Source organism: Piliocolobus tephrosceles, chromosome 21 (assembly GCF_002776525.5).
Source record: "Piliocolobus tephrosceles isolate RC106 chromosome 21, ASM277652v3, whole genome shotgun sequence".
In the NCBI taxonomy this organism is placed as follows: Eukaryota; Metazoa; Chordata; class Mammalia; order Primates; family Cercopithecidae; genus Piliocolobus; species Piliocolobus tephrosceles.
In genome coordinates, this window is record NC_045454.1 from 43,089,924 (window position 1) to 43,158,656 (window position 68,733).

Consider the following 68,733-nt stretch of genomic DNA (forward strand, 5'->3'; position numbering starts at 1 on the left):
TGGTCACTGGCCAGCCACTGAGTGATAAGACATCACTTGAATTCACTGCCCATGGTTAATGCTGTCACCACGAGATGATCATGGTCACACTAGGGCCATAATTGGCAATGAATGGTCAACAGAATTCCCATGACTAATGACCACTTAGTGACCGTTGATCTCTAATGGCTGTAGCTGGTGCTGGGACCCTTGGGTCATTGGTGGTGGTCCCCCCACAGTGACCAGCGGCTGTTCCCGTAGGTCTGGTACATGGATGGCTATTACAAGGGCCGCCGGGTCCTGGAGTTCCGTACCCTGGGAGACTTCATCAAAGGCCAGAACTTTATCCAGCACCTGCTGCCCCAGCCGTGGGCGGGCACGGGCCACGTGGTGTACAACGGCTCCCTGTTCTATAACAAGTACCAGAGCAACGTGGTGGTCAAATACCACTTCCGCTCGCGCTCCGTGCTGGTGCAGAGGAGCCTCCCGGGCGCCGGTTACAACAACACCTTCCCCTACTCCTGGGGTGGTTTCTCCGACATGGACTTCATGGTGGACGAGAGCGGGCTCTGGGCTGTGTACACCACCAACCAGAACGCAGGCAACATCGTGGTCAGCCGGCTGGACCCGCACACCCTCGAGGTCATGCGGTCCTGGGACACCGGCTACCCCAAGCGCAGCGCCGGCGAGGCCTTCATGATCTGCGGTGTGCTCTACGTGACCAACTCCCACCTGGCTGGGGCCAAGGTCTACTTTGCCTATTTCACCAACACGTCCAGTTACGAGTACACGGACGTGCCCTTCCACAACCAGTATTCCCACATCTCGATGCTGGATTACAACCCCCGGGAGCGCGCCCTCTATACCTGGAACAACGGCCACCAGGTGCTCTACAATGTCACCCTGTTTCACGTCATCAGCACTTCTGGGGACCCCTGAGCCAATGCTGTGGCTCGGGCTGCTGCCTGGGGGGCCTCCGGGGGCTGGGGGCCCTTTTCATTCTGCCTGTGTCCCTCAAGGGTGATCTCTCTGTCTCTGTCATGCCCTTTCTTCCCGCCTTTTTGCTGGGCTTTTGTTCTCTGCCTGTGTATTTCTGTCTATTTTCTCAATTTCCCCTCTTCTCCTTTATTGATCCCTGCTTTTAATACACTTCTTTCTTTCTGCCTTTTTATGGATGTCTTTTTCTTTTTATGCCTCTGGTTCTCCAGTTCTTTCTCTGTCTCTCTCACTCTCTCTGTCCTTCCACCCCTCCCTCCTTGCTTCCCACCCATTCCTCATCCCTCACTCCCACCCCCACCCCCAGGAGTTGAGTGCATGGATCTGTTTCTTTTTTTATTTACACTTTTTCTTTCCGGTTTGCCGGAATAAACGGGACCTTTGACATTTGATGCTTCGATGACTCTGTGTGTCCAATAGGGGCAGAGGTGGAGGTGGCCCCAAAGTCCAAGCCTGGAGACCCCTCTCCAGTGAGGATCCCCTTATTCCATGACTTGAGCTTAAGCAAACTGGGGGGAAGGGGTTCCCCAGGGCCAGCCCTTTGGGGAGATGGGTGAGGAGACCCAATCCCAAGTTGTTTTGATCGAAAGCAATTCATTTAAAAGCAGTTTGATCAAAACAACCGAGAATTCTAGCACAACAATGAAAACTGGCCTCAAATGAGTATTCTCCCGTCACTGGATTGCCACTCTCCGATCACTCTTGATGCATTACTAAGTGGTCTGGAAAAAAAAAATTTTTTTTGAGACAGTCTTGCTGTCACTCAGGCTGGTGTGCAGTGGCATGATCTCAGCTCACTGCAACCTCCGCCTCCTGGGTTCAAGCGATTCGCGTGCCTCAGCCTCCCGAGTAGCTGGGATTACAGGCACGCACCACCACGCCAGTATAATTTTTGTATTTTTAGTAGAGATGGGGGTTTCGACATGTTGTCCAGGGTGATCTTGAACTCCTGGGCTCAAGTGATCTGCCCCCCTCGGCCTCCCAAAGTGCTGGGATTACGGGCGTGAGCCACTGAGCCCGGCCAGTGTGGCAATTTTTTTAATGGGTTTTTAACAATCGAGCTGGCTTCTAACAAGCTGGGTATGAAAGAGTAGGGCCCAGCTGAACTTTTCCTTTTTCTCTTGTTGCTTTGTAATTTCAAAAATTGTTTTTAAACGAGTCACATTTGTGCCGAGTTAGCTAATCACAAAAAAAGCTAGAAACAGCCTAAAGGGGCACTCAGGTGCCTTCAGCTGAACACACTCACACCCCACACATGCAGCCTGTTTGCCTCGAAGAGGGACTGGGCAGGGACAGCCCTTGATGGGGAACCAGAACTCTTGGAGGGGAAGGAGAGGAAAAGACAAGACGTTTTGGAGGCAGGAAAGAAGAGTATGAGGGAGACAGGAAGGGACTTTACAGCAGCCCATGCCTGTAATCCCAGCACTTTGGGAAGCTGAGGTGGAAGGATTGCTTGAGCCCAGGAGTTCAAGACCAGCCTAGGCAACCTAACAAGACCCTATCTCTAAAAAAAAATGGACAAAACTAGCCAGGCGTGGTGGTGTGCGCCTATAGTCCCAGCTACTCGGGAGGCTGAGGTGGGAGGATCTCTTGAATGCAGGAGTTCGAGGCTGCCGTGAACCATGAGCGCCACTGCATTGCAGCGGGGCCACAGAGTGAGACCTTGTCTCAATTTTAAAAATAAAAAAGGAGAAGCTAAGTCCTCGGCAGCCTTAGAGATCTGGCTAAAGGCAGGGGAGGGGAAGTCACAGACGGGGAAGAACCAGATGAGGGCTTTATACGAGCCAGGCCTGTCTGAAGGCCTGCGTGAGGTGGACGTGAGGGGTGCAGCCAGGCTAGTTGGAAGGGGTACAAGAACGGTGAGGAGCGTCACCCTTGGGGCTGGGGCTGAGGGGCCAAGAATGAAGGTAGGGGAAGCTGCCCAGGTGATCCTGCCCCATGTTGACCCCAGTGGTTGGTCCCTATTGAATCCAGAGCAGAAATATCATTTAAAAAGCCCTAATGGCCCGGACCCCCACCCGCTGAGGCCACAGAGTGGGTGCTCCCCAATCCCCCCGGGGGAGGCTCTCCCCATCTCTAATTAATGGTTTCCCTGATTAAATCATCTCCGCTCCGTGCTGGCATCTCCGGGAACTCGGATACTGGGGCCATATTGGGAATGAAACCAATGAATAATAAATGGGACTGCCTAATATACTCATTTAAAACCAATTTTTAGAGAAATCCTCAAGAAAAGCAATTAATTTCCATTTAAGCGAATATGTTTGACATCGGAAAAAGGATTCATTCCCGGATTAGCACGTGGAGAGGCACTTTACTCTGTACCGGCCGAAAAAATGAAATGAAAAGCAGCACAAAGCCGGGACACCTAGAACATCTGTATCCCCCTAACTCCCACCCCAATTTACATTTATTTGGAGGCCGAGTCTCCACAGTGAGAGGACCGGGTAGTTTATCGCCCTTAGATACTGGATTCTCCCAAAGTAAGGTGGAGAATTGAGGATGCTGAGGTCCACAATCTTTGTCCACGATACGCTGAGTGCTGGGGAGCCACATTCTCAAACCGCAACTGGGGCTGGGTGTGGGTGTGTCCATCACATCTGTACCAGGTCCTCAGAGAGATCACACACACACACACACGCGCGCAGGCTCAGAGCTTTTGAGTTTGTGGTTTTTGTTACAAACAAGGATGGGCAGGCAAACTAACATTTCCCAGGCCAGGATCAATCTGTGTGCGTGTGTGTGCGTCTTCGGCTGTCCACTGCTAACTCACTGATTTCCCCTCTCATCGTGGACATAGGCACCGCGAAGCCAACTCCAATCCTGGGGCAGTAATCCCATTTACCCCAAGGTGACCTGCTCCAGCCCTGCCCTGTGGCCACAGAAGCCAGGGGCATGTGGAGATTGACCCCCTGGGGCAGGTCTGGCCTGGGAGGTGCAGGTAAAGTGGCACTAGGGAAGACTACACTGTCACCATCCTAAAGGCCTGGGATTTATGCCCTGGTTCTAGGCGGGAGGGGGTGAGTGGGAGGTAAGGGAATGCACAGCTGCTTAATAATGAATCACAGCCCCGAAGTGGGCTCTGGAGGCATGGTTACCTAACAGCGACATTCTCATTTGGGTTTTGGCCACTGCACAGACAAGGGAAGGGGGTGCCTGGAGGGGCAGGTGGTCACACTCAGACCAGGAACTCCCAAAATGCACAGGACACAGAGACAACCAATCACATGGCCCCACACATTACTGGGCAAACGCAGACACATACACACACACACACACACACACACACACACACGGGTGGGGGGTAGCGTCTCCCACACAGGAGACGCTGCTGACAGGACACAAAGCCCATTCTTTACCTTGGAGTGGAACTCAGCAAACCCTCTGGGCCCCAGCCACTAATTTCCTATCCTTCCAGAACCAAGGCCTCCACTGTCCTAGGAGGGGTGCAGTCACTTCCCCAACCCCACATCCAACTGCTGGTGTGAATGGTGGCGCGGCTGCCTCACTCCCAACCCCCTTCCACCAGGCGACGGGAGAATATTCTGCCTGGTGGTGTAGCCATGCAGCCGGCTCTCCCCAGCCCTCGAGCTGAGAGGAAACCCATTAAACCTTCCTAATGACAAACGCTCCGGCAGGCAGGCAGCAGGCGAGTGAGCGATTGCTCCCGAAGCCAGCCAGATGGGAGCAGGCGCAGGTGATTGTTTATGAGGCTTGGCCTTTATTAGAAACTCAGCACTTGCGGGAGGGGAGGTCCCCTGGGGCCAGGCTTTAGTTGCTCAGGTTCCTAAGCTCTGCCAGCCAGGCACCCCCACAATCTGGGCTGGTCCCCATCAAGTGGAGGGGGAACAGGGGGTGCAGGCATAACCACTTCTCCAGCAGACCCACAGCCCCCGACTGAACAGGGGATGGGGGTCAGGCAGGCCACCTCCATAGCCCCCACAATGGCGGGGGACCCTATCTGATACCTCGCCACCCGCCCCAGGATCCCCTCTGTTCCACCTTCAAGCACTAGAAGCCGTGTCTGCTCCCATCCGCCTCCCTGCAGAAGCCCCCTCCAGTCCAGGAGGGCCCTGTTGTCATGGTAACCGCAGCTGCAGTGGGTGCTGGGCCAGGTGCTGGGTTGGACCCATGAACCTTCCGGTAGCACCTGAGATGGCAGGGAAGCAGGTCTCAGGGTGCTGGGTGGCTGGGCAGCGCCCACATCCCTGAGAGTCAGCTGCTGGGACTCCCCCTGGCCCAGGGCAAGGGGGAGTCTTGGGGGAGAACGTGCAGCCGGGACTCTTAGGATGGGGTCACTGTGATCCCCTCCCGGCGACATCGTCCCCGCTACGCTTCCCCGGAGAGAAATGAGACACAGGAGAGCAGAGCAGTGGTTCCGGGTTTAATTGGGGGTGAAAGGGTGCTGCACAGTTGCTCAGAGGACCCATGGCTGGGCTGCACGAGTGTTTGCTTTTGCGACTGAACAGAGGAGCGTGGCCTAACTAGAAATAACTCGGTCCTCAAGTCTGCCTCCAGGACCTGGGGGAACACGGGGCAGCTCTGCTGACCAGGTCTTCTCTTTGGAACACCCCTTCCACCACACTGCCCTGGGTCTGGGAGCCTCCCACCCCTGCTGAAGTCAATTCCTTAAGGGAGAATCTGGCAGTCGCAGCCCCAACTGGGGATGGACAGGGAGTGGGGACCCCAGGGCCCCCAATCTGGAAGGGCCCCCTCCCAGCCATTTTGGGAACAATAAATACTGTGTGACAGTGGCAGGGAGTGGGGGGTTCAGCTACTGGCTGGAGGGCAAGAGGGGAGCTGGCGGGCCCAGCTGCCCTGCCCCGCCCCGAGGCCAGGCCTGGGCTCCCCACCCTCACTCAGTGCGGAGGATGATGTGGATGCCGGAATCCGTGAACACAGGCCCGCTCATCTCCCCCGTCCGCAGCGCAAACGAGGCGTCTTCAAATGGCTTCTGCATCTGACCTGCGAGCCAGGAGGGGCGGTGGGGGTGTCAAGGCTGGGCTGGCAGAGGACAGGATGAGGCAGGGCAGGCAGCAGCCGTGACAGATGGGGCTCCTGCCTGCGCTGAGCCTCACACTTGTGCACATTCATCCGTCACCACGTTTATTGCTGGTGCTGAGCGGCGGCCCAGCTAGGGGCAGCAGGGCCATTAAGGAGGCCCTGGGAAGCCAGAGGACAGCATGAAGGATGGCAGGCAGGGCTGCAGCCGCCGCTGCGCGTTTAGGGGCCACTTCAGTGGCGAACTTGTCTCCCTGGGCTTGGTTCCCAGCCCTGCCACGTCATCTGTCCCGCCAGCCTCCTCGGAGCAGGTGGGCAGCTGCTGGCCCCATGCTGCCGCCCCGCCCCACTAAAACACCTGCACACCATACCCTGCAACCCATCCTGGCCTTTCCCTGATGTTCTGCAGATCAGGAGGACTGAAGAGGAGGAGGAGGAGGAGGAGGAGGAGGAGGAAGAGGAGGAGGAGGAAGAGGAGGAAGCCTGGTCCCCTCTGTCCCTGATTTCCACTCTCCTGGCCAGACAGGCCTAAACTCAGGGCCACCTCCTCTCACCCCTGGTTTCCCCACCTTTGAGAGGGATTCTGGGGGACATGCCCTGGGACTCTCAGGGCCCCCAGCCTTAAACCACAAAAAGGAAGAGGCAGAGGACAGGATGTACCCGCCTTGGTGGGCCTGGGACGAGGACATCAGTGCACAGACACACAGAGGCTGAGCCCCCACCCCTGGGTAGAGATGATTCCAGGAAGAAAGCGCTGCAGCCCCCTCCCTGTGTGGCCCTGGCCCTGCCCAGCAGAGCAGCCTCTGAAGCCTGAGGAAGGGGCTGTGCTGCCACCTGCTGGACCCCAAAGGCTGATGTGGCACCCGGGAGCCCAGTGCCCAGACCCTCCCGACCTCTATCCCTCAGGGTAGTGAGGGTCCCCTGACCTGGGACCTGGTGGGGCCCATGCCTTGCGCACCTCTGCTGAAGGCACCCAGGTCTCCCCTGGCCTTGGCTGAGCTGCAGTCGCTGAACTGTGAGGCCAGAGACTCAAAGTCCTCCTCTCCCGACTTGATCTTCTGGATGTAGCCTGCGGACATGGAACGGAATGGGAGTGCCAGGTTAGGGCGGGGGGACCTGACCAGACAGGATGGAGGGCTCCAGAGCTGGCCGGCGGGGGAGGCAGCACTTCACTCGGAAAGCCTCCCCTACAGGCACACATGCTCCCCACAACCCCTCTCCTCACACACACCTGCAGGCGCAGTCACCCCTGTCCTCACCCACACCCAAGAAGAGGCGCCTTTCACGTGCATGAGCACTCGGTGCACCCCGCCAGTCACCCATGAGCCCTGCGACCCTGCGGGTCTCACATCCCTGCTCCCGCTGTCACTCTCTCCAGCACACACACACACACACACACACACACACACTTCAGGCAAAATCTACATCCAAGCTGGACAGGTCAGAGGAGAGCAGGAGGCAGGGAGACGCTGACCCAGGCAGGGAGCTGGGCCCCCAGGGCCCCCTGGGCAGAGGTGGGAGAACTGTCCAGAGAGGGCCCAGCATTGCCACGGCAGCCCATGGCCTCAGCTGTCCCATCTGGGAAGAACAGCCTGGCACTGGGAAGGGCCTCCAAGGCACCCTGGTGGGCTTTGCAAGGGACATTCGTGGACTGTAGCCCCAGGGTCCCAGAGGCAGGCAACACAGCTCATCTCCTGGCTCCCCACCTACGGTCTGCATGCTGGCAGAACTTAGGGCGGCCCCACCCTGTGTGGCCTAAACCAGCCCATCGACTCTGACTCTCCAGGAGGCGGGGGAGGCCAGGGCTGCTGGAGGAAGGAGGAACAGGGCTGCTGGCAGAGGGGGCAGGGTAGCAGCAGAGTAGCATCTGAGTGACTCATGTTTCGGGAGCCAAGGGGGGAGGGTTGCGTGTGTGTGCACGTGGTTTGTGTTGTGTGAATGTGTGTGAGCAAGTCTGTGTATGCACTCTTGTGCACATGCCAGGTGGGGAGGAATGGCTTACTGCCTTCCTGAGTCCAGGCCACCCCCAGGAAGGTGCCCATGGACCGAAGTCTGCTCTACCCCAATCCTCCTCTTGCTCTGACACGAACGGGTGTCCCTTCCAGTGTTCTCCCTAGGCCAGTAATGTGACAGCCCCAGCAAGCCAGGGCAGCCCTCTGGGTGAACTGCACCCGCCCCATGTACCCTACGGCCTGGCAGCCACGCTCCAGGGACATCAGTTCTTTTCTCCAACGTGAGAGTCACCCTGACACACTCAGTAGGGGGTTTCCTAACGTCACCCTGACACTTCTACCCATTGCTCCTTCTGACCTAAATGAGGCCATGACACGACTGCTGACCAATCTGCCCAGGACACACATAGCTGACACACCCGCCTACAGCCTGTCAGAGAGCCATGGGGACACTGCGGGGTGACCCAGCCAGTGCTAGGAGGCCTGGACACCCAACCATGGCACCTGCTGAACACACTGAACTGATCTAAGTGTCCCCAGGGCTCCTCGGCCTCACACTCTGACCTGCTTGGGACCACGGTGGAAATGGTACCACCAGGACAGCACAGCCATAGCTCCCTGTTGGGCTGCACGTCATGGCAGCCACCAGTGTCCTGGTATCTGAGCTGGAGGTCAACAGGACCTGCTGCCCTGACATCCCTTTGCCCCTCCACCTGACGGTCTTGTGCCAGTGGCTATGACATGCAGCACAGTGCCCAGCACCGAGCAAGAGCCTGACCAATGTCCCTTGCTTTCATCATTCTTCCCCTCTGTGTGGACTGCATCCCAGGGATGACGCAGCCTCTGCTGCTCTACTGCCCCTATCCTTGGCCCTCCCGGCCCACGTGTCCTGGTCAGATCTGGCCATCACTCTGGGGCATTGTGTAGTGCCTGTCCAACAGGGACATCAATGCCATACAGGGCCCCAGCTTCTGTTGGGATGGCATATTACAGAGGCTTCTGCCCGTGATTCCCTGGTTTGATCAGAACACCCCGCTTCCAGGGCTGCCAGACACATCCACCAGTGACTCCGACTTCAATCAGATGTTGCTAGGACCCCCTCCCACCCTTCCTCTCCCTGAACTTCTAGGTATCTCCTTGGCCTTAGGCACAGAGCACTGGAGTCCCCTGCCCCCGCTTCTGTCTGGACCACTAAGCCAGCCAGGGTACCCACCTCCTTCGGGGAAGCAGGACTGCCTGCAGGCGCTGAGCATCTGAGGAGCCAGGTCCAGACCCAGGCCCTGAACAAGCATCACCTTGCCGCAGCCCCCAGGGGCCAGGGCTGGGGGCACGGCCACAGGGATCCCTGAAATTGGACAGCCCGTCCAAGTTGTCCTCTCTCACACACACAGTGGCAAGCCATACCACTTAAAAACAAATAAAAGCCACACTTTGGCGCCCACATAGCTCATATCACCCAGATCTGCCTCTGACCTGCCAGCTCTCTTGGAAAACCTTCTGTTTTGATGAAAGCCGGCAATGACTGTTTTGTTTTCCTTTTGTAGAGATGGGGGTCTCATCAGATTTCTCGGGCTGGCCTTGAACCCCTGGGCTGCAGCAATCCTCTTGCCTCAGCCTCCCAACTAGCTGGAATGATTTTTTTTTAAAAAGCGCTTTCTCTTGAACCTGGGAGGTGGAAGGTGCAGTGAACTAAGATCGGGCCACTCCACTCCAGCATGGGCAACAAGAGCGAAACTCCATCTCAAAAAGAAAAACCCAAACACTTTCTTCCTGAGTTCCTGCTCTGTGAGGCTGACCTTGAGGGGTTTGGTTCTCTGTGTCTGGTTAGCTCAGCCTGTACCCGACCCCCTGACAATGAAATCCTCCTACTCCTGCCCTGCTCCCCTGCCTCGCAGACCTTGGTTTAAGCCTCTTGTCCTGCCTGAAACTCACCAGCTATCTTCTGGTCTCCCCCAGAAGCCTCCCCTAATCCCCCAACGTGTGAGGTGCCTCCGCCTGGGTGCTGCATTTACTACCGTCCTATTGGCAGGTTGCTTCCCTGCCTCACAGTGTGGGAACGAAGGCTGCTGGGTTGGCCTTGTTCATTGCTACACCCTCAGAACCCAGCACTGTGCACAAAACAGGTGTTCATGAATGTTCAAGAAGTTCATGAATAAATGAGACAGAAATAGGCCATGGGGAAGGAGGCAGACAGGGATCCACCACAGGGCTTGAAGCAGAAATGCTGGAATCTCATGCCCTGTCTACCTGAAACTCAGGCTGTGACCCTAAGGCCAGACTTCCTGGGCCTCCTCCAAGACAACATGTCAGCCTTGATGGCACCAAACCCACGAAATTTGATGGAGGCTGTCAGGTGCTGAAGCCCCATCCTGATGCGATGTGGCTCTAGCTTAGAACCACACAGACGCAGGGTGGCCTCTTCAGGAGCTCCCAGTCTGGAGTAGGGGCCTCTTCAGGAGCTCCCAGTCTGGAGCAGGACCCCCTGAAATTGTATGCAAAACAGAATGGCACCTGTCTGTGCTGGCATATCCCAGCCAGCCTGCTCACAGCATATCCCCAAAGTCCAAGAGCACACGTTATGGGTGTTGACTGGACTCCGTCAGGTTCAGATCCTACCTCTGCTGCTCCTGAACAATGCGAGTCTGGCAGGTGACTTTACCTCTTGGAGCCTCACTCAACTGGCCTGTAAAATGGGGTAACAGCTGCTCCCACGTTGGAGGCTGCTCCAAGGAGTGAATCAGTGACCGCTTAAGCAGCGGCTACTGCAGAGCAGGCCCCTGACAGATCCAAGCTGCCCATCCATCTGTTATGGACTCAATGTTTGTGTCACCCCAAATTCATGTGTTAAAGCCCTAACCCCCGGTGTGGCTGCATTTGGAAATGGGGACTTTAGGGAAGTAACTAGGGTTAAATGTGGTCATAAGGGTGGGGCCCTGATCCAACAGGATTAGTGTCCCATTTTTGTTTTTTGTTTTTTATTGAGGCAGAGTCTGGCTGTGTCACCCAGGCTGGAGTTCATTGGTGTGATCCCAGCTCACTGTGACCTCTGCCTACTAGGTTCAAGCGATCCTCCTGCCTCAGCCTCCTGAGTAGCTGGGATCACACGCATGCGCCACTACATCCGACTACTTTTTTTTTTTTTAGTATTTTTAGTAGAGATGGAGATTCACCATGTTGGCCAGGCTGGTCTTGAATTCCTGACCTCAAGTGATTTGCCCGCCTCAGTCTCCCAAAGCTCTGGGATTACACGCATGAGCCACTGCGTCTGGCCAGGATTAGTGTCCTTATAAGAAGAGATACCAGGCCGGGCGCGGTGGCTCAAGCCTGTAATCCCAGCACTTTGGGAGGCTGAGATGACGGATCACAAGGTCAGGAGATCGAGACCATCATGGCTAACACGGTGAAACTCCGTCTCTACTAAAAAATACAAAAAACTAGCCGGGCGAGGTGGCGGGCGCCTGTAGTCCCAGCTACTCGGGAGGCTGAGGCAGGAGAACGGCGTGAACCCGGGAGGCGGAGCTTGCAGTGAGCCGAGATCCGGCCACTGCACTCCAGCCTGGGCGACAGAGCAAGACTCCGTCTAAAAAAAAAAAAAAAAAGAAGAGACACCAGAGAGCTTGTGCTCCTTCACTCCGTGCACATGCGTCTGGGGAATACCATGTGAGTACACAGTGAGAGGGCAGCCATCTACAAGCCAGGAAATGGGTTCTCGCCAGGAACAAAATCTGAGGGAACCTGGATCATGGACTTCTGGCCTCCAGAACTGTGGAAAGTGATGACTGTTGTTTAAGCCACACAGTCTGTGGTATTTTGTTACAACAGTCCAAGCTAATGCACCTCAGTGACCTAGGTGGGAGTGAGGGAACAAATGGGGTAGTCCTTGACCCCAAAAAGGTTTCGAGATGTGCTCTCTCCTCTGCCTTGCCAGATCATTACGGTGCTTCCAGCGTACTTCCCGGAGGCTGCCCAGGCACCAGAGGGGAAGGGGCCCGGTTGGGGAAAGAGGTGACAGGGTCAGGTCTGAGAAGACCAAGATCCAGAAGGAGAGGCTGGAGGCTGGCCCAAGGCCAGCAAGCTGGAAGGGTGCCAGTGACCTTGGGGACCCTGGGACAAAGGGGCTGACCTGGATGCTGGGATGGGTATGTGGATAGGATGGCTGCTCATAGTCTCAGCCTCCCTGGGACCCTCCAGGCCCTGGGCATGTGAGGGGCCAGGGGTGAAGAGTAGGCAGGGAGGGCTTCTCCACGGCCCATCCTCCTTAGACAAGGACACTGGCAATGACTCCCTCAGATCCCTGACAGCCTCTGGCTGCAGCCCAGCAGCTGCAGAGGAGCCAATGCTGGGAAAAGGAGCCTCAGCAGAAAACGTGGAGGCCCCGACTCTCTCTGCAGGCAGCCTGTCCCTTCAGGGCAAGGGCGGAGCACCAGATCTAAATGGGCACTGATGAGATTCAACCCGCTGCCAGCTGGGGAGTGAGCTGCCCAAATCCTGATCTCCTGATCACCCGGCATGAACCCTCGAGGGGAGAACATCCACTTCGTGGAAGAGAAAATGAGGCCCAGGTGCCCAATGCCCACACCGACACTGCACATGAGGATGTTACCGAGTGTACCTTGGCCAGGGCCACCTCACTGCAGCCTCCTACTGACCTCTGAGGGGATCTGCCCCAGCACCGTCTCAGGCAGTATACCAGGAAAGGGTGGTTGTGGGCCAAGGTCATCATCTGTGTGCTGAGCCCACCAGGCCTCCTGTGGTCCTATCCAGAACTCTTTCTATGGGCTGTGGGGTGGCAGCAGGGGCCGCCCGTGAGCAGAGACCTTGACTTGACCTCAGCTTCCCCACTGTCCACACCTGAATGACTGGGGCTGAGGCTCCACCATGCAGAACGCACCAGCCACAGAGCCTATCGCTCCTGGATCCTCATAGCCACCCTCTCCCCATTCTACAGATGAGGCAACTGAGGCTCAGGGAATGAAGACCACACAGCCGGCACTGAAACCCAGCCCTGTACGATCCCAGGGTGGGCCACGCCATTCTGCCCTGACCCTCCCCCCGACATCCCACCACTGCCCACCTAATCCATCACCCAGTCCTCTCTATCCTGCCTCCCGAATCTCCCTCAGGTCTGCTCCCTTTCACTTCTTCCTCCACTTCCAGCCCCCAAGTTCAAGTCACACTGTCTCTCGCTGCAGTTCCTCCCACAGCTTCCATCAGGCGGCCAGGCGGGGCTCCTGCTGACATTCCCAATCTGCAGGTACCTACGGCGAGGCCTCAGGGCCTGGCTACTTACCAGGTGCACCTGTCCAACCCAGAGATGGGAGAAACACCTTTGCCCACCACACCCAGGCCCATGCCCTCACTGTCCCCATCGGCCTCAGCCTTCTGCCAGCTCTCATCAGGACCGCCTGAAGCAGCTCTGTCCTGCGCCTGGCTGCTCTGCTGACCCCCAGGAGCCCACCTCATGCCGCTCCATCCCCAAATGCCTGAGCCCTCCTACTCACTCTTATGGGGTCCGGAAGCCTCAGAACAGTGACCACTAGAGCGGGGAGGACCCGAGGGGTCATCTTGTGATTCTCTCCTGGCTTCTCCTTCCACTTCTTCCTCTTGCTCTGGGACAACCAGAACCTCTGAAGGTTCTGGGCCTTCCAGTTTCCCTGGTCCTTGACATTCTAGCTTCACAGATCTTTGCTGAAAGCAGAGCACTGCTGGGTTCCTCTCCTCATCCCACATGGCCACATTATATCCTGCTGCCTCCAGGAAAGAACCCAACCTCCTCATCTGACAAGGACCATCTTCAACCTGGCTGGGACTTGCCCGTGAGAGGTCTCACCACCCCCCAGCTCCCTGCAAAGCCTTCCCCAGAGTCCTGGCTACATCCTAGCCCTAGGCCTTTACTTCTGCCTGTTCCTGTGCCAGGAATCCTTCTTGCTTCCTACTGGCTCATGAAACAAGGCCGTGAGGGCTGACTCTGGGCCAGGCTTTGTGTGGCAGGATGGGAATACAGGGGAAAGAGAGAGATCCAGTCTCTGCCCTCAGAGGTCAGGAGGCTGGCTCTTTAATCAGCCTTCAAGATTCCGTGCAAGAGCTTGGCTTCTCTCTACCATGCTTACATATAAGGCTAACGGGGGCACATACTGTGCTAGATGCCATGTTGGGGGTGTGCGTGTGTAATAACATCCTACAGGCCATTACTGGACCAAGTGATGGGAGAGTAAAACAACAGCCAATACTGACCGAGTGTGCACTCTGTGCTGGGTCCTGTGTTACCACAACCAACAACTGCAATGACAGTGGCCACTAACAATGACAGAACGTTTACCGATGCCAGAAGCTGTTACTCCTGCTTTACTGTACTAGCCAGGAGTCCTCACAACTACCCTGGGAGGTGGGTCCTATTATTCTGTAGTTGTGAGGTGGGTCCTATTATTCTAACACTAATTTTATAAATGAAAAAGACTTGACGACCGGGATCGGTGGTTCATGCTTGTCATCCCAGCACTTTGGGAGGCTGAGGTGGAAGGATCACTTAAGCCCAGGAGTTTGAGACCATCCTGGGCAACATGGTGAAGTCCTGTCTCTACTAAAAATACAAAAATCAGCCAGGTGTGGTGTTATGAGCCTGCAGTCCCAGCTACTTGGGAGGCTGAGGTGGAAGGATCACCTGATCCCAAGGAGGTTGAGGCCACAGTGAGCTATGACACAGCAAGATCCTGTCTCAAAAGAAGAAGGAGAAAAAGATTGAGGCCCAGAGATGTTAAGTAACTTGCTCGAGATCACACAGCCAGGACCCGGCAGAGCTGCATAGCAACCCAGGCTGTCTGGGCATGGTTAAGGGATGGGTTGTTTGGAGTAGGGACAGCCCAGGAGGTTCTGGGGACTCTGAGAAAGGCTGTCAGACACAACTTCCTGCAAGAATGGAAATTTTCTTTTTTTTTTGAAATGGAGTCTTGCTCTGTTGCCTAGGCTGGAGTACAGTGGTGCGATCTCAGCTCACTGCAAGCTCCATCTCCCAGGTTCATGCCATTCTCCTGCCTCAGCCTCCCAAGTAGCTGGGACTACAGGTGTCTGCCACCACGTCCAGCTAATTTTTTTGTATTTTCAGTAGAAACGGGGTTTCACCATGTTAGCCAAGATGGTCTCAATCTCCTGACCTCGTGATCCACCCACCTCGGCCTCCCAAAGTACTGGGATTACAGGCGTGAGCCACTGCACCCGGCCAAGAATGGAAATGTGTTTTATATTCCCGCTGTCGAAGATGGCAGCCACCAGCTAAAGTATGACCAGTGCAACTGAGAAACCAATTTTTGATATTATCTTATTTACTTATTTTTGAGACAGGGTCTCGCTCTGTCACCCAGGCTGGAGTGCAGGAGCATGATCTCGGCTCATTACAACCTCTGCCTCCTGGGCTCAAGGGATCCTCCCACCTCAGTCTTCTGAGTAGCTGGCACTCTAGGCATATACCATCACATCCAGCTAATTTTTGTATATTTTGTAGAGACAGGGTTTTGTTATGTTGCACAAGCTGGTCTCAAACTCCTGGGCTTAAGTGATCCTCCCACCTTGGCCTCCCAAAGTGCTGGGATCAGAGGTGTGAGCCACTGTATCTGAATGGTAATTTTAATTAATTTACATGGAAATAGTATATGTGGGGAGTGGCAGCCAAACTGGACAGCTTTACACAGGGCTCTGCAAATGATGGCCTGCAGGCCAAATCCTCCCTGATTTTGTAAATAATAAAGTTTTCTTGGCACACAGCCATGACCATGTGCTTGCTTACATATTGGTTATGACTGCCATCCAGTTACAAAGCAGAGCTGATGGAGACTGCATGGCCCACGAAACCTAAAATATTTACCATCTGGCCTTTAAAGTTTGCCACCCCAGTGCCAGACTGTAGAGGAAACACAGAACAGAGCACGGAATAGCTTCCTCCCTTAGGTCAGAATTAACTCACTAGCTCTGCTGGCACTCACTACCTTTCTTTCTTTTTCTTTCTTTCTTTTTTTTTTTTGAGATGGAGCCTCGCTTTGCTGCCCAGGCTGGAATAGAGTGGTGCGATCTCAGCTCACTACAACCTCCACCTCCCGGGTTCAAGCGATTCTCCTGCCTCAGCCTCCCGAGTAGCTGGGATTACAGGCATGCACCGCCACAACTGCCTAATCTTTGTATTTTCAGTAGAGACAAAGTTTCACCATACTGCCCAGGCTAATCTCGAACTCCTGACCTCAGGTGATCTGCCCTCCAAGGCCTCCCAAAGTGCCAGGATTACAGGTGTGAGCCACCGCACCCTGCACGCACTCACTACCTTTCTAACCGCTCTCTCTGGACCCACCTATGTTTGTAACTCGGGCCCCTACTGGATGATATTACTATTGACAACAGTTCCCACAGACTGAGGGCCCACTGTGCAAAATGCATTGCCTCATTCCCTTGAACTTTCACAATGGTCCTCAGAGGATGCCCATTTTACAGAGAAAGCTGAGTCTAGAGGAGGTGACATGAGTCCCCTCCCAAAGGTCACAGAGTTCACAGAGGCACAGTACTACCTGAACCCAGGTCTGCCAGTCCCCAGGCTGGGTCCTCTGCCCCTACCTGGCTCACCCTGAAATGCCAGATGGAAAGGAAAGAGAATGGCTGCTGTGAAGGTCAGGGTCATGTCATGCACTGGCGTTTTTGTGTTGGCCAACACCACGCCTGGCAGCTGAGCAAGCTGGGGTGAAGGGTCTGCTGTGACTTCTACAAAGGCCCACCTGGGAGAAGGCCCCCTCCCAAGGCTTTGCCCTTGCCCTGCTCACCGTTGATCAGCTCCAGGGCCTCCTCCTTGGTCCGGGTGATCTTCTCCTGCCGCCAGGACGAGGGCCGCCTTGACTGGCTGTGCTTCACCAGCAGGTGCGAGCAGCGGACCCTAGTGGGCTCCCCCTGCCCGTTTTTGCCACCACTGCTGCTGTTGCCGCTGGGCCGCTCCCACTGGCTGGCGTTAGTGATGTGGTTGAAGTAGTATACTCGGCCTGGAGGGGAGGGCAGGTGGGAATTCAGCTAGGGTTGTGTTCCCATGACACCACCTGAGCCCACAGCCAGAAGCCAGGGTAAGGGCCTGGCTTGCAGGGGGTGCCTTCATTCAACAAATCCATGGTGTGTCCACCATGTGCCACAGGCTCTCCAGACGTGAGCCAATGTGGCAGGATCCAGTCCCTGCCCTTAGAGAGCTAACATTCTAGGTGAGAACAGACAGGTGCTGAACAAGCAAACAAAACACAGGATAATATAAATCCCCGACAACTTCAAAGACAAAAATAACCCAGGGTGATGGAAGACAGGAAGCTGGGGGACAGGAAGTTGACTCGAAGCATGCACTCAGCAGGCAGACCACCTGAATTCAAATCTGAATCTGGGTTCAAATGTGATCTACCTTCCCTGGGCCTCAGTGTTCTCACCTGTAAAATGGAGATAACAGTTCCTACCTTAGGGTCATTGAAAAGGACTAAATAATAATTTTTTAAAAATTTAAAAAGGGCTAAGCGTGGTAGCTCTTGCCTGTAATCCCAGCACTTTGGGAGGCCAAGGTGGGGTGGATCACCTGAGGTCAGGAGGTCGAGACCAGCCTGGCCAACATGGTGTAACCCCATCTCTACTAAAAATACAAACATTGGGCCAGGTGCCGTGGCTCACACTTGTAATCCCGGCACTTTAGGAGGCTGAGGCAGGTGGATCATGAGGTTAGGAGATCGAGACCATCCTGGCTAACACGGTGAAACCCCATCTCTACTAAAAATACAAAAAATAGCCGGGCATAGAGGCATACACCTGTAATCCCAGCTACTCGGGAGGCTGAGGCAGGAGAATCGCTTGAACCCAGGAGGCAGAGGTTGCAGGGAGCTGACATCGCGCCACTGCACTCCAGCCTAGGTGACAGAGCAAGACGCCATCTCAAATAAACAAACTAACAAACAAAAACAAACATTGGCCAGGCACAGTGGCTCATGCCTGCACCAGCACTTTGGGAGGCTGAGGCGGGAGGATCACCTGAAGTCAGAAGTTCAAGACCAGCCTGGCCAACACAGTGAAACCCCCTCTCTACTAAAAATATAAAAAATTAGCCGGGCATGGTGGCGGGCACCTGTAATCCCAGCTACTGGGGAGGCTGAAGCAGGAGAATCACTTGAATCTGGGAGGTGGAGGTTACAGTGAGCTGAGATTGTGCCACTGCACTCCAGCCTGGGCAACAAAAGCGAAACTCCACCTCAAACAAACAAACAAACATTAGCCGGGCATGGTGGTGTATACCTGTAATCCCAGCTACTCGGGAGGCTAAGGCAGGAGAATTGTTTGAATCTGGAAGGCGGAGGCTACAGTGAGCAAAGATTATGCCACTGCACTCCAGCCTGGGCGACAGAGTGAGGCTCTTGTCTCAAAAAAAACAAAAACAAACAAACCAAAAAACAGGCTGGCTGGGCTCAGTGGCTCAGGCCTATAATCCCAGTACTTTGGGAGGCTGAGGCAGGTGGATTACCTGAGGTCAGGAGTTCGAGACCAGTCTGGCCAACATGGTGAAACCTCGTCTCTACTAAAAATACAAAAATTAGCCGGATGTGGTGGCAGGCACCTGTAATCCCAGCTACTCAGCAGGCTGAGGCAGGAGAATCACTTGAACCTGGGAGGTGGAGGCTGCAGTGAGCCAAGATCATGCCACTGCACTCCAGCCTGGGCGACAGAGTGAGACTCTGTCTCAAAATAAATAAATAAATAGAAGTAAATAAATAAAAAATAAAAAATTAGCCATGGGTGGTGGTACATGCCTGTGGTCTCAGCTACTTGAAAGGCTGAGGTGGGAGGATTGCTTAAGCCTGGGAGGCAGAGGCTGCACTGCAGCCTGAGCCACACAGTGAGACCGTCTCCAGAAAAAAGAAGAAGAAAGCACCAAATAAGCTTACACATCTGCAAAATGCCTAGGACAGAAACTGGCACACATTAAGAGTAGGATAGCCTTTATTATCTCCATTGTATAGACGACAAAACGGAGGCCTCACCTTTTGCATCTCTGGGAATGGCAGCAATGAGTAACATTACTCTGTTCCAGGCACACACAGGGGGAGGCAGGAACTGTACTCAGGTACTTCACACCCGAAAGCTCTGCTCTTAGCTACTACACCGTGCACAGTGTTGCAGAGCTAGGAACCAGCATTACTGGTGGCCAGATGTTACCCAGGGAGTGAGGGGTATGAAGGAGTGAATACTGTGAACAAGAAGCTGGAAGTAAAGACCTTACTGGGTGCCACTCCAAAAGCTGACAGTTCGCCTGGGTGACATGGAGTGTCACCCATAAAGGAAGCCATCAGAGTTGAACTGAGCAGAAACAGCAGAAATGGGGCCGGGGCTGGGCAGAGCATCCGGTTTATGCTGGAGATCCCAGCCACAGGCCAGGGCTAGAGCAGGATGGGCGAGAGCATGCGTTCCGGGGGCAAATGCAGCTGAGCTACGGACTCACTCTAAAACCTTGGCAATGGGCTCTATCTCCCTGCACCTCAGTTTTCTCATCTGAAAAATGGGACTAGAGAATAAGGAGATCAAACCTCATGGGGTTAATGAGGAGAGTCCATGTATCCAAAGCGTTCACCAGAACCTGGCACTCAACCAAGGAGAATTATTACTGCAAATGCGATTGCTATGGGCTCTGGAGGCAGCAGAGTGACTCGCGACCTGCCCACAGATGCTGGGCCTGCTACTCAGGAGTTTGCTGTGACACGGGCGGGGAGATCTGGAGGCAAACTGCCTAGGTCCTAATCCAACCCCCAGCCCCTGGAATGATCCTGGACGAGTTCCTTCAGTTTTCTGGCCTCAGTTTCCTTGCTGGTAAGATAGGAAGTAATAACTATCTGGCTCCCAGAGTTGTGGCAATTCAGAGAGAACTTAAAGCGCTTTACACAGAGACAAACGTGCCCTGTTACTGGCAATATTTTCATTGTGGCTAACCGTTAAATCGGGCCTAAGCACAGGGGCCATCGTCTGGCAGAATGTCACCGGCGATGTCGCAGACTCAGCATTAGGTGTACACGGTAGGGGTGTTAGCAGGGGTAGGTTGTGGACCCGAGGTCGGGCAACACCCTACGCCCTTTGCAGGGTACTGGAGTGTCCCCTTCCCAGGGGTGCCCCCGGGCCCAGCAAGGTGCAGAGACGTCCCCCGGGGGCGTCAGGTGCATTAGGCCGAGAGGTATCAGCCGGGCCGGCAAGGCCAGGGCCATCGACTTCCCGGACCCTCACCCGCCCAGCCCCCTGCCTCAGCTTCCTTTGGCTTCCCGGCGGCTCCTGAGGCTCGCAGTCCCCACAACAGGGCGGGCCGGGGCCGTTACCCCGGGGACGACGCGGAGGAGCCAGGACCCCACAGGAGAGAGGCATCGCTGCCGCCGCGCCCAAGAGGCGAGCTCGAGCCCTGCTTACGCGGGCCCGCGCGGTCCCGCCCCAGCCCCGACCCCCGCGGCACCTGAGCTGCGGCTCATGCGCTTCTCCCAGCCGGGCGGCAGCTTCTCCTCGTCCGCCATCTTCCCTCCTGCCGCAGCGCCCGCTCCGCCTCAGCCGCGCCGCCTGTCGCCCGCGCCCGCCCGCCGCCGCCGCCTATTGGCTAGACGCGCTCCGCAACGGGGCCTCGCGGGAACGCCCATTGGACGTCCCAACCGTCCGGATTGGCTTTCTGGCCTTCTATTGGGTAGGAGAGACGCTGGGCGGACCCTCCCACGTTATCCCTGCGCCCCGCCCCCGGCCAACCTCAGCTTGGCCCCGCCCACTCGCTCTCCTCGGCTCCTGAGTGGTCCAAAGAGACGCGACCCCGCCCTTCTCAACGCCCTTTAGCGAGCGCCAAAAAACTCCCGACCCCTTCTTGGCGCGCCTCGCCGCAGAGCCCACCCAGGCGGGACAGAGCTTATGGATTGGCTAATGCAGCAGCAACTCCCGCCTTCCTGAGCCGTTCCCGAAGGTCTGCAAACCCCCAGCCCTTCCATGCGGAAGCGTCTGGCTGGTGCGGAGGTAACGGCGGTCGAGGAGGTACTTGGGCGGGGCGGTGCTGCCTCTGCTGTTGCCATAGCAATGCAGTTGCCTTGGAGATGAGCACCTAAGTGCCCGATGCTTAAATTTGGCTCCTCCATCCTCCCTCATCCCACCTGTTTCCCCAGATGTCCAAAGCTAACCCAGCCTCTTTTATTTTTTGCAGGGCCAAACTTTTCCCTAGGCTCTGGACCCAAACGCCTTCCACGTCTTTTGGAACCTGCTTACTTCCCTTATTCCTTCGCAGTCTGGCTCCTTCCTCCATCCTGGGTGACCAGTGGGTGCCGACACTGACATTCATGTAAGAACATGGAGGAGGTGCAGGTGGGAGGAGATGAGCTCAGTTTTAGCCAACTTAAAATAGAGTCTGCAGAGCCCGTGGGACACAGAGGAGGTATTTGGGACCCAGGGTTGGGGAACTGTGGATAGATATGGGAGTTGAAGACACTGACAGCAAACAGTTCAACTGCAGTTCACCTAGCATTGAACCCTATGTGACCGCTAAAAAGAATGAGGCTGAGTGAAGTGAACTCATAGGGAAAACTGCCCACAACAAATTAGATGCAGAATGCAGTAGAAGGCTAAGAGAAGTCTAGAGCCAGACTTGGGCTTAAAGCCTGGCACTGCCACTTGCTATGTGACCTTGAACTGATTACTTAATGTTACTCTGTACTTTGGTTTCCCAATCTGCAAAGTGGGGATAAGCAATAATACATCCTTCTGTTTGATGTGAAGATTAAATAAATAAATCCACATAAAGCACTCAAGCCAGGCTCGGTGGCTCACACCCATAATCCCAGCACTTTGGGAGGCCGAGGTGGGCAGATAACCTGAGGTCAGGAATTCAAGACCAACCTGGTAACATGGTGAAACCCTGTCTCTACTAAAAATACAAAAATTAGCCAGGCGTGCTAGCGGGCACCTTTAATCCCAGCTACTCGGGAGGCTGAGACAGAAGAATTACTTGAACCTGGGAGGCGGAGGTTGCAGTGAGCCGTGATTGTGCCACTCCACTCTGCACTGAGCGAGATTTCATCTCAAAAAAAAAAAAAAAGGCCGGGCGCGGTGGCTCAAGCCTGTAATCCCAGCACTTTGGGAGGCCAAGGCAGGCAGATCACGAAGTCAGGAGATCGAGACCATCCTGGCTAACACGGTGAACCCTGTCTCTACTAAAAATACAAAAAAAAAAGAAATTAGCCGGGCGTGGTGGCAGTCGCCTGTAGTCCCAGCTACTCCGGAGGCTGAGGCGGGAGAATGGCGTGAACCTGGGAAGCGGAGCTTGCAGTGAGCCAAGATCGCGCCACTGGGGGCGACAGAGTGAGACTCCGTCTCAAAAAAAAAAAAGCGAGTGTGGTGGTGCACCTGTAATCTCAGCTACTCAGGAGGCTCAAGTGGGAGGACAGCTTGAGCCCCAGAGGTCGAGGGTGCAGTGAGGCTGTGATTATGCCACTGCACTCCAGTCTGGTTGACAGAGCAAGACCCCATGTAGAAAAAAAAAAACCCCACCTCCAAAAACAAAAAACAGTGCCTGGCCCATACCTAGGAGATGTAGTGTTAACTGGTATTGTCTGCCGGGTGAAAAAGCAAGTCATAATATGATACAGCAATTATAGTATGTATGAAAGAACAACAAAACCAAAACAAAGGAAATTTATGAAGAGATCACTTATGGAAAGATATCAAAGATATAAAGCATAAAAAGCAAGCTGCTGAACAGTATGAGTATTAAATTATATATAATTATCAATTACCTGTTAAAAAATAAATAATATGCCAGGCACAGTGGCTCACGCCTGTAATCCCAGCACTTTGGGAGGCCGAGGCAGGCAGATCACAAGGTCAGGAAACCGAGACCATCCTGGCTAACATGGTGAAACCCCGTCTCTACTAAAAATACAAAAAATTAGCCCGGTGCAGTGGCACGTGCCTGTAGTCCCATCAGCTGCTTGGGAGGCTGAGGCAGAATCGCTTTAACCTGGGAGGCGGAGGTTGCAGTGAGCCCAGATCATGCCATTGCACTCCAGCCTGGGTGACAGAGCGAGACTCTACCTCAAAAATAAAATAAAATAAAATAAAATAAAATAAATAAATAAATAAATAAATAAATAAATAAATAAATAAAAATAAGTAATACGTAATTATCATAATTGTGTAAAAACTATAGATTTATATCACTAAAAACTTCTGGATTCTTTCCAGTATGTTAATGACTATCACTGGAGATGCAGGTGAAGGAAGAAATTAAGAATTTAAGTTTTAGGCTGGGCGTGGTGACTCACACCTGTAATCCCAGCACTTTGGGAGGCCGAGGCAGGAGGATCACCTGAGGTCAGGAGTTCAAGACCAGCCTGGCCAACATGGTAAAACCCTGTCTCTACAAAAAATACAAAAATTAGCTGAGCATGGTGGAGGGAGCCTGTAATCCCAGCTACTCGGGAGGCTGAGGCAGGAGAAAGGCATGAACCCAGGAGGCGGAGCTTGCAGTGAGCCGAGATCGTGCCACTGCACTCCAGCCTGGGTGACAGAGACTCCATCTCAAAAAAAAGTGTAAGTTTTAATAGAACATTTTGAGTTTTTTACAAGCATGTATTAGCATAATAAAAATATACTTTTTTTTGAGACAGAGTTTTGCTCGTTGCCCAGGCTGGAGTGCAATGGCGCGATCTCGACTCACCGCAACCTCCACCTCCCTCATTCATGCAATTCTCCTGCCTCGGCCTCCCGAGTAGCTAGGATTACTGGCATGCACCACCATGCCCGGCTAATTTTGTATTTTTAGTAGAGATGGGGTTTCTCCATGTTGGTCAGGCTGGTCTCGAACTCCTGACCTCAGGTGATCCACCCACCTCGGCCTCCCAAAGTGCTAGGATTTTGGCCACTGTGCCTGGGCAAAAAGATACTTTTTAAAAAAAATAATTTTAGACATGGGCAGTTAGAAAAACAGTGGGGTTTTCATGTACCCTTCACCCAGCCTTCCCTATAATTAGAGTCTTAAATAAATAATAGAACAAAATTCTCAACCAGTAGGGACTTTGTTTCCCAAGGGACGTTTGGCAACATCTTGATACATTTTTGGTTATTACAACATCTTCAGACATTTTGGAACAGGAGATGCTACTGGCTACTGGCATTTAGTATTATATGCCAAGGATGCTGCTAACATCCTGCAAGGCACAGCCCCAACCAAAGGAATTATCCAACCCAAGGGCTGGGCGTGGTGGCTCACACCTATAATCCAGGGCTTTGGAAGGCCAAGGCAGGAGGATTGCTTGAACCCAGAGTCTGGGACAAGCCTGGGCAACATGGCAAGACCCCATCTCTACAAAAATAATTCACTGGGTGTGGTGGCATGTGCCTGTAATCCCAGCTACTTGGAAGGCTGAGGTGGGAGGATCTTGAGTCTAGGAGTTAAAAGGCTGCAATTAGCCATAAGCTTCCCACTGCCACTCCAGCCTGGGTGACAGAGTGAGACTGTCTCAAAAAAAAAAAAAAAAAAAAAGGCCGGGCGCGGTGGCTCACGCCTGTAATCCCAGCACTTTGGGAGGCCAAGGTGGGTGGATCACGAGTTCAGGAGTTCAAGTCCAGCCTGGCCAAGATGGTGAAAACCCATCTCTACTAAAAATACAAAAATTAGCTAGGCGTGGTGGCAGGCACCTGTAATCCCAGCTACTTGGGAGGCTGAGGTGGAGAATTGCTTGAACAGGGAGTGGAGGTTTCAGTGAGCCAAGATCGTGTCATTGCACTCCAGCCTAGGTGACATAGCGAGACTCTGTCTCCAAAAAAAAAAAAAAAAAAATCCAACCCAAAAAGGTCAACAATGCCAAAGCTCAGAAACCCTGCCATAATATAATTATCAACACTAAGAGACTAATATCAATATAATACTATTAACTAAACCACAAATTCCACCCCCGGCCCTGTTATCCCACTAGTGTTCTCTTTATGTTCCCGGATGGGTGCTCACTCCTACTGGAGTGTCAGTTTCTGGTCCCTCGAAGTGGACAGAGCAAGGAAATATATATATGTATACACACATCTATAGGTATCGATATATCTATTAAACAAAAACCTTGAATTCAGACTGATGCCTCCAAATCCAATCCTACAAGGTTCATTTTAAGCACTCCCATCTCCTGTTTTATTTGGAACTTCCTTCTCCACAGTGAGACACCCAGCTCTCTTATTTGTTCAACCCTGTTTGTGTATTACATGGGCCCATGTGCCCATACCCACAAAAGTAGTTTCAAAATTGCTAAATCATGGCTGGCCTAAGGGCTCACACCTGTAATCCCAGCACCTTGGGAGGCTGAGGCGGGTGGATCACTTGAGTTCAGGCGTTTGAGACCAGCCTGGTCAACATGGTGAAACCCCGTCTCTGCTGGAAATATAAAAAATTAGCCAGGTGTGGTGGCTCCTGCCTGTAGTCCTACGTACTTGGGAGGCTGAGGCAGGAGAATCACTTGAACCTGGTGGGCAGAGGTTGTAGTGAGCCAAGATCGCACCATCGCACCCTAGCCTGGGCAAAAAGAGCAAAATTCCATCTCACAAAATAATAATAATCAAAAATAATAATTAAAAAAATAAAGCATAGAAAAGCAAACTGTGGAATGGCATATAAATATTACAGAATATATAATTATCCCCGTATGATGAAAACTCTAGGTAATTTCAGAAAGTTTCTAGAGTCACTTAAATGTATTAATGCTCACCACTGGTGGGAGGAGTGGTATAAGAAATAAGAAATTCAGGGCGGGGCGCAGTGGCTCATGCCTGTAATCCCAGCACTGTGGGAGGCTGAGGCGAACAGATCACGAGGTCAGGAGATCAAGACCATCATGGCTAACATGGTGAAACCCCAGCTCTACTAAAAAAATTAGCTAGGTGTGGTGGCATGCACCTGTAATTTCCAGCTACTCAGGAGGCTGAGGCAAAAGAATCACATGCTAAGGATCAATCAAAATTCAAATCTAAGCCGGGCGCAGTGGCTCACGCCTGTAATCCCAGCACTTTGGGAGGCCAAGGCAGGCGGATCACGAGGTCAGGAGATTAAGACCATCCTGGCTGACTCGGTGAAACCCCGTCTCTATGAAAAAAATACAAAAAATTAGCCGGGCGTGGTGGTGGGCGCCTGTACTCCCAGCTACCCAGGAGGCTGAGTCAGGAGAATGGCATGAACCCGGGAGGCGGAGCTTGCAGTGAGCCGAGATCGCGCCACTGCACTCCAGCCTGGGCTGGCTGCGTCTCAAAAAAAAAAAAAAATTCAAATCTAGTTGGTCTGACTCTTGAGGCTGGGCTCATGTAGCCACACTTATAGTGCCACACTGTCTACTGTCACCTTATTTTTGTCTTGAAAAGAAGTGCCAGGGCCCAGCATGATGGCTCACGCCTACAATCTCAGTACTTTGGGAGGCCAACGCTGGACGATCGTCTGAGGTCAGGAGTTCAAGACGATCCTGGGCAACATAGGGATATCCTTTCTCTACAAAAAATTTTAAAATGCCGGACATGGTATGTAATCCCAGCACTCAGGTGAGGCAGGAGAATTGCTTGAACCCAGGAGACAGAGGTTGCACTGCACTCCAGCCTGGGCAACAGAGCGAGACTCTGTCTCAAAAAAAATAAAAATAAAAAAATTTTAGCAGGCATGGTGGTACACACCGCCCAGCTACTTGGGAGGCTGATGCAGGAGGACTGTGTAAGTCCACTTCAGGGCTGCAGTGGGCTATGATCGCACCACTGCATTCCAGCCTGGGTGACAGAGCAAGACCCTGTCTTAAAAAAAAAAAAAAACAAGGCCGGGCGCGGTGGCTCAAGCCTGTAATCCCAGCACTTTGGGAGGCCGAGACGGGCGGATCACGAGGTCAGGAGATCGAGACCATCCTGGCTAACCCGGTGAAACCCCGTCTCTACTAAAAAATACAAAAAACTAGCCGGGCGAGGTGGTGGGCGCCTGTAATCCCAGCTACTCCGGAGGCTGAGGCAGGAGAATGGCGTAAACCCGGGAGGCGGAGCTTGCAGTGAGCTGAGATCCGGCCACTGCACTCCAGCCTGGGAGACAGAGCAAGACTCCGTCTCAAAAAAAAAAAAAAACAATGGTGCCAGGAACTGTGGATGTTTAAACATGCTTTAAACTCATCTATACCTCCTCAGGTCTGTGATTTCAGAATCTTAATTCCTAACAATTACATCTACTGTCATTACCTGGAGGCTCTTTGGTCTATTAGGGTGACAATAATCCCAGCATCTCTTGACCTTCAGACACCCACAGCAAACCCCAGAGCTCTCTCTGGGCTCCTACACAGACTCCCAGCCTGCTGGTCTACTCTGCCCTCATGGATCCAGTTGATCTGGAGCTCTTATTTCAGCAGGTACATACTGATGGTGCAGTGATGACCAAACAGCGACCGATCCATCCATCACTAGACAGCTCTCATGCAAAGAGACAGCAACAAAGCAACATCTAAGTCTTTATTGAGTTTTTACAAACAAGCATCTATCCCAGTGTGGGGGATGAGGATGGGAGAGGAGAGCGGGGAAGCAGGAAGATGAGGATTCTCATCTATTGGTAATAAAGCTCCAGGTTCATCCCATCGTGGATTTCATCTGAAGGAAAGGTGTTAAGGAATCCTGACTCTGGCTCCATCCCCACCTCTCTCATCCATTCATAGCTGGGTCAGGGTGGCCTGAGGTCTCAGCTCAGGGCTAAGGAAGCCCATTTTGGACCAGGCCATTTTTATTTGGAGAGAACTGAAACTTGACCAAAAAATTTCTGGCCGGGTGCAATGGCTCACACCTGTAATCCCAGCACTTTGGGAAGCTGAAGCAGGTGGATCACTTGATGTCAGGAGTTTGAGACCAGCCTGGCCAACACAGTGGTGTTTAAACACGGTGAAAACCCATCTCTACTAAAAATACAAGAAAGTTAGCTGGGCATGGTGGTGGGCACCTGTAATCCCAGCTACTTGGAAGGCTGAGACAGGAGAATCGCTTAAACCCAGGAGATAGAGGCTGCAGTTAGCCAAGATTGTGCCACTGTACTCCAGCCTGGGCAACAACAGCAAAACTCCATCTCAAAAATAAAAAAGTTTCTGTTCCTTCTAGGCCAAGTGCAGTGGCTCATGGCTATAATCCCAGCACTTTGGGAGGCCAAGGTGGGAGGATCACTTGAGGCCAGGAGTTCGAGACTAGCCTGGCAAATGTGGCAGAACCCCATCTCTACTAAAAATACAAAAACTAGCAAGGAGTGGTGGCACACGCCTGTAATCCTAGCTACTTGGGAGGCTGAGGCAGAATTGCTTGAACCTGGGAGGTGGAGGTTGCAGTGGACCAAGATCGCGCCACTGCACTCCAGCCTGAGCGACAGAGCAAGACTGTCTCAAAAAAAAAAATTAATAAAAATTCAAAAACTTTCTGTTCCTTCTGCACAATAGATATACCTGAGTCTTACCCCACCCTGACCTACTGTCCAGCACTCAAGTGGAGGTCAGTAATAAATATTTTGAACTTGAAGTCAAACTTTCACCAATTATCCTCTTCTCCAACCAAATAATTACATAGCTCCCATTTTCTTCTTCTTTTTTGAATTTTTATTAATTTTTTTTTTTGAGACAGTCTTCACTCTGTTGCCTAGGATGGAGTGCAGTGGCACGATGTCGGTTCACTGCAAGCTCCGCCTCCCCGGTTCATGCCATTCTCCTGCCTCAGCCTCCTGAGCAGCTGGGACTACAGGCGCCCGCCACTATGCCCGGCTAATTTTTTTGTATTTTTTAGTAGAGACGGGGTTTCACCGTATTAGCCAGGATGGTCTCGATCTCCTCACCTTGTGATCCGCCTACCTCGGCCTCCCAAAGTGCTGGGATTACAGGCGTGAGCCACCACGCCCAGCCTACCTCCCATTTTCTTTTCTTTTTTTTTTTTTGAGATGGAGTCTTGCTCTGTGGCCCAGGCTGGAGTGCAGTGGCAAGATCTCAGCTCACTGCAAGCTCCGCCTCCTGGGTTCACGCTATTCTCCTGCCTCAGCCTCCGGAGTAGCTGGGACTACAGGCGCCCGCCACCTCGCCCGGCTAGTTTTTTTGTATTTTTTTTAGTAGAGACGGGGTTTCACCGTGTTAGCCAGGATGGTCTCGATCTCCTGACCTCGTGATCCACCCGTCTCGGCCTCCCAAAGTGCTGGGATTACAGGTGTGAGCCACCACGCCCGGCCTAGCTCCCATTTTCTAAGTGCTCACCATGTGCCACGTACTAAGTTAAACACTTAATATACATTATCTCGTGCAGACTTTAGTTTTGAACAAAGATAACGGAGGCTGGGTATGTAGATGCTTCCTCAAGAAGTCACACAAAGGATACAGTCCCCCAGAGACACGTGGTCCTTAAAAATCGTGTACCTAAGGAAAAGAGACATTTCAGAGATAAGGCTAAGTAGGCTCTTCAGCCTGGAGGCCGAATGAGGTAGCTGAGCCTAAGCAAAGGGCTGCCTGCAGCGCTCCCCCAAACCAAAACCTTCCGGCCTAGTCCAGTCCACCCAGTGGCTCTACCACTGCACTCACCACTTCTTCAGGACAATCTTGTTCCAACGGGTGCCAGTTTGGGCTGCAATCAACTTCTTAAGGTCCCCGATGGTATCATCCGTGCTGGGCGCAGAGGAGTTAAGGCAAATGGGAGCGGTAGAACGAGGAAGAGGACATTCCAGGGCTGAATAGCATCTGCCAGGACCCCCTCCGCCCCTCTCCCGGGTTTAACTAAAACCATCCAACAACAGATTGAGATGCCTGCCTCACGCCAAGCACCCCTGCGGGTACCACTGCCTCTCGGCTGCCAGTGGATACTTGCATTTAACGCGGACCTTCTTCCCCAGACGGTCGTTGCAAACAACCTCGATCATCCTAGCTGGAGCTACACAGAGCAGTGGGGTGGGAGGTAGCAAAATCAGAGCTTCAGGCGTCTCCCAGACCCAGAAGCCCCAGCCTACAAGTCTCCCAGTCCCAGGCCCTAAAATTACCGGTTACTGAGCCTTCCGTTCTGTCCCCAACCCCCCGGACTCGAATACTCCCAGGCCAAGTCCCCTGTCCCAGGGCCGCGAACCCCAGGCGGCCGCGCCTCCGCCCCTTCTCGATGCCTGAACGCCCTGACACAAAACTCCCTGGCCTCACCTCCCACCGACCCCAGACCCTGGGTGGCTGGGTCGCGACAGCTTTCCCCAACTCCCAGCCTGTCCGCTTGACCCCCTCACCTAGAATCGCCTGGAACCTGCCGACGCCACTAGCTCCTCGCCCCAGCGCAGAACTCCGGCCGCTGTTGACGCTGGGAACCGGAAGCGGAAGTAAAAATGCAGGGCCGGAAGTCCCGCCCCTAGCCAGGCGGTGTGGTCAACACTGGCTCAGGTTCTTCCGGGTCTGCAGTCTGTTGTGTGTTTGCGGTTCACAAGTACGGTTTCTGTATCCCAAGGCTTGGCAGGGGGCCGCCTGCGGTAGGCGCGCCGGGTAGAGAGAGGGGCCGGGGAAAGGGAGTGGAGCGAGAGCCAGAGGTCCGGCGTCGGCCCCAGCTCGTTTGAAGTCATTGTTGCAGGGAGACTCGGTCACATGGTGGGACACCAGAGGGTCCCGGGGATGGGGACCCGAAGCCTCTTTCTGCGGCTACTAGGAGCGAGGGCGGAGGGTGTAGAGGACTACATGCTCGCAAACGAGATGTTCCCAATAAGTCCTGCTCTTGCAAACAAAGCAGGACATTCCTTCTCTGCCAACAGGAAGAACAAAGGAGTTAGGGGCAAACAGCAGACTCTGGGAACTGGTTAATGTGTAAGCATCTTGAGAAATCAGAAAGTCAGGGAAAGGTCAGAAACACAACTTGTGTCAGAAAAACAACTCGTGTCTTCTGACATGGTAAAATTCCACAAACGGTTGTATAAAATAAAGCAGAGCATGCCGTTCAGCGCGGCCGCCATGTTTGTCTTGTCTTGTGTTGTCTTGTGTGTTCATTCCTTTGTTTAGGAAACACGCGGACCCCAACATCTGGAGCAGCGAGCAGGGTTCGCGGCTCCAAGGGAGCAAGGAACTGGAGGGGGAACACCCCGGGTAAGTAAATAAAGGAGGGGGACCCACAGGAAAATTATGGGGAATTCTACCTCTCTGGCCTGGGAATATTTGCGGTTGCTTCAGGGACTGTTGATGTCCTTAGGAGTAGAAGTAAAAGAAAAGACTTTGAAGCGATTGTTTGCCCATGTTGAACAACATTACTGTTGGTTTCAATATCAAACTAAAGTGCATCTAAATCGAAAAGAATGGTTGCAAGTAGTTAAAGTCCTGCATGGAGCTCATCAGTGAGGGCAAACAATGCCTCTGACTTTATGGACTTTGTGTGATTCCATTACTCAGGCATTAGAGCTACTTGAAACTGACTCAGAGCGTGGCAATACTGCCACGGGAGGTGAGGCACCTGAAGGTTTAGAGAAAAATGATTTTGGAGAGGAACATATTCATGCTCTGGTTGCTGAGGATAAAGAGTTGGAGGAAGAGCTGATGCCTCGTTCATCTGAAGGAAATTCTGACATGCAGCAAATTTTAGATATGTTACAACAACTGTTAAAATCACAAGGTGCCACTGTTCCTGTTTCTCCTATCCTTCTGCCACAAGCCTTCCCCGTTACTTTTCCCTCTGTTCCATTGGAGGAAGATTTCCCCTTACTGCCACCTCCAGTCTCTTTGCCTGTGTCAGGTCAAGTTTTCTCTGTGCTTTTTCTTCCTGTGGGAGAAAAGAAGGAATCGAAGGTAAAAGGTAATTTTGAAGAATTAGATTTGTTCCCGATAACATGAGCAGCTTTTGGCCCCAGTGCTCAGTTCCCAAACGGTGGTCATAATATGACTTTTACAGCACTACAATTTAAATTTTTAAAAGAAATGGAAGCTGCAATTTCAAATTATGGGCCTCAGTCACTGTTTGTTCTCGGCCTTCTCGATTCCTTCTCTTCAGAACATATGATGATTCCTATTGACTGGGAAACTTTGGGAAAGGCTGTTCTTGACCGTTCTCAATGGCTTCAATTAAAGAGTTGGTGGTTGGAGGAAGCAAGAGTACAAGCTAGAAAAAAATGCTACTCGAAATCCCCCAGGACCTACTGAAGAACAGCTTACAGGTTCAGGACAATATGCCACTGTTAATACTCAGGCAGGCCTAGATGATATTGCCCTCACTCAGATTACAGCTTTGTTCTTAAAAACGTGGTCTAAAGTTGAAGTAGCAGGCAAAACTAGTTTATCTTTTGTAAAAATCCTACAAGGAGCCAATGAGCCGTATCCAGATTTTGTAGCCCGTCTTCAAGATGCTGTATTGAAGACTGTAGGTGCGGGCCCTGCTTCTAAAATTCTTTTGGATACGCTAGCTTTTGAGAATGCTAATCCTGAGTGTCAAAAATTGCTGCGTCCTCTAAAGGCCAGTGGACCTGATTTAGATGAATACATTCGGGCTTGTGCAGGTGTTGGAGGGGCCATTTATAATGCTCAGTTGTTTGTTGGGGCACTTTCTAAGGCTTTAAAAGGCAGTTTTGGCCGGGCGCGGTGGCTCAAGCCTGTAATCCCAGCACTTTGGGAGGCCAAGACGGGCAGATCATGAGGTCAGGAGATCGAGACCATCCTGGTTAACACGGTGAAACCCCGTCTCTACTAAAAACTACAAAAAAACTAGCCAGGCGAGGTGGCAGCGCCTGTAGTCCCAGCTACCCGGGAGGCTGAGGCAGGAGAATGGCGTGAACCCAGGAGGCGGAGCTTGCAGTGAGCTGAGATCCGGCCACAGCACTCCAGCAGCCTGGGTGACAGAGCGAGACTCCCGTCTCAAAAAAAAAAGGCAGTTCTAAACAAGGTGTGTGTTATCAATGTGGAAAACCTGGTCATTTTAAAAAGGAATGCCGGAAAAAACTAGGCTTTTCTGCCTCAAAAGAAAAAAGGTTACCTTCTGAGGTATGCAAACGCTGTGGGAAAGGTCGACATTGGACAAATGAGTGCCGTTCAAAAACTGGTAAGAGTGGAAATTTATTGTCACCTCTCCCAGGAAACGGGAGTCGGGGCCCGCAGGCTTGGAGCCCCAACAATTACAATGCAGGCCTACCACAATACCCAGTGAGCAATGGCTTACAACATCAAGGAGTGACTTCGAGTCCTCCTTAAGGGTATCACACCTTACCCCAATTTCTCAGCTTTATGCTGCAACTAAGCAAAGCGCTGCTGCTGACTTAGCTATTACTCAGCCTTATACTCTGTCTCCTAATGGAGGAATATATAAGTTAGCTACGCCGGGCGCGGTGGCTCAAGCCTGTAATCCCAGCACTTTGGGAGGCCGAGACGGGCGGATCACGAGGTCAGGAGATCGAGACCATCCTGGCCAACACGGTGAAACCCCGTCTCTACTAAAAAATACAAAAACCTAGCCGGGCGAGGTGGCGGGCGCCTGTAGTCCCAGCTACTCAGGAGGCTGAGGCAGGAGAATGGCCTAAACCCGCGAGGCGGAGTTTGCAGTGAGCTGAGATCCGGCCACTGCACTCCAGCCTGGGCGACAGAGCAAGACTCCATCTCAAAAAAAAAAATAAGTTAGCTACTGGAGTGTGTGGTCCTTTGCCAAAGGGACAAAGGGACATGTAGGACTTTTGTTAGGTCGAAGCAGCAGTGCTATGCGAGGGTTAATGGTGGTTCCGGGAATCATTGATCCTGATTTTACTGATGAAATTCTTATTATGGTACAAGTCTCACAATTTATGCGCCTAGAGGCAGGGGAACGTATTGCACAATTTCTTCTGTTGCCTTTTTTTTCCTTTTCTATCTAGAGATGGGTCTCGTCAAGGAGGTTTCGGTAGTACTGGGAAAACTGTTTTCTGGGAAACCTTAGTTTCTGATCAAAAACCTCTATGTTCTTTGCAAATTAATGGAATACTTTTTGAAGGATTAGTCAACACAGGAGCATATGTATCCATTATCTGTTTGGCTCAGTGCCTACTCATTGGAAAAAGAAACAAGTCTCAGTTACTTTATCCGGCCTAGGCACTGCTTCTGTAGTTTATCAAAGTATTGAGCCCCTGAGTGGTGTAGGATCCAAAGGACAACAAGGAAAAGTATTATTTTATATTGTTCCATTAATATTAACCTTTGGGGCCGTGATCTTTTACAACAATTTGGTGCCTTTCTAAGTATTCCTCATATTTCTCCAGCTGCCAAAAATATGTTCAAGATGGGCTACAATCCTTTAAACTCATAGCCACTGTCCACAAGCCTCAAGCTTTACAATTAAAGTGGAAAACTACAATTCCTGTTTGAGTGGAACAGTGGCCATTGTCTGAAGAAAAACTTGAAGCTTTAAAAGATTTAGTTAAGGAACAACTGGCCGAGGGGCATATAGAACCAAGTACTTCTGCATGGAATTCCCCTGTGTTTGTCATTAAAAAGAAAAGTGGAAAATGGCGTTTATTAACTGATCTTAGAGCTGTAAATGCTTGTATTCCACCTATGGGGACTTTACAACCTTGTCTTCCCAATCCAGCCCTTATCCCACAAAATTGGAAATTAATGGTCATAGACCTTAAAGATTGTTTTTTTACTATTCCATTACAACCCCAAGATTGTGAAAAATTTGCCTTTACTGTTCCCGAATATAATAATGGACAGCCTACTCAAAGATACCAATGGAAAGTTCTCCCTCAAGGTATGCTTAATAGTCCTACTCTATGTCAAAAATTTGTTCATAGAGCTTTAAATCCTGTTAGATGCCAATTCCCCACTGTATTAATTTACCATTACATGGATGATATTTTATTGGCAACTCCTGATGAAGTCTTACAGAGTCAAGTTTTTCAAGCTTTACAACAATAATTAACTCAATATAATTTACATGTTTCTCCTGAAAAAATTCAGACTCAATTTACTATTCAATATCTAGGATACCTTTTAGCAGAAAAGCATATTCGGCCTCAAAAGGTTCAAATTCGAAGAGATCAACTTTTGACCCTTAATGATTTTCAAAAGTTGTTAGGGGACATAAATTGGCTTCGCCCCATCTTAGGCATCCCTACTTATAAATTGCGACATTTATTTGCTACCTTAGAAGAGGACTCAGATTTAAATAGTTCCTGTCAATTATCCCCCGTAGCAGAAGAAGAGTTGTCATTTGTAGAAAATAAAATTAGTAAAGCTCATCTTGATTATATTGCGCCCAGTCTTCCACTTTCTTTGTGTCTTTTTCATACTCCTCATTTGCCAACGGCCGTTTTACATCAAGATAATAACATTCTGGAATGGCTGTTTTTAGCTAATAAAGCCATTAAAAAAATACACCCCTACATTGATAAATTGGCTAAATTAATTATTAAAGGACGACCTCGAGCTCATCAATTGCTTGGTACTAATTGTATAAAAATTATTACCCGATTAATCAATACATTGAATCTCTACTAGAAACTCATGAAGGTTGGCAAGTGGCTTGCGCTGAGTATGCTGGTTCTTTTTCTCAACACTATCCTAGTAATAAATTATTTGCCTTCCTACAACAATATTCTCTACTGCCATATAATCCTATCTCTTATACTCCAGTTAAAGGTCCCACCTTTTTTATTGATGCTTCTAGCAATGGAAAAGCTGGATACTGGACATCAGATAATTCAGAAATGTCTCACCATCCATTTGAATCAGTACAACAGGGAGAACTTTTTGCCATTCTTATGGTTCTACAAGACTGGCCTCAGACCCCTTGTAATGTAGTGATTCCTGGTGTGCTGTATATGTAACTAAATGTATTTCTCAAACTTCCTTACCATTATTTCCTCAAATTCCTTTAAAAAAATTATTTTCTCTATTATTTGAAACTCTTACTTGTCGCATTGCCCCCCTTTTTATCACTAATATTTGTTCCCATTCAGCTTTGCCAGAACCTTTAACTTTTGGCAATAGCCAGATTGATTCTTTACTTATCAGCAGGGTCCAACGGGCTCAGGCTGAGCACCAATTACATCATATTAACAGTTTAGGATTACAATGGCGATTTTCTATAACACGCCGTCAAGCCCGAGCTGTTGTCAGAGCCTGTCCATCTTGTGCTCCTATTATTGCACCTTTTTTAAGGCCAGGTATCAACCCCCGAGGCACTCAACAAAACCACATTTGGCAAATGGATGTAACTTATGTTTCTTCCTTTGGTCGTTTAAAATATGTTCATCATACGATTAATACATGGTCACATTTCCAATGAGCTACACCGTTACCCTCTGAAAAGGCTGACTCTGTTATTACTGATTTACTTACTTGCTTTGCAGTTATGGGAGTTCCTGCTGAATTAAAAACTGATAACGCCCCTGCTTATTGCTCTCGTAAATTGGCTGCCTTCCTCTCTTTATACCATATACATCATTCCACTGGTATTCCATTTAATAGTCAAGGCCAAGCAATTATTGAAAGAGCCAATGCTACTTTAAAATTAAAACTTTCAAAACAAACAGGGGGAAATGGGCGAGATTCCCCTAAACATCAAATTCTGAAAGCCCTATTTACTTTAAATTTTCTCAACCATTGGCGCCAATTATAGCAGTCCGCAGCGGTAAAACATTTTCAACAACCTTTAGAAAAGCCACAAAATAGCAATCTGTGGGTGTGTTATCCTTCATTACAAGGACAATATTTAAAAGGAAAAGTTTTACAATGGGGCCGAGGCCATGCTCTTGTCCGTACAGGTGCTGGAGATGAGTGGTTTCCATCTTGACAGTTGAAACAGTGCCATGGCGAAGAGGAGCCGATCCGAAGAGTTCCTGAAGGAATTCCAGGAGCTAAATCTGAGTGCTCAGAGAACATTCACGTTCGGAACTCGACGTGCGGAGCCTCCAACATGGGGACAGCTGAAAAAGCTCACTCAGGAAGCTGAAGGGGTTGTTCAACAAGCTGGGCAGCCAAAAACGCCACTGACTTTATTTTTGGCTATGCTGGCTGTAGTGAATTGCCAGGTAACAGCTGGAGAATTTATATACTAGGCTTATATTCCCTTTCCACCCTTATATCAAGGTGTGGCCTAGGGAGACAGAGAAATCTCAGTATTTACTAATGATACTGCTTGGATGCCATCACCGTTTTTAAACCAGGATCCTAAATTAGACACTGACACAGTGAATAGTTCATATCAATTTGGGGTTGAAGGGTTACCTATATGTCTTGGGAGTAGTTCACATTGTCTGCATCCTTCTCATGAGGCTTGGGCTGTTCGTTATAACCATAGTCACATTGCTGCCTTTACTATGATTACTGTTGCTCAAAGTTTTAAGTATAATCATACTGCATTGCTAAATGAAACTCTGCCCACTACATTATCTTTATGCCCTATCCCTGATGTGAACGGAGGTGTTTCCCAATTAGAGTGGACTAGGTGTAGAGGTAGTGGGCCACGATTATTATTAGAAGTAAAAGGAAAAAGTCATAATTACCTTATCACAGATTGGAGTGTACATGGAGATTTTCAAACTAAATTTAGTCATGTCAACCTATGTTGGCATAAAGGTAATCACAGCATTTCTGCGGATGGCAATGAAACTATTATTTGGCATGATGGTGGTCTGTCAGCCCCTATGCCACATTTGGCTAATACTTCACAAATACAAAGTCATATTTGGAAGTTGCTAGCTGCTGGTAAACCAATGTTCACTTTCACGGGAAACATGTCCTTAAATCTTACTAATATTGCTAATCCTTTACATATATCTTTGCATCGAAATAGATCTAGATATGTTATCGAAATAGATGTGTAAAGAAACCTTATTTGTTATTTGCAGGAATCTTTAAATGGGATAATAATACAGGGGTAGTTAGCTGTACGGGCAATTGTACATTCTTAAGTTGTGTAAATACTACTTGGTGGAATAATAATTGGAATGAGTCTCACTCCGATTTATATATTTTGAGAGCCAGAAAAGAAACCTGGCTACCTGTAAACTTAACATGTGCTTGGAGTGAATCTGCTGGGGTTACTCAAATTTACAAAATAATGCAAGATCTTGTCCACCACAGTCGGAGAATGGTTGGAATCGTCATGACGGCGGTGCTAGGACTTGTAGCAATTGCCTCCACCGCCACTGTTGCTGGATTAGCTTTACATCAGAGTATCCAAAATGCAGAATTTGTACAACAATGGCATGAACAGTCCCATTTGTTGTGGCAACAACAACGAAACATAGATGCGCATCTGACTGAACGAGTGGATAATTTGGAGCAAGTAGTTTCTTGGATAGGTGATCAATTGACAGTGTTGAACACTCGAGCTCTGTTAAAATGTGATTGAAATACTACCCAATTTTGTATTACTCCTGTTCCTTTTAATAGCACTATACATAACTGGACTGAGAGAAACTTTTAATTGGCCATAACAGTCTTTCCCTGGAAATACAGGAATTAATGCAAAATATTTCTGAAACATTTCGCAATCAGTTACCATTGTTAACTGGAGCAGATTTTTTTTTTTTTTGCACTGTGCAGTTTTATTAACCATTCAAGTCCAGTAGCATCTGGTAAGATTGGGACAGAATTGGGGTTGAAAAGTGAACAGATATTCAGCATCGAACAGTTCAAAAGAAGCCACTACATACTCTTTTCACAAATATGTTTTCACAGAGCCAATACAGTACTAGCCATTAACCCAGTACACCAAGTGTACTGAAGTAGAAAAGATGCAACAAGAAAAATAGCTACATTAGAAAGACCAACACTTTAGAAAAAGAGTAAGACACTTTTAGTTTCTCCCCTTTAGCCCCTAAAACAACATCTTACAGTTTGAATCTACCTATACAGTCCTACATTAGCTTCTAAAATATTTGTCAGGAGGGAAAAAATAAAATGACACTGGCCAGTACAGTCTTTGGATATTTAGGAAGGGGATGGGGAGAAAGTCAGTTGTCAGAGCAAATTAGTCAGCTTCAGTCTCGTCAGCAGGGTCTTTGGATTCTTTGTTCTTCCACACTTCTTCAATGTAACTGGAGCAGATTTAATGACTGGTATTGCACAAAGCTTGACGTCTTTAAACCCTATGAACTCTGTAAAAACTTTACTGACTTCTGTTTCTAGTAATGTATTGATTGTGTTCTTGCCTTTGTCATTTTCACAGTCTGCTGGAGACGGTGTCAGAGGTCAAACACTGGGTCCCAGCGAGCCCAACATGTGATGATGGTTTTAAAAGAAATTCAAACCTGTAAATAAAGAAGGGGGAGATGTAGAGGACTACGTGCTCACAAATGAGATGTTCCCGCTAAGTCCTGCTCTTGCAAACAAAGCAGGACGTTCCTTCTCTGCAAACAGGAAGAACAAAAGAATCAGCTGCAAACAGCAGACTCTGGGAACTAGTTAATGTTTAAGCATGAGAAATCAGAAAGTCAGGGAAAGGTCAGAAAAACAACTCGTGTCTTATGGTAAAATTCCACAAACAGTTGTATAAAATAAAGCAGAGCATGCCGTTAGGCGTAGCCGCCATGTTTGTCTTGTGTTGTGTGTTCATTCCTTTGTTTAGGGAAACACACGGACCCCAACAGAGGGGGTAGGGGGGAGCGAGTTCTGCAGTCATCCCTTCTGACCCCCTGGGTTCATTCAGGGCTGGGCCTCATGAGCATTTTGCTCACCTCTGCCCTCTGGCCATTGTGTTCCCCCGGGATGTGGACTCCAGTCAATAGGCGAAGCTGGATCCTGGACTAGACTCTACGCTGCCCAATAACTGCTGTTACCGTGTGGTGCTGCACAGTTCCAGGCTCTTGGTGCCCGGAACAAAGATTTGGACGAGTCACACAGAGATAGCAAAGCAGCAAGTTTATTAAGCACAGTATTCCACTCTCGGAGGGGAGAGCGGACTGACCTCTGCGAGATAAGATCAGCCCCAGCTTGGTGTAGTTTGGGTCTTTTTTTTTTTTTTTCCTGACGTAGTCTTGCTCTGTTGCCCAGGCTGGAGTGCAGTGGTACAGTCTCGGCTCACAGCAGCCTTCGCCTTCCAAGTAGCTGGGATTACAGGCGCCCACCACCACGCCCGGCTAATTTTTGTAGTTTTAGTAGAGAGAGTGTTTCACCATGTTGACCAGGCTTTTCTTATTTTCCCAAGGCTGCCTAATTTGTAGCCAGTGTCTACCTTTTTGAATGATAGGTGTGTTGCTTAGTTACTTTGGCCCCTGTGTGCTTGAGGGCTGTCTTCATTCCATAATTTTAAGTACGTGCATGATATGCCGTCCATATGCATGAGTGCTAATGAGCTGGTTATCCTTATGTTAAGGATACTTTTTGTCTTTAATGCGCATGCTTATGCCTAAAGAGCTGTTCCTTACTGGTTTCGTCCTGATTTCCCCGGCCGTGGGATTTTTACTCAGTTTTTAATCTTCCTTTTGTTTTCTCTCCTCAGCTTCTGCTATTTATCTTGCTTCTTGCTCACCCGCCTCTTCACCTTGCGTCTGCTCTCTGCTCTTTGCTTTTACTTATTTTGCCCTTTATCCAACGTTTAATTCCCTTTGCTCTTCTTCTGCTTCATTTTCCTTATTCTCCTGCCTCACTGTCAGTTACCAACCTTAAATGCCTGCAAGGTAACTGGAAACTTTGGACAATTACACAGTCTCCTGCATCTATATCTTTGGGGAGCACTCCGTACCAGATTCCAGGTTTGCCAGGGCTGGTGGAACAAGGGCTTTCCTTCCTCAATTGAGTCAAACAATTTGTAAACCAAAAAGTATCTGAGACAGGTCTCAATCAATTGACAGGTTTATGTAGACAAGGTTAAGGACATGCCTGTAATCCCAGCACTTTGGGAGGCCGAGGTGGGCAGATCACGAGGTCAGGAGTTCAAGACTAGCCTGGCCAACATGGTGAAACCCTGTCTCTACTAAAAATTAAAAAAAAAAAAATTTAGCCAGGTGTGGTGGCGGGCACCTGTAATCCCAGCTACTCAGGAGACTGAGGTAGGAGAATCGCTTGAACACTGGAGGTGGAGGTTGCAGTAAGCTGAGATCGTGCCACTGCACTCCATCCTGGGCAACAGAGTGAGGCTGTGTCTCAATTCTTTTTTTTTTTTTTTTTTTTTTTTGAGACAGTCTTGCTCTGTTGCCCAGGCTGGAGTGCAGTGGAACAAACTCAGCTCACTGCAACCTCTGCCTCCCTTGTTCAAGCAATTCTCTTGCCTCAGCCTCCTGAGTAGCTGGAATTACAGGCACGCATCACCACACCTAGCTATTTTTTGTATTTTTAGTAAGACAGGGTTTCACCATGTTGTCCAGGCTGATCTCGCACTGCTGACCTCAAGTGATCTGCCCACCTCAACCTTCCAAAACGCTGGGATTACAGGGGTGAGCCACCATGCCTGGCCTATTATTTGCTTTTGAATGGCAGGATCCAGAGACTAAAACCACCTTTTACTGTTGTTGAACTATACTGCTACAATGGTTTAAGAATTATCCAATGCCAGCGTGGTGGCCCAAGCCTGTTTCCGGCACTTTGGTAGTCTGAGGTGGGCAGATCACCTGAGGCCAGGAGTTCAAGACCTGCCTGACCAACATGAAGAAACCCCATCTCACCTAAAAATACAAAATTAGCCTAGCGTGGTGGTGCATGCCTGTGATCCCACCTACTTGGGAGGCTGAGGCAGGAGAATTGCATGAACCAGAGAGGTGGAGGTTGTGGTGAGTCGAGATAGTGCCATTGCACTCCAGCCTGGGCAACAAGAGAAACTCCCGGGATTACAGGCATGCACCACCACACCTAGCTAATTTTGTATTTTTAGTAGTGATGGGGTTTCTCCATGTTGGTCAGGCTGGTCTTGACCTCCCGACCTCAGGTGATCTGCCGGCCTTGGCCTCCCAAAGTGCTGGGATTACAGGCATGAACCACCACGCCCAGCCACTCTTCTGTTTTTCTATTCTAAGGTCTCATAATGTTTAACCTGTGTACTTTGCTTAAAAATTCCAGACACTGGCCTTGAAAATCTAAATATAGGCCAGGCATGGTGGCTCACACCTGTAATCCTGGCACTTTGGGAGGCCAAGGCATGAGGACTGCATGAGTTCAGGAGTTGGAGACCAGCCTGGGCAACACGGTGAAACCCCGTCTCTACTGAAATACAAAAAAATTAGCCAGGTATGGTGGCATGTGCCTGTAGTCCCAGCTACTTGGGAGGCTGAGGCAGGAGAGTTCTTCTCTTGAACCCAGGGGGCAGAGGTTGCAGTGAGCCAAGGTCGCGCCACTACACTCCGGCTTGGGAGACACAGTGAGACTCCCGTCTCCAAACAAAACCAAACCAAAAAAAAATCTAAATATACAACCAAAGTTGTGGAACGTCCCATTCCAGGGAAAGAATCCACAATCCTGTTTTGGTCAAGCTGACACCCGCCAGACCAGCAGGTGGCCCATTACTCAAACTAGTAATGGAAACCAGACATGCTGACTTGTGCATCTGAACTCCATTTCCTGACCCCTAGCTGCAGTTGTACCTTGGTAGAACACCCCTTTTCTTTCCTGTCTTGATGATTGTTGGAGTACTCTGTAAGTTTCCCTAATAAATGCTTTGGACTGATTGCTCTGGTAATTGGCGTTTTCTTGAAACCCCCACTGGTCCCATCTTGGGATGATTTAGGGCATTCCTTTGTAGGAACTCCCCTGCCTCTGCTTTTGGGGAGACTCTAGCCAGGACAAAACAGACTGGAAGGTCAAAAGTGAGCTGAGGGGGCTAAGGTACCTGATGAAGTTTAGAAGCAGCACATCTTTGCATTCTCTTAGAAATCCTGGGTCACGGCCAGGCACAGTGACTCACACTTATAATCCCAACACTTTGGGAGGTCAAGGCGGGTGGATCACTTCAGGTCAGTTTGAGACCAGCCTGGCCAATTGGCAAAACCCCATCTCTACTAAAACTACAAAAATGTGGTGGGCATCTGTAATCCCAGCTACTAAGGAGGCTGAGGCAGGAGAATTGCTTGAACCTGGGAGGTAGAGGTTGCAGTGAGCTGAGATCGTGCCACTGCACTCCAGCCTGGGTAACAAAGTGAGACTCTGTTTGAAAACAAAGAAATACTGGGCCGGGTGCGGTGGCTCACACCTGTAATCCCAGCACTTTGGGAGGCTGAGGTGGGTGGATGATGAGGTCAGGAGATCAAGACCATCCTGGCTAACACAGTGAAACCCCGTCTGTACTAAAAGTACAAAAAAAATAGCCATGCGTGGTGGCACGCGCCTGTAGTCCCAGGAGGGGAGGCTGAGGCAGGAGAATGGCATGAACCTGGGAGGTGGAGTTTGCAGTGAGCCAAGATCCAGCCTGGGTAATAGTGGAAGACTCCATCTCAAAAACAAACAAAAAAGAAAACAAAGAAATACTGGGTCACGCAAGCTTTGACTATAGTTACCACTGCATGGTAGCATGGTAGGATTACTGAGAGTCTCATTCTCCGTTTTTTTTTTTTTTTTTTTTAATTTTTTTTTGAGACAGTGTCTTGCTCTGTCACCCAGGCTGGAGTGCATGGCACAATTATAGCTCACTGCACTGCAGCCTCTAATTCCTGGACTCCAGGGGACTCACCTCCTGGGACTTCAGGTGTGCACCACCATGCCTGGCTGATTTTTTTACTTTTTGGAGAGATACTGTCTCACTATGTTGCCCTGGCTGGTCTCAAACTCCTGGCCTCAAGTGACCCTCCCAAAATGCTGGAATTACAGGCATGAGCGACCACACCCAGCCTAATTTTCCCTCTTCGTGGTGTTTTTCCAGATTTCTGACACTGAACGTATGTTACTTTTGTAATCACCGGGGGTGGAAAAGGAAATGTTTGCTTTTTCAAAATGTTCTAATTTCTCAGTACTGGATTCAAAGATCTGCCAAGCACAGGGTCTTGGCGCTGAGCTGTGGGGCGAGGAGTTGGGAAAGGGATGGGGAGTACTGCTGAGGGACGAGGAAAATGGGGCCAGGTGCCATTACATCACACCTGCAATCCCAGCACTGGGAGACCAAGGTGGTAGATCACCTGAGGTCAGAAGTTCGAGACCAGCTTGGGCAACATTGCAAAACCCCGTCTCTACTAAAAATAAAAAAATTAGCCAGGTGTGGTGGCACATGCCTGTAGTTTCAGCTACCTGGGAGGCTGAGGCACAAGAATCACATGAACTTGGGAGGTGGAGGTTGCAGTGAGCGAGATCACACCACTACACTCCAGCCTGGGGGACAGCCTGGGACTCTATCTCAAAAAAAGAAAAAAGAGGCCGGGCACAGTGGCTCACGCCTGTAATCCCACCACTTTGAGAGGCCGAGGCAGGCGGATCACCTATCACCTGAGGTCAGGAGCTCGAAACCAGCCTGACCAACATGGTGAAACCCCATTTCTTCTAAAAATACAAAATTAGCTGGGCGTGGTGGCACATGCCTTAAATCCCAGCTACTTGGGAGGCTGAGGCAGGAGAATCGATTGAACCCGGGAGGCGGAGGTTGCAGGGAGCCGAGATTGCGCCATTGCACTCCAGCCTTGGCAACGAGAGCAAAACTCTGTCCCCAAATAATAAAGAAAAGAAAATAAATTTAAAAAAATAAAGCGGATCCTGGTACAAGGTTTAGAAGGTATGTAAGAATGCCTCCATTATTTTAAATGAACTCTTAAGTTCTGAGGAAACCCAGGCAGGGTCTTAAGGACTTTGTTTTACCTTCTAGCTTTTGCTCAAAGGCCCCACTTTCTCCAGGTCTTTAATTTTTTTTTTTTTTTTTTTAGACTTAGTTTTTTTTTTTTTTGAGACGGAGTCTTGCTCTGTCACCCAGGCTGGAATGCAGTGGCGTGATCGTGGCTCACTGCAAGCTCCGCCTCCTGGGTTCACTCCATTCTCCTGCCTCAGCCTCCCCAGTAGCTACACATTCATCAGAGCTACTGCAAGGTATTGGTGAAGGCTTACTGCTGTGGTTGCACATGGAGACCTGGCCTGCTGCAAGAAGATCTGTTCTCAGAGCCGCTTTCCTTGGCAGGGGGCCGGGGTGGGGGGTGGGGGAGATACTTTCCAGGAGGTAAAGTTTTGGGTCAAGACCCAAGGAGCAAGCTGGGCAGGCCCCTTCTACACTCTTGTTTCCTGGGTTCCTGGCCCAGAGGAAGGCTTGTATGTGGGTTTCTTTTTCTCTCACCTGACTACTTCCCTCCCTCCAGCCCTATATGCTGGTGGTGCAGGAACCCCCTGTAACTGAGTGGGGATGGCGGGGAAGGGACACCTGGGTTCTGCCAAACTTAAAGGAACTCCCCTTCCCCTGCCAGAGTTCACAAGAAGGGAAGTAATCTTAGGGGTGGAGGCAGGTGCATAGGAGTTTCCTCCCCTCACTATCTGAGCACCTCAGCACAGCTGGGGTGCACAAGTCCCATCTGCCACCCCAGAATTCAGTCTGATAATAGGAGGGCAACAAGCCAAGAAGACACACGTAATGCAGCCATTAAAAAAGAATGCAATCAGCTGGGCATGGTGGCTCATGCCTGTAATCCTAGCACTTTGGGAGGCTGAAGCAGGGAGAACCTCTTGAGCCCAGGAGTTCAAGACCAGCCTGAGCAACATGGCAAAACCCCGGCTCTACAAAAAAATACAAAAATTAGCCGAGCGCGGTGGCTCACACATGTAATTCCAGCATTCTGGGAAGCCAAGGCAGGTGGATCACTTGAGGTCAGAGGTTCGAGCCCAGCCTGGCCAATATAGTGAAACCTCATCTCTAAAAATACAAAAATTAGCCGGACATGATGGCTGGCGCCTGTAGTCCCAGCTACCCGGGAGGGTGAGGCAGGAGAATCACTTGAACCTGGGAGGCGGAGGTTGCAGTGAGCTGAGATTGTGCTGCTGCACCCCAGCCTGCGTGACAGAGCAAGACTTCATCTCAAAAAACAAAACAAAACAAAAATTAGCCGGGCGTGTTGGCATGCGCCTACAGTCCCAGCTACTCGGGAGACTGAGGTGGAAGGATCACTTGAGCCCCAGAGGTTAAGGCTGCAGTGAGCTGTAATTTCGCCACTGCACTCCAGACTGGGTGACAGAGCAAGACCCTGTCTCAAAATTAAAAAAAAAAAAAGAAAAGATAATGAAATCATGTCCTTTGCAGCAACATGATTTTTATATATTTTTGTCATTTATTCATTTATTTTTTTGAGATGGAGTCTTGCACCCGTCGCGCAGGCTGGAGTGCAGTAGCGCGATCTGGGCTCACTGCAACCTCCGCAGTCTCTCTCTCTCTCTTTTTTTCTTTGAGACGGAATTTCACTCTCACCCAGGCTGGAGTGCAGTGGCGCGATCTCTGATCTCTGGTCACTGCAAACCCCACCTCCCGCCTTCAAGCGATTCTCCTGCCCGGGTCTCCCAAGTAGCTGGGACTACAGCCGCGCGTCACCACGTCCAGCTAATTTTTGCATTTTTAGTAGAGATGGAGTTTCACCATGTTGGGCAGGCTGGTCTCAAACTCCCGACCTGAGGGGATCCGCCCGCCTCGGCCTCCCCAAGTGCTGGTATTACAGGCGTGAGCCACCGCGCCTGGCGAATTGCTGTTTTAAAAATACACACATACACACACACACACACACACTCTTATAGTTTCTTGGTGGACTTGTCAATTCAGAAAGTATCTGTAGTATCAATGAAAGTGAAAAATTCAACAGGTCCTTTGGACACGATATTCCACTAATACAAATTTATCCTTGTGCATAGACATCAAGAAGCATTACCAAGTAAAAAAGTAGAGTTCTCTGACTCTACCAAGTCATTCGCTCAGGGCCAGACTCACAGGCCTCGCCCCGCCTCAACCACGCCTTCATGGCGTGGTCTTCTCCCAGTCTCCCTCCGCCGTCCCCACCTTCCGAGCGTCTCCGTCGTTCCCCAGACACGCCCTGGGCGCCTGGTCCAGTTGCAGTCTCGTTTCCGTCCCGACCACGTCTTCTTGGCTAGGTCCTTGTCGCCATCCCTGCCCCCAGGGTCTCGTCCCGCCCCAGCCCCGCCTTCCAGCGGTTGTCGGGACTTCTCCCCGCCCCACAAGCCTCGTCCCGCCCTATCCACGCCTTCCAGGCGTGGTGCTCGTCTGCAGCCCCACCTAGGCCTCGCCCCGCTCCAGCCGCGCCTTCCGGGCTTAGTCCTCGCCTCTAGCCCCGCCTCCGATCCTCGCCCCACCCCAGCCACGCCTTTTGGACTTGGTCCTCGTCTCTAGCCCCGCCCCCGAGCCTCGCCCCAGCCCCGCCTTCCGGACTTGGGTCCGATCTCTGGCTCCGCCCCTGAGCCTTGCCCAACTCCAGCCACGCCTTCCAGGCTTGGTCCTCGTCTCTAGCGCCGCCTCCGATCCTCGCCCCACCCCAGCCACGCCTTCCGGACTTGGTACTCGTCTCCAGCCCCGCCCTCGGGCGGTGCCCCGCTCCAGCCTCGCCTTCCCGGCTTGGTCCTGGTCTCTAGCCCCGCCTCCGATCTTTACCCCACCCCAGCCACGCCTTCCGGACTTGGTCCTCGTCTCTAGCTCCGCCCCCGAGCTTCGCCTCACTCTAGCCCCGCCTTGCGGACTTGGTCTTAGTTCCCAGTCGCGGCCAAATCACGCCTCAGCCACGTCCCGCAAGACTCTCACTGCCTCAGTCACGCTTTCCAGTCTGGTTTCTGGTCCCCATTTGCGGCTGGTCCGGCCCTGGGATCCAATCACTGGCCAGCGAGAGGAAAGTCAGATTTCTCGACCGGCTACGGGAAGGTCGTGGCTGCCGCCCTGTCAGCCGCCTCGGCGCCCCCGGGGGGACCCCCTCAGGTCTCCTTAACCGGAAGCGGAAGTGCGTGTCGGCGAGATCATGGCGACTTTGGTCGAACTGCCGGACTCAGTCCTGCTCGAGATCTTCTCTTACCTCCCGGTACGGGACCGGATCCGCATCTCCAGGTGCGGCCCCGCCTCCGGGGGGGAAGGGCCGGGCGGAGGGCGCACCTGGCACCTGGAGATGCGATGTGGCCTGGGACTGGGGTCGTTCTAACCACGCGTCCCCTCCCCCAGGGTCTGTCACCGCTGGAAGAGGCTGGTAGACGACCGGTGGCTGTGGCGACATGTCGACCTGACGCTCTACACGGTACGCACGGCTGTCCAGGCGGGCCTGGGCTGAGGTCGCGGTGCCCGGACCCCAAAGACCACCTCTCCCACCCTGGGACAGTATGTCGGTACCCAGGCTGGGGATTTAGAGCCAGGTGGTCCTGGGCCTATCTCGGCATCATCGCCTACCTGCTCCTCTTCGACCTCAGGGCCTCAATTTCCCCATCCCTGCAATGGGGATAAAGGACAGTACCTGCCTCACGGGGCTATTGTGGGACTTCACTGAGATCATGCAGGGAAAGGGCTTAGAACAGTCTGACACATATTTATCATTCGATAAATGCTAATTTATGACTATGTTATCAAGTTTTTGTTTTGTTTTTGAGACGGGGGTCTTGCTCTGCTGCTCAGGCTGGAGTGCAGTGGTGTGATTGTAGCCTCGACCTCCCAAGCTCAAGCGATCCTCTCACCTCAGCCTCTTGAGTAGCTGGGACCACAGGCGCTCGCCACTACACCCGCTAATCTTTTATTTTTTGTAGAGACAGAGTCTCACTATGTTGGCCAGGCTGGTCTCGAACTCCTGGGCTCAAGTGATCCTCCCAACTTAGCCTCCCAAAGTGCTCAGATTACAGGCATGAGCCACTGCAACTGGCCCACCCAAAACATTTATAGATATATTTGTTACCCTTTTTGAGACTATTTTCATAGATAACTGCTATTATAAAGTGGATTTGCACCCTTCCTTTTACGTTACTTCATATGTGTGTGTCCATAAACGATTATAGTATTAGTAGTGTATTTCTAAACTTCAGGTAATGCTGTTCTACTATTTAGATAGTGTTCTACTTTTAGACTATTTTACTGTATATATCCATCTGTAACTCCGTTTAATACAGTATTGCTTTTGAGGTTCTGTTTTTAAGGACAGGCTTGCTATGTTGCTCAGGATGGTCTCGAACTCCTGGACTCAAGTTGTCCTCCAACCTCAAGTCTTTTGGAGTGCTGGGGTTACAGGTGTGAGCCACAGCGCCTGGCCTGATATTATGAAACTTAGAATATTCTTAGTTGTTGGTTTTGCGAGGAAAAGTTGATTCATCCATTGGTTTTGTGTGCATTTATGCTCTGCAGTTTATCTTTCTGTAATTTATTTTTTTGAGATGGATCTCACTCTGTCACCCAGGCTGGGGTGCAGTGGCTAAATGATAGCACACTGCAACCTCAACCTCTGGGGCTCAAGCGATCTTCCTGCCTCAGCCTCCTGAGAAGATTCGTTAGAACATGTTTCTTTCTCTCTTGGTTCATGATATGGTTTGGCTGTGTCCCCAACCAAATCTCAACTTCTCAATTTCTAAGCAGCAAAGCATTCAAGAGGTGACTTGGGTACTGTTAAAAGTATTCAGTTTTATAAGGGAAGCAGAGCTGAACAGTTCGGAAATTTGTAGCCTGACTATGTGATAGAAAAGAAAACCCCATTTTCTAGGGAGAAATTCAAGCCAGCTGTAGGAATTTACATAAGTAGCAAGGAGTCTAATGGACTACAGGGAAAATGTCTCCAGGCCATGTCAGAGACCTTCATGGCATCCCCTCCCATGTCAGGCCTGGAAGCCCAGGAGGGAAAAGTGGTTTCCTGGGCTGGGCCCAGGGTCCCCGTGCTGCGTGCACCTTGGGACTTGGTGCCCTGTGTCCTAGCCGCTCCAGCTGTGGCTGAAAGGGGCCAATGTATAACTCAGGCTGTGGCTTCAGAGGGTGGAAGCCCCAAGTCTTGGCAACTTCCACGTGATCTTGAGCCTGCTGGTGCTGGTGCACAGAAGCCAAGAACTGAGGTTCGGTGCCGTGCACGGTGGCTCACGCCTGTAATCCCAGCACTTTGGGATGCCAAGGCAGGCGGATCACTTGAGGTCAAGAGTTTGAGACCAGCCTGGCCAACATGGTGAAACTCCATCTCTACTAAACATACAACAAATGTGTGGTGGCACATGCTTGTAATCCCAGCTACTTGGGAGACTGAGGCAGGAGAATCGCTTGAACCCGGGAGGCAGAGGTTGCAGTGACTCGAGAGTATGCCATTACACTCCAGCCTGGGTGACAAGAGCAAAACTCCATCTCAAAAAAAAAAAAAAAAAAAAAAGAATTGAAGTTTGGGAAACTCCACCTAGATTTCAGAAGATGTATGAAAACGCCTGGATGTCCAGGCAAAAGTTTGATACAGGGGTGGGGCCCTCATGGAGAGCCTCTGCTAGGGCAGTGTGGAAGGGAAATGTGGGGTCAGAGCCCCCACACAGAGTCCCTACTGGGGCACTGCCTAGTGGAGCTGTGAGAAGAGGGCCACTGTCCTCCAGATTCCAGAATGGTAGATCCACCCACAGCTTGCATCATGCACCTGGAAAAGCTTCAGACACTCAACGCCAGCCTGTGAAAGCAGCTGGGAGGGAGGCTGTACCCTGTAAAGCCACAAGGGGCGGAGCTGCCCAAGACCATGGGAACTCACCTCTTGCATCAGTGTGACCTGGATGTGAGACCTGGAATCAAAGGAGATCATTTTGGAGCTTTAAAATTTGACTTTCCCACAGGATTTCAGACTTGCATGGGCCCTGTAACCCCTTTGTTTTGGCCAATTTCTCCCATTTGTAATGGCTGCATTTACGCAATATCTGTACCCCCATTGTATCTAGGAAGTAATTAGCTAGCTTTTGATTTTACAGGCTCATAGGTGGAAGGGGCTTGCCTTGTCTCAGATGAGACTTTGGATTGTGGACTTTTGGGTTAATGCTGAAATGAGTTAAGACTTTGGAAGACTGTTGGGAAAGCATGATTGGTTGTGAAATGTGAGGATATGAGACTTGGTGGGGGGGCAGGGTGGAATGATATGGTTTGGCTGTGTCCCCACCCAAATCTCAACTTGAATTGTATTTCCCAGAATTCCCATATGTTGTGAGAGGGACCCAGGGGGAGATAATTGAATCATGGGGGCTGGTCTTTCGCATGCTATTCTTGTGATAGTGAATAAGTCTCACGAGATCTGATGGATTTTTCAGGGGTTTTCACTTTTGCTTCTTTCTAATTTTCTTAATTTTTTTTTTTTTTGAAATGGAGTCTTGCTGTGTTGCCAGGCTGGAGTGCAGTGGCACGATCTTGGCTCACTGCAACCTTTGCCTCCTGGGTTCAAGCGATTCCCCTGCCTCAGCTTCCTGAGTAGCTGGGACTACAGGCGTATGCCACCACACCAAGCTAGTTTTTTGTATTTTTTAAATTATTTATTTTTCTTTGAGACAGAGTCTTGCTCTGTCACCAGGCTGGAGTGCGGTGGTGCAATCTCGGCTCACTGGAACCTCTGCCTCCCATGTTCAAGCAATTATCCTGCCTCAGCCTCTCAAGTAGCTGGGACTACAGGTGCGTGCCACCACACTTGGCTAATATTTTTTGTATTTTAGTAGAGACGGGGTTTCGTCATGTTGGCCAGGATGGTCCCAATCTCCTGACCTCGTGATCTGCCCGCATCGGCCTTCCAAAGTGCTGGGATTACAGGCATGAGCCACTGCACCTGGCCTTCTTTCTCATTTTCTCTTGCCACCGCCACGTAAGAAGTGCCTTTCGCCTCCCGCTGTGATTTTGAGGCCTGCCCAGCCATGTGGAACTGTAAGTCTAATTAAACCTCTTTTTCTTCCCAGTTTCAGGTATGTTTTTATCAGCAGCATGAAAATAGACTAATACAATTTGTATTACACGGGTTTACATATGCATGTATAAAAGGCAAATGCAAGCATGCTTTTTTAAGGATTGATAATAAGCTATTTTCTTTCAGTGAATGGAAGAGCTTTTTGGCTGGGTGTGGTGACTCACGCCTGTAATCCCAGCACTTTGGGAGGCTGAGGCAAACAGATCACTTGAGATCGGGTGTTTGAGACCAGCCTGACCTACATGGAGAAATCCCATCTCTACTAAAAATACAAAATTAAGGCCAGGTGTGGTGGCCATGCCTGTAATCCCAGCACTTTGGGAGGCCATGGTGGTCAGATCACGAGGTCAGGAGATCAAAACCATCCTGGCTAACATGGTGAAACCCCATCTCTACTAAAAATACAAAAGAAAGTGTAGCCGGGTGTGGTGGCACACGCCTGTAGTACCAGCTGCTCAGGAGGCTGAGGCAGGAGAATTGCTTGAACCTGGGAGGCGGAGGTTGCAGTGAGCTGAGATCACACCACTGCACTCTAGCCTGGGCAACAGAGAGAGACTCCGTCTCAAAAAAAAAAAAAAAAAAAAAAAAAAAATTAGCCAGGCATGGTGGCACATGCCTGTAATCCCAGCTACTCGGGAGGCTGAGGCCGGAGAATCGCTTGAACTCAGGAGGTTGTGGTGACCGAGATTGCACTACTGCACTCCAGCTTGGGCAACAAGAGCAAAACTCCGTCTCAAAAAAAAAGAGAAGAAAAGAAACACCTTTGTAAGCACACATGAAGAATATGTTATTAGACAATTTTCCTTTTTCCATTAGGCCCTATGATGTCAAGTAGAGAAATCCAGCAATAAAAGGCAGATGTAAGCATGCTAATTTTTTCTTTTTAAGATAAGATGTACTTATAATGAAATGCCCAGTGCTATCAATTATGTATGCTTTTTATTTTCTACTAAGTCTAACTTCCCAGGGTTGATTTTTGCAGCTTCCACTCTACCAGGCTGTGATTTTTTTTTTTTTTTTTTTTTTTTTTTTTGAGACGGAGTTTCGCTTTTGTTGCCCAGGCTGATACAATGGCACAATCTGGGCTCATCGCAACCTCTGCCTCCCAGGTTCAAGAGATTCTCCTGCCTCAGCCTCCCAAGTAGCTGGGATTACAGGTGCGCATCACCATACCTGGCTAATTTTGTATTTTTAGTAGAGATGGTGTTTCTCCATGTTGGTGAGGCTGGTCTTGAACTCCTGACCTTGGGTGATCCGCCTGCCTCAGCCTCACAAAGTTCTGGGATTACAGGCTTGAGCCACCGCTCCTGGCCATGATTTTTTTTTTTTTTTTTTTGAGACAGCGTCTCACCCTGTCACCCAGGCAGGAGTGCAGTGGCGTGATCTCAGTTCACTGCAGCTTCCACCTCCCAGAGCTGGTTCTCATGTCTTCGCCTCCTAAGTAACTGGGACTACAGGTCCCTGCCACCTTGCCCAACTATTATTTTTATTTTTATTTTTTTGTTTATGTTTTGAGGCAGAGTTTCACTCTTGTCACCTAGGCTGGAGTGCACTGGTGCAATCTCGGCTCACTACAACCTCTGCCTCCTGGGTTCAATCAATTCTCCTGCCTCAGCCTCCCAAGTGGCTGGGAATATAGACGCCCACCACCACGCCCAGCTAATTTTTGTATTTTTAGTAGAAACGGGGTTTCACCATTTTGGCCAGGCTGGTCTCAAACTCCTGACCTCAAGTGATCCACCCGCCTCAGCCTTCCAAAGTGCTGAGATTATAGGCGTGAGCCACCATGTCTGGCTTTTAAAAACTTTTAGTAGAGACAGAGTTTCGCCATGTTGCCCAGGCTGGTCTTGAACTCCTGAGCTTAGGCAATCCACTAACCTTGACCTCCCAAAGTGCTGGGATTACAGGTGTGAGCCACCGTGTCCAGCCTTTTCATTTGTTGTTTTGTTTTTTTAACACAGACCTAATTTACTCCGGGTAGTTTTCGCCTTTTAAAATTTTATTCTGTGTTGCTTATTTCTACTGGAGGTGATCATTAAGAAACAGGTAAAATGTCAATGAGTTGTTTTGCTCTCTTTCTTAGTCCAGAAAAATGGTAAGAATCTATTGCTAAAGATAGATTCTGTTAGTATCTTTTTCCCCCCAGCAGATTTATCCTTTTTTCTTTTTCTTTTTTTTGGGACGGAGTCTCACTCTGTCACTCAGTCTGGATTGCAGTGGCGCGATCTCAGCTCACTGCAACCTCTGTCTCCCGGGTTCAAGTGATTCTCTTGCCTCAGCCTCCTGAGAAGCTGGGATTACAGGCACTCACGTCCAAAAATTACCACGTCCAGCTAATTTTTGTATTTTTAGTAGAGACACGCTTTCACCATGTTGGCCAGGCTGATCTTAAACTCCTGACCTCAAATGATCTACCCACCTCTGCCTCCCAAAGTGCTTGGATTACAGGCATGAGCCAGCACGCCCGGCCCCCACCAGATTTATTCTAAGTGGCCGAGTGCAGTGGCTCATGACTGTAGACCCAGCACTTTGAGGGGCTGAGATGGGAGGATCGCTTGAATCCAGGAGTTGGAGACCAGCCCAGGCAATGTAGCAAAACCTCGTCTCTACTAAAAATCACAAAAATTAGCTGGGCATGTGTCAGAAGTCCCAGCCACTTGGGAAGCTGAAGTGGGAGAATCACTTGAGCCTAGGAGGTCCAGGCTGCAGTGAGCCATTATCTTACCACTGCACTCTAGCCTGGGTGACAGAGCAAGACCCTGTCTCAAAAAAAAAAAAAGATTTGTTCAAAGCCCTAGCAGGCAAGATGGTGCGCTCAAACCGTCTTGTTGAACCTGGGGAAGTTGAACCTGGGGAGGAGACTGGCTAGGGAAGGGCAGAAGCAGGGCACCAGAATCCCCCACCCTGGGGATGTGTGTCTCCAGCCCAGCAGGGGCCTTGGAACTCCATACCTCTCACTGTGTCACCCCAATCCCTGGCTCTTACAGATGCGACCTAAAGTCATGTGGCACCTCCTTCGAAGGTACATGGCATCCCGGCTCCATTCCCTGAGGATGGGTGGCTACCTGTTCTCTGGCTCCCAGGCCCCCCAGTTGTCCCCTGCTCTGTTGAGAGCCCTGGGCCAGAAATGCCCCAACCTGAAGCGCCTCTGCCTACACGTGGCCGACCTGAGCATGGTGCCCATCACCAGCCTGCCCAGCACCCTGAGGACCCTGGAGCTGCACAGCTGCGAGATCTCTATGGCTTGGCTCCACAAGCAGCAGGACCCCACCGTGCTGCCCCTGCTCGAATGCATCGTGCTGGACCGTGTCCCCGCCTTCCGCGACGAGCACCTGCAGGGCCTGACGCGCTTCCGGGCCTTGCGCTCGCTGGTGCTGGGTGGCACCTACCGTGTGACTGAGACAGGGCTGGATGCTGGCCTGCAGGAGCTCAGCTATCTGCAGAGGCTCGAGGTGCTGGGCTGCACCCTGTCTGCTGACAGCACCCTGCTGGCTATCAGCCGCCACCTCCGAGATGTGCGCAAGATCCGGCTGACCGTGAGAGGCCTCTCTGCCCCTGGCCTGGCTGTCCTGGAGGGAATGCCAGCCCTGGAGAGTCTGTGCCTGCAGGGTCCCCTCGTCACCCCGGAAATGCCCTCCCCCACTGAAATCCTCTCCTCCTGCCTCACTATGCCCAAGCTCAGAGTCCTTGAGCTGCAGGGGCTGGGCTGGGAGGGTCAGGAGGCAGAGAAGATCCTGTGTAAGGGGCTGCCCCACTGTATGGTCATCGTCAGGGCCTGCCCCAAAGAGTCTATGGACTGGTGGATGTAACTACTCCACCTGTCCCTGGGAGCCATCCTAGCTTTCATCGTTGAGCCCCAGACCCTCTGAGCAGCACCCTGAAGAGGGTAGATAATCAGACTTGAGGAAATTGAAAGCCCCAGGTTGAGAGAACAGAGGCCTAGGGACCTCCAGACCATTGGAATCACTATTTGCCAGCTGTGTGGCCTTGGTCATATCATCAGCCTCTGGGAAGCCTAGTTCCCACATCTGGAAATAAGGATGATGATCATAGCTACCTCATGGTTACATTGCAAAGCCTTACTCTAAAAGCTCACAGCCTCCAGAGGCTCTCGATGAAGAGTCACCTTCACGGTCGTCCTCAGGAACAGGACGGATGAAGAAGGGGTGAGGTTAAGACTTAGGGGCACCCAAGGGGCTGAGCCCCCTTATGAGTACCCAAGAAGGACTATCTATGCATGCACACCCACAAGCCTATATCCCATTTGTATACCTACACGCACGCAAAAGACCCAGAGAGATAGGCAATGCAGACACGCTATTCAATGATTGATATGCTCATAAAAGCTCTCAGTTCTATTTTCTGTATTTTGTATGCTGTATTTTCCAAGACATATTATTTTGCTATTAAAGAAAAAAATCATTTTTTTTCCCAAGAAGTATTCACTTTATTCATTCAACCAATGTTTCTTGAGCTTCTACTATTTTGCAGGCACTATTTTAGGTTCTGGGAAACTGGGCTACAACAATGAACAAAACTGACAAGACCCTGCCCTCATAGATCTCATAGAGGAAAAGACAGGACAACAAACAGGTAAACCAATCCATGTTTTAATCTTTTTGGGCAGGGACAGAGTCTCACTCTGTCACCCAGGCTGGAGTGCAATGGTGCGATCTCGGCTCACTGCACCCTCCACCTCCTGGGTTCAAGTGATTCTCCTGCCTCAGCCTCCTGAGTAGCTGGGATTATAGGCACCTGCCACTATGCCTAGATAATTTTTGTATTTTTAGTAGAGATGGGGTTTCACCATGTTGGTCAGGCTGATCTCAAACTCCTGACCTCATGATCTGCCTGCCTTGGCGTCCCAAAGTGCTGGCATTACAGGTGTGAGCCACTGTGCCTGGCCACCATGTTGTAATTTTGGAGACTCTGAGCCAATACACCAGGGTCATGTGATGGAACCACACTTGCATGATTAAGTGAGGGCAGGCCTCTGTGCTGAGATCTGAGAGGTGAAGAGAATGCAAAAGTCAGAAGAGCTAGGGGAAAAGAGGGAAGGCCAGCACTGCTGAGAATGAACTTGGCATTTTCCAGAAACAGAAAGAAGGTTGTGTGGCAGAATGAGCAGGGGGAAGAGCTGTCTAAAGTGAGGTCAGGGCCGGGCATGGTGGCTCACATGTAATCCCAGCACTTTGGGAGGCTGAGGTGGGTGGATCACTTGAGCCCAGGAGTTCAAGGCCAACCTGGGACATCTGAGGCAGGCGAATCACTTTGAGTTCAGGAATTGGAGACCAGCTTGGTGAAACACTATTTCTACAGAAAAAAGTAGCCAGGTGTGGTGGTGTGCATCTACCCAGCTACTCCCTGGTTTCCCAACTATTCAGGAGGCTGAGGTGGGAGGATTGCTTAAGCCTGGGACTCGGAGGTTGCAGTGAGCTGTGATCACCACTGCACTCCAGCCTGGGTGACAGAGTGAGACCCTGGTCTCAAAAAAAATAAATAAACAAAAGGCGATAATGGGAACAGGAGTGGGCAGGGCCTCAGGCAGCTCAGGCTTTAGGGGTTCAGTAAGTAACAACTCCTCTTCCTGCCTTTCGAGTCTGAACCACTTGAAAAATGCAGGTGTCAGATTGTAATCGTGAGCGCCCACCCCTGAGACGAGCGTTGCTGTGTGTGGCTAAGCCCCGGCTCTGTGGGTTCACTGCTGGCTTAGCAGGCCAGGATACCTCCTCTGGTACTTAGAGCCAGGTTGGAGAAGAGGGCTGAGCTGGGTACACTTGGTTTCTTATTCCAAACTCACCCATCAGAGAAGAGCCGGAGGTGTTCCTCCCATGCTCTTCCCACGCAAGAGTTGCAGTAGAAATTCCTTCTCTCTCTCTCTCTTTTTTTTTTTTTTAAATTGAGTCTCGCTCTGTCCGCCCAGGCTGGAGTACAGTGGCGCAATCTCATCTCACTGCAACCTCTGCCTCCTGAGATCAAGCGATTCTCCTGCCTCAGCCTTCTAAGTAGGTGGGATTACAGGCATGCGCTACTGTGCCCGACTAATTTTTGTACTTTTAGTAGAGTTGGAGTTTCACCATATTGGTCAGGCTGGTCTCAAACTCCTGACCTTGTGATCTGCCCGCCTCAGCATCCCAAAATGCTGGGATTACAGGTGTGAACCACCACACCCGACTTTTTTTTTTTTTTTTTTTGAGACGGAGTCTCGCTCTGTCGCCCAGGCTGGAGTGCGGTGGCCCGATCTCAGCTCACTGCAAGCTCCGCCTCCTGGGTTTACGCCATTCTCCTGCCTCAGCCTCCCGAGTAGCTGGGCCTACAGGCGCCCGCCACCTCGCCCGGCTAGTTTTTTGTATTTTTTTTAGTACAGACGGGGTTTCACTGTGTTCGCCAGGATGGTCTCGATCTCCTGACCTCGTGATCCGCCCGTCTCGGCCTCCCAAAGTGCTGGGATTACAGGCTTGAGCCACCGCGCCCGGCCTTTTTTTTTTTTTTTTAATAGAGATGGTGCCAGGCACGATGTGTCCCATGCCTGTAATCCCAGCACTTTGGGACACCAAGGTGGGAGGATCATCTGAGGTCAGGAGTTGGAGACCAGCCTGGCCAACATGGTGAAACCCTGTCTCTACCAAAACTACAAAGATTAACTGGACCTGGTGGCACATGCCTATAATCCCAGCTACTCAGGAGGCTGAGGCAGGAGAATCGCTTGAACCCTGGAGAGGGAGGTTGCAGAGAGCCGAGATCGTGCCGCTGCACTCCAGCCTGGGCAACAGAGCGAGACTGTTTCAAAAATAAATATATATATATATATATATATATAGAGAGAGAGAGAGAGAGAGAGAGAGAAAGGGAGACAGGGGTCTCCTTATGTTGCCGAGACTGATCTCGAACTCCTGGGCTCAAGCCATCCTACTTCAGCCTCCCAAGTAGCTGGGACCACAGGAATGTGCCATCACGGTGAGCCTGGCTAATTTTTATTTTTTGTAGAGATGAGGTCTCACTATGTTGCCCAGGCTGGTCTCTTAACTCCTAAGTGCAAATAATCCTCCTGCCTTGGCCTCCCAAAGTACTGGGATTACAGGCATGAGCAGCCTTACCTGAAATTCCTTCTCCATCTGGCCACACGAGGACTAGGGTGTGAGTGTGCCCCTGATGTGGCCGTAGTCAGGGTCTCATTGTCCAATGCTGTGACCAACCCCAGCAGCTCCAGCCCAGGACATCTGGGTGCTGGGTTGAACCAGGTGGAAACATAGAGATTGGTGAAGTCTCAGAGCCTGTGGGGGCAAGGAGGGAAATGAGGTCTGTTAGGCTTGCAGAGAGTGCCTGGAGAGCTGGGGTCAGTTTGAGAGAATATGAGGGTGACTCAACACCAGCCCTGTGCTGGACTCTGCAGGTGGTTCTGGAAGTGCATTGCCGGTGCCCCAACCTGGAACAACTCCATGGGAAAAAAGCTTCTTTTCTTTCTCCTCCCTGCCTTTCCAGTAGGAAGGGAGCAGCAGGCATTAATTTTAGTTTTTTGTTTGTGTTTTGGAGAAGCAAATCTCACTCTGTCACCCAAGCTGGAGTACAATGGTGCCGTCTCAGCTCACTGCATGCTCTGCCTCCCAGGTTTAAGTTTCAGCCTGCCTTAGCCTCCCGAGTAGCTGGGATTACAGGCACATGCCACTACACCCAGCTAATTTTAATATTTTTAGGAGATGGGGTTTCACCATGTTGGCCAGGCTGGTCTCAAACTCCTGGCCTCAAGTGATCTGCCTGCCTTAGCCTCCCAAAGTGCTGGGATTACAGGTGTGAGCCACCGCGACTGGCCAGCAGGCATTAATTTTGAAGCAGGTAAGTGTTTACAGGAAGTGCTAGCAGATGGGGGAGGAAGGTCCCAATCTGTAGCGGTTGCTGATTACTATCGTGTAAACACTGTCTGATCACAGCTGGTTTCAGGCTACCAACAGTTTAACAGCTGGCTCACAAAATAATTGAAGATGCAGCATTTGGCTCTCTTGGGCCACAGCATACCACTGGTTACAGGTGTCTTCTTCCTGGGCTTACCCTATGGAGAATTCATTCTGCCTTAGTGACCTCTTACATGGGCCTTGACCCGAGGGGTGATGGAGTGATGGGACATCAGACAGAGCTTCTCCCCTTTCGGGACCCCCCTGCCCCTGATCATTGCTTTCTCCCAGATAAGGGGCTGGGGGCTTCAGGGCTGCCCTCCACTGAAGGCAAAGCATAATCACAATAGCTGACATTTATTATTATTTTATTTTTATTTATTTATTTTGAGACACGGTCTTACTCCATCACCCAAGCTGGAGTTCAGTGGTGTGACTGTAGCTCACTGCAGCCTCAAATTCTGGGTTCAAGCAGTCCTCCCACCTCATCCTCCCCAGTAGCTGGGAATACAGGCATGTACCACCACACCTGGCTAATTTTTAAAAATAATAATAGGCCAGGTGCGGTGGCTCACGCCTGTAATCCCAGCACTTTGGGAGGCTGAGGCAGGCGAATCATGAGGTCAGGAGATCGAGACCATCTTGGCTAACATGGTGAAACCCAGTCTCTACTAAAAATACAAAAAATTAGCTGGGCATGGTGGTGGGCGCCTGTAGTCCCAGCTACTCTGGAGGCTGAGGCAGGAGAATGGCATGAACCTGGGAGGTGGAGCTTGCAGTGAGCAGAGATCGTGCCACTGCACTCCAGCCTGGGTGACAGAGCAAGACTCCGTCTCAAAAATAATAATAATAATAATAATAATTTTTTTTTTTTTTTTTGTAGAGACGTGGTCTCACCATATTGCCCAGGTTGGTCTCAAACTCCTTGGCTTAAGCGATCCTCCTGCCTCAGCCTCCCAAAGTGGTGAGATTACAGGCGTGAGCCACCACACCCAGCCTACTGAGTGCTTCTTATGTGGCAGGCAGTGTGCTCAGTCCTTCATGCATGGACTTCTGTCAGCAGCCCACTGAGCGAGGTAGAGATGAAGACACTGAGGCACAGAGAAGTTAAGTTGCCCAAAGCAACATAGCTGGTAAAGTAGAACCTGAGTAATCTTACTCCACAATCTTGCCCAGGATACAAAGCTGCCATGCCGCCATGCAACAGTATCTGAAAGGGAGGCCCAATAACTGGGCCCCATCAGGGGCTGTGAAGGCAGTCATGACTCCATCTTGGATGCCCACTGCCATCTGGACTTCCAGTTAACACAACTCCTGAGAACAACTCCAACATTTCTACGTTGTTGTTGTTTTTTTATTTTTTATTTTTAAGACGGAGTTTTTGTTCTTGTTGCCCAGGTTGGAGTGCAATGGTGCAGTCTCGGCTCACTGCAACCTCTGCCCCCAAGGTTCAAGAGATTCCTGCCACAGCCTCCTGAGTAGCTGGGATTACAGGTGCCCCGCCACCACACCCAGCTAATGTTTTGTGTTTAATAGAAATGGGATTTCACCACGTTGGTCAGGCTGGTCTTGAACTCCTGATCTCAGGTGATCCATCCACCTTGGCCTCCCAAAGTGCTGGGATTACAAGCATGAGCCACCGCGCCTCGCCTACATTTTTTTTTTTTTTTTTTGAGACAGAGTCTTGTTCTGTCCCTCATGAAGGGGTGGCCTGCCCCTCCACACCTGTGGGTGCTTCTCGCTAGGTGGAAACGAGAGACTTGAGAAAAGAAATAAAGACACAGAGACAAAGTATAGAGAAAGAAAAGCGGGGCCCCAGGGGACCAGTGCTGTGCTTTCAGAGGACCCACACTGGCCCTGGTCTCTGAGTTCCCTCAGTATTTATTGCCTAAAAGATAAGGGAGTAAATAAGCAGTAAGGCATACAGGTACACGGAGCTGTTGCATTTTCCCAGGACAGGGCAGGAGACAGATGTTTTTCTTTTACTGAGATGTAAAGGAATGGTACTGACCTTCAACCACAAGCAGGCTTTAAACATTTGCCTAACAAATCACATTCCTTACCTCCCAAAATCCTTTCAACTTTAATTAGCACAGCAATGTTTCTAGCAAGGACAAGATTAGGGGTAGAGTCACAGATTAACAGCATCTCAAATATAGAGCCGAATGGAGTCTCTTAAACTTACTTCTATCTATAATAACACAGTAACAGGCTAACCTATCCTTTCCCTACACCTCAGGCTGGAGTGCACTGGCCCGATTGCGACTCACTGCAACCTCCCTCACGGGCTCAAGCAGTCCTCCCACCTCAGCCTCCCAAGTAACTGAGACTACAGCTGCACACCACCATGCCTGGCTTTTTTTTTTTTTTTTTTTTTTTTGGTAGACATAGAGTTTTGCCATGTTGCCCAGGCTTGTCTTGAACTCTTGGGCTCAAGCCATCTGCCCACCTTGGCCTCCCAAAGTGCTGGGATTACAGTCATGAGCCACTGTATCCAGCCAGGATTTCTACTTTATTTACTGTTCCTTGTGTAAGAATATGTACTCACCATAGCTCCTGCCCTTGGACCAAAGCGACCTTGATGTTATCGAACAAATTATAGGCTATGACACGTAACACATTCTTGCCTGTCTGGAGGGTTAACTTGGCCTACACATTCTTTTAAAAAAAAAAAAAAATTTTTTTTTTTTTTAGAGACAGGGCTTTGGTGCCCAGGCCAGCGTGCATCATGGCTTATTTCAGCCTAGACCTCCAAGGCTCAAGTGTTCCTTACCCCTTCAGCCTCACAAGTACCTGGGACTGTAGGCACATGCCACCATGCTAATTTTTCTTTTTTTGTAGAGATGGGGTCTCACCATGTTGCCCAGGCTGGTCCCAAACTTTTGGGCTCAAGCGATCTGCCTGCCTCAGCCTCCCAAAGTGCTGGGATTACGGGCGTGAGCTACCCACCATGCCCACGCCCTACAGCTTCACTGAGGTATAATTAACATGTAATAAATTGCACATATGGCCGAGCGCAGTGGCTCATGCCTATAATCCCAGCATTTTGGGAGGCAGAGGCGGGAAGATCACCTGAGGTCGGGAGTTCGAGACCAGCCTGACCAATATGGAGAAACCCCATCTCTACTAAAAATACAAAATTAGCCAGCAGTGGTGGCACATGCCTCTAATCCCAGTTACTCGGGAGGCTGAGGCAGGAGAATCGCTTGAACCCAGGAGGCAGAGGTTGCTGTGAGCCGAGATCGTGCCATTGCACTGCAGCCTGGGCAACAATAGTAAACTCCATTTCGAAAAATAAATACATAAATAAAAATTGCACATATTTGAAGCACATAATTTGATGAACTTTGACGTGTGGGCACTCATGAAACCATCACCCCTAAGAGTTTCCTGTGCCCTTTGGCATCTCTCTCTCCCTAAGCAACCGGAGATCTGCTTTCTGTCGCTACAGATTATTTTTACTTTTCCTTGGATTTTTTTTTTTTTTTTGAAACAGAGTCTCCCTCTAACACCCAGGCTGGAGTGCGGTGGCACGATCTCAGCTCACTGCAAGCTCTGCCTCCCGGGTTCACACCATTCTCCTGCCTCAGCCTTCTGAGTAGCTGGGACTACAGGCGCCCGCCACCATGCCTGGCTAATTTTTTTATATGTTTTTAGTACAGACTGGGTTTCACTATGTTAGCCAGGATGGTCTCGATATCCTGATCTTGTGATCCACCCGCGTCAGCCTCCCAGAGTTCTGGGATCACAGGCATGAGCCCCTATGCCCCGCCTTCATTGGATTTTATGTAAATAGAATCACATAGTGTATACTTTCTGTGGTGAGGAAGAGGTCTTGTCTTTTTTGTTTGTTTTTGTTTTGTTTGTTTGTTTGTTTTTGTGTTTTTGAGATGGAGTTTCGCTCTTGTTCCCCAGGCTGGAGTGTAATAACATGATCGTGGCTCACCTCAACCCCTGCCTCCCGGGTTGAAGCGATTCTCCTGCCTCAGCCTCCTGAGTAGCTGGGATTACAGGCATGCACCACCACGCCTGGCTAATTTTGTATTTTTAGTAGAGATGAGGTTTCTCCATGTTGGTCAGGCTGGTCTCTAACTCCTGACCTCAGGTGGTCCACCTGCCTCGGCCTCCCAAAGTGCTGGGATTATAGGCGTGAGCCACCACTCCCAGCAACGAGGGCTTGTCTTCTACTCAGCATCATGATTTTGTGGTTCATCCAGGTTGTTTTAGGAACCAACTGTTGTTCCTTTTATCTCTGAGTAGTAGTAGTATTTTGTTGTATGAATCTAGGACAATATGTTCATCCACCTATTGATGGACATTTGTGTTTAGACATGAAATTTTCATTAAAAATTACCTTCTGATGTCAAAAAGAATGCATATTGGCCAGCCATAGTGGCTGACATATGTAATAACCTGCCTCCCAGATTCAAGTGATTCTCTTTTTTTTTTTTTTTTTTGAGACGGAGTCTCGCTCTGTCGCCCGGGCTGGAGTGCAGTGGCCAGATCTCAGCTCACTGCAAGCTCCGCCTCCCAGGTTTACGCCATTCTCCTGCCTCAGCCTCCCGAGTAGCTGGGACTACAGGTGCCCGCCACCTCGCCCGGCTAGCTTTTTGTATTTTTTAGTAGAGACGGGGTTTCACCGTGTTAGCCAGGATGGTCTTGAACTCCTGACTTCGTGATCCGCCCGTCTCGGCCTCCCAAAGTGCTGGGATTACAGGCTTGAGCCACCGTGCCCGGCCTCAAGTGATTCTCTTGTCTCAGCCTCCTGAGTAGTTGGGATTACAGCCCGCCATCACACCCGGTTCAGATTTTTGTGGTTTTAGTGGAGATGGGGTTTCGCCATGTTTGCCAGGCTAGTCTCAAACTCCTGACCTCAAGTGATCCGCTGGCCTCGGCTTCCCAAAGTGCTGGGATTACAGGTGTGAGCCACTGTGCCCAGTCTCAGACATAAAATTCTAAGGCCCTTCCAAGCCATCTGAATGAACTTCTTCCTCAGCTAGGGCTCTTAAAATTTAACCTGAGAGGCCAGGCACGGTGGCTCATGCCTGTAATCGCAGCACTTTGGGAGGCTGAGGCGAGTGGATCACGAGGTCAGGAGATCGAGACCATCCTGGCCAACACAGTGAAACCCCAACTCTACTAAAAATACAAAAAATTAGCCGGGCATGGTGGCAGGCGCCTGTAGTCCCAGCTACTTGGGAGGCTGACGCAGGAGAATGGCATGAACCCGGGAAGTGGAGCTTGAAGTGAGCCAAGATAGCGCCACTGCACTCCAGCCTGGGCGACAGAGCGAGACTCTGTCTCTAATTAAAAAAAAAAAAGGCCCAGAGGCTGGGCGCGGTAACTCATGCCTGTAATCCCAGAACTTTGGGAGGCTGAGGCGGGCAGATCACCTGAGATCGGCAGTTCAAGACCAGCCTGACCAACATGGAGAAACCCCTTCTCTACTAAAAATACAAAATTAGCTGGGCATGGTGGCACATGCCTGTAATCCCAGCTACTCGGGAGGCTGAGACAGAAGAGTCGCTTGAACCTGGGAGGCAGAGGTTGCGGTGAGCCAAGATCTCCAGCCTGGGCAACAAGAGTGAAACTCTGTCCGAAAAAAAAAAAAAGTTAACCTGAGAGACTGTTTCAGGCCATAGTGGGAAGTGGGGGCGAACATGTCTCATCATACCTCTCTGGGATTAACATCAACACAGACTTTAAGTCTGATAAGAAACATTTTACAACGTATTTTCTTTTTTTTTTTTTTTTTTTTTTTTTTTGAGGCGGAGTCTCGCTCTGTCGCCCGGACTGGAGTGCAGTGGCCGGATCTCAGCTCACTGCAAGCTCTGCCTCCCGGGTTTACGCCATTCTCCTGCCTCAGCCTCCGGAGTAGCTGGGACTACAGGCGCCCGCCACCTCGCCCGGCTAGTTTTTGTATTTTTAGTAGAGACGGGGTTTCACCGTGTTAGCCAGGATGGTCTCGATCTCCTGACCTTGTGATCCGCCCGTCTCGGCCTCCCAAAGTGCTGGGATTACAGGCTTGAGCCACCGCGCCCGGCCGACTACAACGTATTTTCTCGGAAGCGTGCTAGCTAAAAGCTTCATCTGCATAGTAAAATTTTGGTCTCCCCTACCTCCTATCATCACAACCGAGACATTCCTTTCTTTTTTCTTTTTTCTTTTTTTGAGAAGGAATCTCGCTGTGTCGCCCAGGCTGGAGTGCAGTGGCGCCATCTCGGCTCACTACAAGCTCCGCCTCCCGGGTTCATGCCATTCTCCTGCCTCAGTCTCCCATGTAGCTGGGGACTACAGGCGCCCGCCACCACACCCGGCTAATTTTTGTATTTTTAGTAGAGACAAGGTTTCACTGTGTTAGCCAGGATGGTCTTGATCTCCTGACCTCATGATGTGCCTGCCTCGGCCTCCCAAAGTGCTGGGATTACAGACATGAGCCACCGTGCCCGCCCAGCCTTTTTTTTTTTTTCGAGACAGGATCTTGCTCTGTTGTTCAGGCGACTGGGACTACAGGCAGCCGCCACCACGTCCAGCTAATTTTTGTATTTTTGGTAGAGGCGAGGTTTCAACATGTTGGCCAGGATGGTCTCGATCTCTTGACCTCGTGATCTGCCCACCTCGGCCTTCCAAAGTGTTGGGATTACAGACATGAGCCACCACTCCCGGCCCTTTTTTTTTTTTTTAGATGGAGTATTGCTGTGTCACCCAAGCTGGAGTGCAGTGTCATGATCTCAGCTCACTGCAACCTCTGCCTCCCAGGTTCAAGCGATTCTTCTGCCTCAGCCGCCTGAGTAGCTGGGACTACAGGCGGGTGCCACCACGTCTGCCTAATTTTTGTATTTTTATTAGAGACAGGAGTTCACCATGTTGGCCAGGCTGGTCTCACACTCCTGACTTCAGGTTATCCGCCTGCCTCGGCCTCCCAAAATGCTGGGATTACAGGCATAAGCCACCATGCCTGGCCCCAGACATTCCTTTCCATTGATCCCAGGTATTTAGACAAACTCAATCAATTGTCAATTAGAAAATGTTTAAATTACAGGCGTGGTGACTCACGCCTGTAATTCCAGCACTTTGGGAGGCTGAAGCAGGCAGATCACCTGAGGTCGGGAGTTTGAGACCAGCCTGACCAACATGGAGAAACCCCATCTCTACTAAAAACACAAAATTAGCCGGGCGTGGTGGCGCATGCCTGTAATCCCAGCTACTCCAGAGGCTGAGGCAGGAGAATGGCTTGAATCCGGGAGGGTGGAGGTTGCCGTGAACCGAGATCGGGCCATTGCACTCTAGCCTGGGCAACAAGAGCGAAACTCCATCTCAAAAAAAAAAAAAAGGAAAGAAAAGTTTAAATTTACCTATAGCGTGGAAGCTTCCCGCTTTGAGTTGTCCTGCTTTTCTGGACCAAGCCAATGCATTTATTAAATGTATTTGATTGATGTCTCCTGTCTCCCTAAAATGTATAAAACCAAGCTGCACCCTAACCACCCTTGTCACATGTTCTCAGGACATCCTGAGGGCTGTGTCGTAGGCCATGGTCACTCATATTTGGCTCAAAATCAATCTCTTCAAATGTTTTACAGAGTTCGACTCTTCGTCGACCATTGCCTTTGCAAAAATATCAGGACAATCGAGATGGCTCACCTCTCTGGGATTAACATCAACACGCCTGTAATTCCAACATTTTGTGAGGCTGAATGAACTCTAGAATAGGCAGGTCACTTGAGTCTGGGGAGGTTGAAGCTGCAGTGAACCATGATTGCACCTCTGCACTCTAGCCTGGGTAACAGTGAGACCCTGTCTCAAAAATATATGTATCGGCCGGGCGCAGTGGCTCAAGCCTGTAATCCCAGCACTTTGGGAGGCCGAGACGGGCGGATCACGAGGTCAGGAGATCGAGACCATCCTGGCTAACACGGTGAAACCCCGTCTCTACTAAAAAATACAAAAAACTAGCCAGGCGAGGTGGCGGGCGCCTGTAGTCCCAGCTCCTCGGGAGGCTGAGGCAGGAGAATGGTGTGAACCTGGGAGGCGGAGCTTGCAGTGAGCTGAGATCGCGACACTTGCACTCCAGCCTGGGCAGAGCAAGACTCTGTCTCAAAAAAAAAAAAAAAAAAAAAGAATAGGCGTGGTGGCAGGCGCATGTAGTCCCAACTACTTGGGAGGCTGATGCAGGAGAATCGCTTGAACCTGGGAGGTCGGGGTTGCAGTGAGCCGATACCGCGCCACTGCACTCCAGCCTGGGTGATAGAGCCAGACTCTGTCTCAAAAAAAAAAAAAAAAAAAAAAGGCATTCAGGCCGTGCCTGGTGCCTCATGCCTGTAATCCCAGCACTTTGGGAGGCCGAGATGGGCAGATCACATGAGGTCAGGAGTTTGAGACCAGCCTGGCCAACATGGTGAAACTCCATCTCTATTAAAAATAAAAAATTAGCCAGGTGTGGTGGCACGCTCCTGTAATCCCAGCTACTCGGGAGGCTGAAGCAGGAGAATCACTTGAACCCGGAGGTAGAGGTTGCAGTGAGCCGAGATCGTGCCACCGCACTCCAGCCCGGGCGACAGAGCCAGACTCCGTCTCAAAAAAAAAAAAAAAAAAGAAAAAGAAAAAGAAAAAGAAAGAAAGAAAAGAAAAAAGAAAGACATTCAATTAAGCTTCTTCCTTTTCCCACAGACTCTAGACTTTAACATCTTCAGTAGGAATCAACGTGGACATTCAGAACAGTCCCTCCTTAAACACAAAGACATTTCCTACCTCATACCTCATAATCACGTGATAGAAGGGTTGAGAATGTCTCCACAGCCAATCCCATACAGGGGTGTTCAAGAATACAGTTATGGGTTGTTAGTTTTTGTTTCTGGTTGGGCCAGTAAAGCCCCTTCCTCATCCCTCTTTTCCACTTATCACTAGAGACAGAAACTAAAAACCATGGCTTCAGGCTGCTACAAGACTAAAACAAAACAAAACAGGACAACAACAACAAAATCAGGCGACTTGGACAAGCTTGCTAGTAAATCCATTAATGAAAGTCCCACCCTCATGATCTAATCACCTCCCTAATGCCTCACATCCTCATATCATCACCTCCAGGGTTAAGATGTACGCATTTGGCTTTGTGGGGTGGTGGCGTGTGGGGAGGACACACACAACATACAACATTCTGACCATAGTAAGGTAGGACACTGGGCAGGACTTGCTT

At 50.5% G+C, this 68,733-nt stretch overlaps 4 protein-coding genes and 3 long non-coding RNA genes across 13 annotated transcripts in view; 4 read left to right on the top strand and 3 right to left on the bottom strand.

The window, feature by feature from the left end:
- OLFM2 (olfactomedin 2) overlaps positions 1-1,367 on the top strand; it is a 7,247-nt gene extending 5,880 nt beyond the window's left edge. For both annotated transcript variants that reach the window (XM_023194182.2, XM_023194183.2), the window contains exon 5: positions 241-1,367. In XM_023194182.2, coding sequence (XP_023049950.1) covers positions 241-918 — 678 coding nt within the window. In that variant the 3' untranslated portion in view covers positions 919-1,367. The remainder of the gene's footprint in view (positions 1-240) is intronic.
- Positions 1,368-5,339: 3,972 nt separating this feature from the next.
- On the bottom strand, positions 5,340-20,601 carry PIN1 (peptidylprolyl cis/trans isomerase, NIMA-interacting 1). The gene is made up of 4 exons (XM_023194181.2): positions 20,410-20,601; positions 16,727-16,939; positions 6,935-7,045; positions 5,340-5,940 (listed from the first exon to the last, which is right to left on the bottom strand). Exons 1-4 carry the CDS (start codon positions 20,465-20,467, stop codon positions 5,831-5,833), a joined length of 492 nt encoding a protein of 163 aa, XP_023049949.1. The 5' UTR covers positions 20,468-20,601; the 3' UTR covers positions 5,340-5,830.
- Positions 20,602-20,750: 149 nt separating this feature from the next.
- Positions 20,751-21,733, top strand: LOC111527728. The gene is made up of 2 exons (XR_002726752.2): positions 20,751-20,948; positions 21,133-21,733. It is a non-coding gene; the product is annotated as an uncharacterized LOC111527728 (long non-coding RNA).
- A 5,683-nt stretch (positions 21,734-27,416) lies between these two features.
- UBL5 (ubiquitin like 5) lies at positions 27,417-30,297 on the bottom strand. Its single transcript, XM_023194163.2, has 5 exons — positions 30,199-30,297; positions 29,795-29,861; positions 29,516-29,599; positions 29,316-29,353; positions 27,417-27,569 (listed from the first exon to the last, which is right to left on the bottom strand). Exons 2-5 carry the CDS (start codon positions 29,848-29,850, stop codon positions 27,526-27,528), a joined length of 222 nt encoding a protein of 73 aa, XP_023049931.1. The 5' UTR covers positions 29,851-29,861; positions 30,199-30,297; the 3' UTR covers positions 27,417-27,525.
- Positions 30,298-30,310: 13 nt separating this feature from the next.
- Positions 30,311-39,440, top strand: LOC111527721. Of its 3 annotated transcripts, none has more exons than XR_002726749.2 (4): positions 30,311-30,392; positions 30,956-31,039; positions 36,667-36,933; positions 39,078-39,440. It is a non-coding gene; the product is annotated as an uncharacterized LOC111527721 (long non-coding RNA). The 3 variants fall into 3 exon arrangements; XR_002726748.2 differs by having other exon boundaries at positions 30,313-30,435; XR_002726750.2 differs by having other exon boundaries at positions 30,313-30,435; positions 36,699-36,933.
- LOC111527723 lies at positions 38,442-46,908 on the bottom strand. Its single transcript, XR_002726751.1, has 2 exons — positions 46,782-46,908; positions 38,442-39,159 (listed from the first exon to the last, which is right to left on the bottom strand). It is a non-coding gene; the product is annotated as an uncharacterized LOC111527723 (long non-coding RNA).
- A 543-nt stretch (positions 46,909-47,451) lies between these two features.
- FBXL12 (F-box and leucine rich repeat protein 12) lies at positions 47,452-56,084 on the top strand. Of its 4 annotated transcripts, none has more exons than XM_023194228.3 (4): positions 47,470-47,831; positions 47,943-48,015; positions 52,468-52,511; positions 54,639-56,084. In XM_023194228.3, exon 4 carries the CDS (start codon positions 54,639-54,641, stop codon positions 55,458-55,460), a length of 822 nt encoding a protein of 273 aa, XP_023049996.1. In that variant the 5' UTR covers positions 47,470-47,831; positions 47,943-48,015; positions 52,468-52,511; the 3' UTR covers positions 55,461-56,084. The 4 variants fall into 4 exon arrangements, with proteins under 4 accessions (XP_023049997.1, XP_023049996.1, XP_023049998.1 ...); XM_023194230.3 differs by having other exon boundaries at positions 47,470-47,805; XM_023194229.2 differs by lacking the exon at positions 52,468-52,511 and having other exon boundaries at positions 47,452-47,805.
- Positions 56,085-68,733: the final 12,649 nt, after the last annotated feature.

What these genes read in the sequence shown, in the direction of transcription:
- PIN1 (XM_023194181.2), bottom strand. Translation starts at nt 20,467, where the DNA reads ATGGCGGACGAGGAGAAGCTGCCGCCCGGCTGGGAGAAGCGCATGAGC. An exon ending in GCGCATGAGCCGCAGCTCAG is followed by an intron (nt 16,940 to 20,409) that starts GTGCCGCGGGGG and finishes CCTCCCCTCCAG; the next exon opens with GCCGAGTATACTACTTCAAC. An exon ending in CCTGGGTGCCTTCAGCAGAG is followed by an intron (nt 5,941 to 6,934) that starts GTGCGCAAGGCA and finishes CCTGGCTCGCAG; the next exon opens with GTCAGATGCAGAAGCCATTT.
- UBL5 (XM_023194163.2), bottom strand. Translation starts at nt 29,850, where the DNA reads ATGATCGAGGTTGTTTGCAACGACCGTCTGGGGAAGAAGGTCCGCGTT. An exon ending in AAGGTCCGCGTTAAATGCAA is followed by an intron (nt 29,600 to 29,794) that starts GTATCCACTGGC and finishes CTCTGCGCCCAG; the next exon opens with CACGGATGATACCATCGGGG. An exon ending in AAGATTGTCCTGAAGAAGTG is followed by an intron (nt 29,354 to 29,515) that starts GTGAGTGCAGTG and finishes TCTTTTCCTTAG; the next exon opens with GTACACGATTTTTAAGGACC.
- FBXL12 (XM_023194227.3), top strand. Translation starts at nt 47,746, where the DNA reads ATGGCGACTTTGGTCGAACTGCCGGACTCAGTCCTGCTCGAGATCTTC. An exon ending in GACCGGATCCGCATCTCCAG is followed by an intron (nt 47,832 to 47,942) that starts GTGCGGCCCCGC and finishes CCCCTCCCCCAG; the next exon opens with GGTCTGTCACCGCTGGAAGA. An exon ending in TCGACCTGACGCTCTACACG is followed by an intron (nt 48,016 to 54,638) that starts GTACGCACGGCT and finishes TGGCTCTTACAG; the next exon opens with ATGCGACCTAAAGTCATGTG.